Below are 72,089 nucleotides of genomic sequence, written 5' to 3'. Positions count from 1 at the left end.
AGAACACCCTCTACCAGCATCTTCTTGAAAACATTCCCATTTCTGAGTCAATTCCTGTGGTCAGAGGAATGCCATATATACTGGTTGGCTATAGCCTGCGTTCTTGAACTGACGGCTGGCGAACTTCTCAGGATTTCATGTCCACGTGAATATTCTGGGAATCTCGGGAAAAATACAGATTCTGATTCAGGAGATTTGGAGTGGAGTCTGAGATGCTGTATTTCTAGCATCCCAGGTAACAATGATAGTCTGCATTTTGAGTACAAAGGAACTGTGGGTATGTAGACTAGGAATGGAAGGGCTTGCAGGCTTCTAGTCACCATCGAATTCCCAGGACCTATAGTGCCACCCAGTATGTTAACGTTATCCTATAAATATTTGTTAATTTTGAAGAATATCTTCCCAAATATTGGGAAATTGATGCATAGTCAGGTAATAGACATTTCTAATCCATTTTCCCTCTCCAGCCACAACTGTCAACTTCTAAGCCTTATTTAAAACACTTAATAAGATTCTGAAAGCTAAAAATGAAAAAGTGATACAATACTTGCACTTTGAAACTAAAGAATTACAGAAGTCTCCTTTCTTTGATAACATTAGTTGATGAAATTAACTTTGATAAAATTAAAATTATGACACAAAGTATCCAAAAAGATAAGTTCAATAACCCTACTGAGACATTGATATTTAGACACAGGGATCTCCTTTCCAGGTGCATAAAAATTTGCAAATAGAAGTATTACATACAAAGATTACTGAATGCTTGAGCCCCGAAGTAAACTGCATTATTCTTTGCAAACTTTTTACCATGGCTTTTTGTGTGGAACAAGTTTAAGTGGCATGTGAAAAAATTAAAATTATGACACAAAGTATCCAAATTCAAACTGAGATACAGAAATGAATGCTCAGACACTCTTGTTGATACAATATCCTCTGGTTCATTAGAAAATTTAAGAGCATGTGACTTAGATTTAAAAGGACTTCTAATTTTTCTTCCAAGTTTTTCTGAAATATTTTAACATCTTTCTAAGAGTTTCTTACTGTTTGCAGCCATCAGAAATGGCTCTGTGTTCTGGAGGGGGAGCAAAGACACTTGGATGGATGCCTTCCTGAATTCCATACATTCACCCAGAATGATGGCTCTTGAGAGAAACCATTATCTACAAATGAAAAACTTCAAATGGAAGAAGTGTAAAACGTTAAAAACAAACAAACAAACAAACAAACAAACAAAAAACTAAGATTTGTGACCCCTGGCACTGGCCAATTCTGATACGCTAATAAAGCAAATGTTCTGGAGTTATACAGAACAATAGCCACCCTCACGTAAGTCAATGCCAATGTAAACTCTTCAACTCTTCCAGATAAATATCTTATTTGTCTGCTGGTAGCAGGTCTCAGATCACTGTCAGAGGCTCAGTCAGTTCCTGTGAGAGGGTTAATCCCCAGTCCCCATTTCCTCATGTTCCTTCCGTTATCAGGGGGAAATGCATTTCTTCCCTTTGGCCTAATTTCTTGAGGTGACAATTAGCCTCAAGTAAAGGACTGCAAACTTATAACTGAGATTTCTCAGTTGCTTCTAACCTCCAAGCCTGTCCCCTGCCAAACTCATAGAATAGAAGGTTCTTCCCTGGCCAGGTAGTTTATGCATGGCTGGTTTTTTTTCCATGAGAGAAGGATATGTGGGAAGATGAAAAAAGAAAGCAGGAGACAGATATCATCATCCATTCTTCCCTTTGCCATGTAGAAAATGGCCTAGGCCTCCAACAGAGGAAGTGTAGAGAGCAAGGCTCACTGCTTTCCTTGGCAGTAAAAGTAACAAAAAAGCTTCTTAAATCACCTGAGACAACTTTGAAAGCATCAATGGAGCCAGTTCTATAGCTGAAAGGCTGGAACACACCATGAACTTGGCGGGGGGGAGGGGGCAGGAATCTCTGCAGCTAAAATGTTTACAAAAGCCTAAAGATTGATGCCATCAAAGAGACATTTTACCCCTGTCAAGTTCTGTGGGGAGACCAGGGGACAGCATGCAAGGCAGAGGCACTGTAAGAGATTCTCCAACAGTAGGTAGTTGAGGTGCAATCCCAAATCCCTGGTTAAAGCCAAAACTGTGATAACACTTGACTCTTTCTGGAATCAAACAGAATTTTTCAGACGAATGACTATACTCTTACCTTATTCTATCCTGCCAACCACCCTTTGCTGTGACCCCACATTCTTTTTAAGACCACAAGCTGTTTTGCTCACCCTCTCTTCCTACAACATATACCAGGACTAAACCAATTAGAACTGGATGAACCAAAATGACCACAAGAGGATCAAGTGGATAGAGCAGTTGGTCCTAAAAGATCTTTCCCACCTCCCATCCCCTCCCGCTTTTAGACTCAGGAAGTTTTAAAGAGTGGTGTTAGTGATCAAAACTAAAACAGGGAAAGAGGGCCCATGAATGCTGTATTAGAAACATATTAGAATTAGAAAAATTTGCTTAGAGAAGTTAATTCTCTGAACTCATCATTGCTTTTGCAATATTGGAAACCATTAAAGAATTCTAGATAATGGATTTTAAAAGAGCAGTCTAAAATCTTTTTTGAAATACAAAGCAATCTAGAGGCATTTTAGGACCAAAAGTGTTCAGATGAGAGTTGTGCAAATTTTCATCAATGCAAGGTGATGAAACATTTCCCCTATCCTCCCCATTTCTATGTAAGTCTTTAATCAAAAAAGTGGCAGTGATTACTAAATGTGTACCCCTCCACTTAAGTTTCAGGACACAGTATAAATAATTGAAGTTGTTCATTTACAAGATGAGACATAAACTAGTAACTATGAAGATCATACAGCCAATTTGTGGAAACTGACAACATTTCAAAGTTCAATAAAACCACCTTAAAATGTCTTATTTTTGTAATTCTATACAGTTGCTGCTTCCAAGCTAAAAAAGTAATCCTTTAGTTTTCTCTTTAGTTACTGCTCCCCACCACCCATACTCCCAGTTTTTTTTTTCTAACAAACATAAAAAGAAAAAGGAAAATCAAAATAATAATTTTAAAATTCCAAGGTTTTACTTCAAGCCAAGGCCACATTTCTAAGAAACTTTGATCAGGTAAATTACCTCTAAGTGTCTCAATTTTTCCCTCTGGAAAATTGAAATAATTTTATCACCTTTGATCTGCAAATTTGTAAGGGCTCTTAGTGATTGAATGAAATCTACCTGCTAGGATTTCTGTTTCCAGGAAGATGGAGTGGACACATTTCTCCCCTATTCCTCCTGCTAAGTTTGACAAAAATCTCTGGACATTATATATAAAACAAACACAAGAAGATCGCAAACGTGATAAGAGGCTGGCTAAGGACCTATGAAGAACATAGGCAGTGAGTTCCTTAAGGTTTCCTTTTGCTTCAACTATTCCAGACTGGATACTGAAGAAGTGGCATCCCAGAAACACCAACGGTCATAGAAAACAACAAAGCTTAAAGGAAAGCCTGCTCTCTCTGGCCAAAGGATGAGGAAAGGGATAGTCTAGAAATACCACAAAAAAAAAACAACAACAAAAAAAAACCGTTTAGATAATAACCAGTGTACTCCAGCCAAACAACACAGAAAAATACTGCAGCCGAACTTCCACCTCTGCCAGCAAAGGCCAAGGGGAGAGCCCAGACATCTACTCTTGGCAGGCTGAAACAAGGTGCTCCAACCCCCTCTTTTTCTGGGTGTGTCAGAGGAAGCCTATTGGAGAGTCAGAATTTTCACCAATATTCAGTAGTAACAAGAACACCCCAATACACAGTGTCAATGGAAGGCATATGGAGACCCTGAAATCCAACCTTATCCAGCAGTAACAAGGAGCCCTCTCACCCCCTCATTGTCAATAGAGGCAAATGGAGAACTTGGACTTCCACCCCTACCTGGCAGTAAGGAGGTGGAACCTCCCCCATCACCCACCAGAGCAGTGTCAGAGTAGGCCTGCTAAAATACAAGATTTAAATGAGATCTAGAATTTTATCACATAATGTCCAAACTGTCCAAGTTTTGCTTTAAAAAAATCACTTACTATGCCAAGAACCAGGAAGAACTCAAGCTAAATGAGGAAAGACAACCATCAGATGCTGCCCCTAGATGATACACATGTTCAAATTATCTGACAAGGATTTTAAAACAGGCATCATAAAACTGCCCCAATGGACAATTATAAACACACCTGAAATAAATGAATAAATAGAAAATCTTGACAAAGAAATAGAAGATACAAGGAAAAACCCAATTGAAATTTTAGAACTAAAAAAACAAAATAATTGATATTTAAAAAAACTCAGTGGGTGGGCTCAACGGCAGAACAAACAAAGCAGGGGAGAGAATCAGTGAACTTGACTAGAACAATAGAAATCATCCAATCCAAACGAGAGAAAATGGACCAAAAGAAATAAGCAGAGTCCCAGGGACATGTGGAACTATAACAGAAGATCCTGTCATCTAAGTCCTAGAAGGAAAGGAGAAGGAAGATGAAGCTGAAAAAGTAACCAAAGAAATAATGGCAAAAAATTTCCTAAATATGGCAAAAGAAAAAAAAAACAACAACAGGGGGTGGTGTGTGTGTGTGTGTGTGTGTGTGTGTGCAAAATATTCAGGAAGCTGCACAAACCCCAAACAGAAAAAAGTCTAAGAAATCCATTCCAAGACACATCGTAACTCAAACGTTGGAAAACTAAAGACAACGTAAATCTTGAAAGCAGTCACAGAGAAATGACACATTGCTGATGGGGGGGGGGGGGGAACAATTCAAATGGCAGTATATTTCTCACCAGAAACCACAGAAGCAATAAGGAAGTGGCACAATCTTTTTCAAGTGCTGAAAGAAAAGAACTAGCAACCCAGAATCCTATACCCAGTGAAAATATCCTTAAGGAATGAATGGAAAACCAAGACAGTCTCAGGTGAGGAAAAACTGAGAGAATATGTTACCAGCAGACCTACCTTAAAAGAATAGTGCACGTAGGTCCCCAGAACGCTGGGAGTACTGCCCTGCCCTCCCAGTTCCGTGGTGGAGCCAGTGCCATTGCCGCAGCTGCTATCGGCGGCGGAGCTCTCCTGTTTCTCCAGCACCGCCCCCAGGTGCGCACGCATCCATCCCAGTGCAGTAAATTGAAACGACCAGAGGTGTACTGGACCATCAGTAAGGAAGAAAGTCCACGGAAAGAGCAAATACATGAGTTAAGCATAATGGACTTTCCTTTTCCTCTTAATTTTTCTACATTACGTTTGATGATTGAAGCAAAAATGATAACGTCTAATGTGGTTGCCAATGAATGTGGAGGGAATGTTTAAGACATCTATATTATAAATGGGGATATAAAGGGACATAAAGGGAGGTAAAATTTCTTCACTTTAGTTTCTCCACCTTAGTACATATTTATATATGCTTTACAAAGAGATATACTAAAATTAACTATAGGTAAATTAAAACAGAATTCTGAAAAATGTTCAAGTAAGGTAGGCTGGAAAAAGAAAACAGAAATAAAAGGCAGTGGGAACAAATAGAAAAAATAAAAAGGCAGACTTAAGCAATTATCAGTAATGTATTACATGTCATTAAAAAGGTATTGCAGCAATTAAAATACAAAATTTGGCCTAGTCAATTAAGAAACGTGACCCATCTACATGCTGCCTATAAGAAAGTAATTTCAAATGTAATAATTTAGGTAGCTTGAAATCAAAATGATGGGAAAAGATACGTGATGCAGTATATTTTATGCATATGATACGTATGTGAAGCAAAACTTGATAGAATTGAAAGGAAAAATAGACAAATCCATAATTTTGGGTGAATACTTAAACATCCCCTCTTTCAACATTTGATAGAATAACTAAACAGAATGTCAGCAAGGATATAGAAAAATTCAACACCACCATCAACCGACATTCACAGAACACTCTATGCAACAACAGCAGAATTCACATTCCCTTCAAGTATCCACATAACATAAACCAGGATAGAACAAATCTTGACCATAGAACAAATACCAACAAATTTAAAAGATTTGAAATCATACAGAGTATGTTCTCCTACCACATGCATTCAAACTAGAAATCAGTAGTAGATAGGCAAAAAGAAAATATTCAAATGTTTCAAAAGTGTGAAACTAAATAACACACTTCTTAATAGCCATGGGTCAAAGAGGAAGTCTCATTGAAAAAAAAGAAGAAAAATTAAAATATATCAAAATTTGTGAGACACAGATAAAGAAGTGTTGAGACGGAAATTTGTAGCATGAGTTGCTTACATAAAGAAAGAAGAAAAGTCTACAATCAATAATAAGCTGTTACCTCAAGAGCATAGAGAATGAAGAGCAAAAATAAACCCTAATGAGAAGGAAGGAAACAAAGAGCAGAAATAATGAAATTGACAAAAGGAAAAAATAGAGAAAAATCAATGAACAAAAAGTTTGATTCTTTGAAAAGATCAATAAACTCTACGAACCTCTAGCAAGACTGGCAAGGAAAGAGAGAGAAGACACAACTAGTAATAGCTGGAATGAAACAGAAGATATCAATATAGACCCTGCAGACCTCAAATGGATACTAAGGGAATATTACAAACAACTCTACACATAAATCTGAAAACTTAAATAAAACCAATTCAAGAAGTACAAACTATCATAAATCTTCCAATATGTAATAAATAATTTGAATAGCCCTATAGCTATTTTAAAAATTACAATTGAATTTATAATTTAAAACCTCTCCAAAAAAGAAATCTTCAACCCAGATGGTTTCACTGAAGAATTCTACCAAATGCTCAAAGAATTAATGCCAATTTTATACAATCTTTTCCAGAAAATTGAAGAATAGGAAACACTTCCTACTTCATTCTATGAAGCCAATAGTACCTTATAACAAAACCACACAATGACAGTATCCAAAAAAAAAAAAAGAAGAAAACTGTGGATCAATATCCCTCAGGGCTATGGGAACACAAAAACCTTAATAATATGTTAGCAGATAGAGTTTAGCAATGTATAAAAATTATTATACTCTGACCAAGTAGGGATTATTCCAGAGATGCAAGGATGGTTGAATATTTGAAAAATCAATCTATGTAATTTACCACATTAACAGACTAAAGAAAAATCAATGATCACAGAAATGGAAGCATAAAATGCATGTGCCATACATGTTAAAAGCTCTCAAAACACAGGAATAGAGGGGAATTTCTTGATAAGGAACATCTCTTTAAAAAGTACCTACAGCAGCATCCCATATAGTGGTGAAAGGAAGTCAAGATCAGGAAAACATTAAGATGGCACCTACCTGACAGTCAACATTAGTGAGAAGATCAGGTGGGATGGAGGCACAGGTGGGAACTATGAGGGGAAAGGTAGGAGAAATGCCTTCTCTCTCTCTCTCTCTCTCTCTCTCTCTCTCTCCCTCCCTCTCTCTCCTCTTTTTAATGAAGCATTAATGCATCCTCTGTTTCACAGGAGAAAAGTGAATTCCACCTAGTGAATGTTTTAAGTTCCTAAAAAGTAAATAACTGTTTCAGCCTTTTAAATTCCATATGAAATTATCAGTGAGTCATGAGAAAAATGCTAACGTCAAAATTAAAATCAAATGAATCACTGTTTCTGGCTGCAAACAGAAGCACTTCGCTCTGTGCTTACACTCTGCTGAAGGCCAATTGGCTGCCAGCTCCCTCCTACCCCACCACACCCCCACCAGCTGGAGCAGCTCTTCTCAGCATCCCAGAGGCTGGGTTATGGATGGGAGGAGAGCAATTGCTCCCCCACCACGAGCATTTTCCAAGAGAGAAGTCTGTGGAGTTACTCCTCTCCCAAAACTCAGTTCCATCACCATGGAAAAGAAAAATCACAATAGGATCTTGTTCCTTCTCCAAGCTGGCATCTCAGAAGAGACTTTTCGGCACAGTCTCAATTGGGTTCAACAGACTCTTTCAAATTTGTGATGATATATGATCAAATCTCTCTCCCTTTGTATCAAGCCAAGTGGGCTTTTCCAGCTCCTCTTTCACTAATGTATTTCCTTACTTCCACAGAAGGTCCTGATACCCAGAGGAAGGGAGAGAGACACAGAGTATAATATAAAATAGGAGTACAGGAAAATTCTAATTGGTTTTTGCGGATTGGGAGAGTGGTGGGGACAAGAGTAAAGGTACCAATTTGTACTCCTGATGAAGAAGGACCACCACTTAACTTACTTCATCATTGCACAGCCTGTGGGTTCCAGCGTTGTGTTTTGGCAACAGCTGTCATGGAGGGAGCTTATTTTTACACTATTGGGGCTGAAATGCTGCCATCCTCTGAACTTCCTGAAAATGGTGCATAATACATGGATTTGTCCCCCATCCAGAGAAGTTCCTTAATTAATCTCCCTAAGATTAACAGCAGTGTCACAGTTTCAATGTCCTACCTTTAATGGTTCTGGGAATGAAATCTGAGAGCTGCGGGCCATGCTGTGAGAAGGCACCTGATTGTATTTTAGGAATGTCTAGCAATACCCCCCTGCTCCTTCATGCCACATCCTTAAAAGTACCTTAGTGAATTCATGAGTACACCAAGGGGTGAGTAAAACAAAGGCACAAAATAAGTATCCTTCAGACACCCAGACCTCCACCAGACCTCATCAGTGAAAGTGATATTCAGGCATGAAAAGTACTCACAAAAGAGGGGGAACCTGGAGCTCACTTATATAGTATCTAATATGACAACCTTCCAGAGGTATTATTTCCTCAAGGCAGGAATATATTTTCTTTAGGGCCGTCATGGTTGGTAAGGGGATTCTAGAATTCTTAGCCTTCAGCTCGCCTTCAGCTGAGATTGTTCTTTCCCCCACAGTTCAATAAAAAGGAAACCGTTAAAAGTAACTTCTGAGCCTTTCTCTATAGAGGTAAAATGCTTTGTGGTATCATCATAGAAGGAGTTATTGTACTGGATAGTATTTAAAAATCATCTTTCTGCTCATGAAAGCTGCATGAATCTCGTGTGTGTGTGTGTGAGTGTGTGTGTGTGTGTGTGTGTGTGTTTGTATTTATGTAACTTCTTCAGTTCTCTTCATTTTCTTCTATTCAGCCAAACTATCTTCAGGCAGCAGACACACCAAATGCTACGAGATTAGAAAATATTTCAATTTTTCCTGGGCCTATTTCCCTATTTCTATTTAGCTCACCGATTGATTGCCATCAGATTTGCAGTCTGATTCATCTCAGCGCCCTGGTGTTTAAGCATCATTCTTGTCATACCTTATAATATTGACAATACTTATGTGTGCTGGTGAGGACTGTAGGTTTACTGGTCACACCAAATGATGGAGCAAGTTTTAAGTAAGTGGTAAGCTTTCCTTATAGGAGAACATTTTGTCAAATTTATATGCACAAGCCGGATGGGCTTCAGAAGATCCTAATTTCCAAGACAGTCAATGATGAACAAACTTCAGGTCTCTCTGTTTGATCCTCATGCCAGGAAATCCTGCCCATAAATGAATCAGTCAAGTTGGTCAAGTTTTCCATGGATTTGACTGAATTTCAGCATAGGGAACCCTGTGAAGAGGAGAGACAGAGAGGCAGCATCTCAGAGGACGAACGAGAAAAAGGGCAGACCTGGAGTGAGGAAAGCACGTCAGCTACAAATTGTGTACACATGCAAGATGAACTTGTGAACACACGTCCAACTTGGCAGATGTATAAAGATCATGTATTTATAACATGCTCCTGAAACATCTCACTGAAATGAGCAATTTAAATGACTTTGATTTAAAATCAGGCTTTTAAGAATTTTTTTAAAAACATTTCCAATACCATCTACCAAGAAAACAAATGGAGACAGTGTTCTCCACAAACTGAAGTCATGTGTCTCTGAATGTTGCCTCAGAAAGCAATCTTTTCTCTACTTCTTTGCTTTGCAACAATCGAAGCAGCTGTGAGCTGGAGCTCAACTTTATTAGTGATTTAAAACACACCCTTGGAAACTAAGCTGGCTTTTTTTGTCCATCCAGGTGGGAAGCATGTTCCAGCAAATGGGAACAACACTTAAGAAAGTTCTCAAACAGATAATGCTTGAAGAGCTCGACTTCACAAAATCTACCAGCCATCTATCCAACAAAAGGCCAGGGAAACCTGGTAAGAAAATTAAGCCTTCCATATAAAGACAAAGATAAAATATTCAGCTGCCAAGATTCAACATCTTTAAAAATGCCTTTTCAATCTTTAACTTTTGTCAGCTTGGTTGTCTAGCAACCAAGGGCTGAAAAGAAACTCCACCCAAAACAAAGTGAAACAATACAGACACTTAACTTCATGAGTGTGTGTGTGTGTGTGTGTGTGTGTGTGTGTGTGTGTGTGTAAGATTCTCAGCATGCAAAGATAGAAACTCGCTTTCAGACAATTAAAACAGAAAAAGTCCCTAAGTGTAGATGGCAGGAAAGGAAGTTGGGAGTGAGTAAAAAGCAACTTGAAAATGCGTAATGCGGGATGAGGGTATAGTTTCCACACACCAGGCTAAAGCAAGGTTTACACTCTTAAGTAATAAAAACAAACCATTAAGCTAGGCCCAGCACTGTCAGGAAGTATAAAACAGTTCTTGAAACTTTGCAGTTACTATACAAAAGCTTTTCATAAACTCTGTTTCCTGATCTTCATTAAACGTTCACATCAAGTTGCCATGGGGCAATTAGCTTGCCTCCTGAAATCAATAAAAAATCAACAATTTGGAAATAGTTGTACAGTAAAATAGTTCAATAATTATTCTCTCATAGCATTGTGGCCAAGTGGTTCCAGTGTAAATGCAGTCCAGATGAGATCCTGCTCCTTACGAGGGAAGCTTTCAGCAAATCAGTGGTTTGCAGAGAGATCTCATCAGAGGGGATGGCAACAATGCACAGCGGGCATTGCCTTGGAGGGGGTCCCAGAGCTCGGGGCAAACACGGGCTTGGAGTGGAGTTCAAGGTAGTCTGCTGTGTTACTTAAGCACCTCAATTCAAAACATAAAGACCCAAATGAAATGACAAACCCAACGAATAAAAAAAATTAGGCACCTACACTCAGCATTTGCACTCCAGACAGGAAGAGATAGAAATTTTTCCTTGGGTGTGTGTATTTATAATATATACATATATTATGAAATATATATATGAATATGTGTGTATGTGTACATGTATGTTATACGTAGGCGTAGATGTATTTTATATATATATTATATATATATATATTATATATATATAAAGAGTATATTCGTGATTAGGAATCCATTCATTCCGACAATTCTTCAACAAACATTCAAACCTGTGTTGCTTGTAAGAAATCTTCAAAGTGCTCTCCTAAAAAGTAAAATGAGGCTACTAAACAGATGACCCACATAGGACATTTGGCTGAAAAGGAGGTGCCAACACAAAGCTATTTCTTTGTCGACCCCCTTAGCAGAGGGCAATCAATTCCTTTTGCTTTTTCTAGCCTAAGCCTTATTCACTTCAGCACCTTATTTGAAGCCAGCCACGGCATCACAAATTCCAATCTCCATTAAATCAAACCTCAAATACCAGCTTGGGCAGCTTTATATCACCCTCTAGGCTCAATGGTGTTGTACAGTGAACTGTCTTAGAACTTTAAAAAAAAAAAGTTAAGCATCATTTTTAGTATAAACAAATGCTTCAAATGTATGACATCTATTTGCTGCCTTCAAAGGGAAAACTTTTAACTCAGACGCTTGGCACTAAGATCACACGGGATCAACTCAGTGGACTGACTTAAGTGTTAAACTTTTTTAAAGTGCGTTAAGGGCTTGCACCTGCTCCCCCATCCACATAGATGTACTGACACGTATTTGACTAAACTGACGACGTACATGCCCAAGCAAGCAAGCGAAGCAGATTTTACAAGATAAGCAACCAAGTGTTTTCATGTCTGAGGGTGGCTAGAACACAAAATTGCCAGTCATCTTGTGGGGGAAAAGAATGCCTTTGAAAAAAAAAATATGTAGGGCATCATTTCAGGTATGGTGAAATGGATTCAAATGCCATCCTATATACAGGTTTTGTTGTTTGTTTGTTTTTCTCTGTAAGTGCTACTTGTTAGAGGGACCTAGGCTTGGTCCAACTTTCTGCTATTATGATTAAAAAGTTAATTATTAAGTTAATTATTAGTCTGGCTACTCAGTGTAGTCCCTGGGACAGCGGTAGCAGCTTCACTTGGGAGTATGTTAGAAATGCAAAATCTCGGGCCCCACCCCAGACTCATTGAAACAGAATCTATACTGTAACATGATCCCAACAGGTCTGTATACACATTAGCATCGGATTCTCCCCGAGGCAGTGCTGGTGATTCGTAGGCACATTAAAATCTAAGAAGTCTTACTTAGAGCATTGGTTCCCCCAGTTAGGTAGAAGTTCACTTTGAAGTTTGCAGGGCAAAGAGATGGTCAGAAACTCTGCCCTGGAGAATACCATAAGGCTGTAATTTATGTCAGCGGGGTGGTGGAGGAAAGAGGAAAAGCAATTTACCCGAGTAAAGCAGACCTGCGTTTTATACCCCATCTCACCCGACCCAACCCCTGCGAAAAATAAAACAGAACAGTAATAGTGCCAAGGCATTCTTACTTCTTTATGATTATCCATCCATAGCACACTTACTCTACACTTAAATTATTCTTTACTGAAAGACTATGGTTCCTTGTGCCTTATAACCGATTGGGGTATCTAACATTCAGTCTTAACATTAAGATGACTGTAGAATGGAAATATGCTAACTTTTAAAAGTGCTTTTACTTGTACAAATTATTTTTTCACCTCCAATAAAAAAATTGAGGGAAAAGTATAAAACACTTAGATTATCTAGTGATTAGGTAGCTTGCTACATAGATCATCAGATTTACAGATCATCCCTCCGTTCTTGGCCTCTTGAGATACAATTTAAAGTAGCAATTGGAGCAGAAATTACGAAAAGATGGAAGCACAGATAAATGTGTAAAACAATCATCCTCTTCCTCCCCAATTTTGAAGTCAAAAAATGAACAGAGTATTCTGGACCTGCCATATAGGTTAAAACCATGCCAGAAAGGCACATGACACAGCCCAGACAAGCACGCACAAAAACAGATGACACAATTTAATCAATTTTGAAAGGTGATCCCTCAAAATTCAGAAACTACTACACTTTTTAAAGTGCGACCTCTAAAAGGATTCAAAGGTTCCTACAGAATAGTGACTGAAGATTCGAGAGATTTAGTGTCATGGGGTTAATTGTGACACGTTTTTTCCTCATAATGAAGAATGTGAACCAAAATGTCTGTAAAAAAGTATAGAATGTAAGAATACTGTTTCTCAAATGAGCTGCCAAGAGATGGTCAACTATTACAAAAATCTCTGAAATTAAACTGAACCGGAAAATGCCATTGTCTATACATTTGTAATATATCTTACATAGTTCTTCATATGTATATTTATACATTACATATTGTATATGTGTATATGTTTACACATATATTTGTGTATATATACTGACATATATATAAAAAACATGCACACATTTGAGTTGATACCATTGAAAGCCATTTTAACCAAGAAAATCATTTCCAATGAAGCAGAGAAATCAACAGAATGGATGGAACTGCCAAATGGATGGAAATTCTTGTGCTATACTCTTACTCTCTAGGAGTATTTGGAGGTGAGAAAACGTGGGCTATTGTTATTTTTAAATGGTAAGACTATGCAGTCTGTCCCTCAAATCCATGGCAAGAGCGGGTGAAGAATGGCTGGAGGACAGAGCTGATCCTGCCCTACCAAGTGGGGTCTAATCCTAATTGTCCTCAGCAAGGCCAGACCCACAGGGATAGGGATAAAAACAAACTCTACAAGATTACAAAAGTAGAAGGAATAAAAGATAACTAGTTATTAATTTGAAAATAGGTTCTACAGACTCTCAAGGCAAGGGTTAAACCTATCACCCCCAAAATGTTACTTACATTTATGGTTATCATAAGTTTATTCCTGGGAAGAATCTGATTCTAACAGTCTGTTCCATTACACACACAATTTTTTCAGCCAATTCGAAGGCAGGGCTAGGAAAGGAGATCAGAACTAGGCCTCACCAGTCATAGCAGGCTCAGAGGTGACCCAAAGTCCTAGAAATGGACCGAGAAAATACTTCCAGTAGAATAGTGGGAAGTTGTCGGTTCCCTGGCTGTACCAACATTCCCACCCACCAAACCCTTCATTGGGTCTGATTTCAGCCCAGAGCACAGAAGCCCTGCCACTGTTAAGTGTTCATTCTGAGCAGCCTAATTTGACTTCATTGTGCTTGGGCTTCAGTCCAATTGGCAGATGTCCTTGTAGAAGCTGATCTCAGACACTTTCCCTTTCTAATTTTTTTGGCACCGTTGCCTCTGTTGCATGGGATATCATCTCTGAAACTTTATCTTGGGTTCCCCAGGTTTTGCCTGTTTTGTAGCTTTGGTTTTCTCTTAAATCATTCTGCCCCGAAGAGGTTCATGTGCAATATTAAATCATTGGTAATTCTTGTGGTGCAGATATGAATTATCAAATGACTTGCTTGCAAATTTCCAACCATTCCTTGCCTTTTCCCCACCTCCCTCCAAAATGAGTAACTTCAGAAGCAAAAAATGCAAACCCAAGGTAATCACAGTAAATGCTGTACAAACACATCGTTTTCTCTTACAGGTTGGACTTTATAGATTGAAATGCCAGAGCTTTGATATTTATTATCTGAAATAAGTTTAACATTTGGAGAAATGTGTTCAAGCACACAACTTTGGAAAGAAAAGCAAGCTGATCAAACAGAGAACAGGGGGTAGGCAGAAAACATGATTGGCAAATTTTGCTGTGTGTTGAGCAAAGTTAGAAAATTGGGTCCTTCTGATCATAAAGAGCTCCCAAATGAGGTAAAAGTTAAATACAAATCAATTTCCAACTCTTCATGAGGGCCACTAGATATCAATTTTAATTATACATGAGCACAATATCAATAATGAAATCTTATGTTTTATTTAATACTTTGGCCATACCAGCCCCTTTGAAGGGACCACTAGTTTAGGAAAGAAGAACAACAAACCATCATTCACTTTCCTGCAGCTTCATCATTTTCCTAATTATTTCTATTGGTCCTGCTTCATTCTTTCTGCAAATTAAGGGGTAGGGGGAGGGTTTCTATATTAGATCAGCAATGTCTGGTTCTTATCCAAATATTCCACTTATAAGGACGTAAGTTCTCATGGATTGGACAACCACTCTGCAACATTCCTGAGAATTGAATAATATAATAATCTTGAAAGTCAGCAGAGTGGATTATCCACTTTTTTTTTTTTCTGGACTTGAACTTGTGACCTTAACAGTAGCACTGCAAAAAAGCAAATGTGCTAAGCACTTTGCTAGAGTAACCTTCCATGTAGACTTTTCATCTTAAATACACACAACTGAAAACAACTACAATTTTTGGAAAATTATGTACAAACCCAATACTTCTTTTGATTACATATAAATACAAATTAGCTATTTTTCCTAAAAAGTGGTTATAATAGTAAATAAATACAAAATAAATCTGACCATTATACTTCATGTGCTGGGGTTGAACCCATATAAAATGTACAACGAAATACATTTTAAAATCTTTAAGGAATAATTCTCTGATTAAAATATTTGTTTTCCCAACTTCTTTTTGTAGATATAAATATATTTGCAAAATAGTTGTGTTTTTTTTTTTCTCCATTGCATTCCATAAATAAAGTCTTCATTGGGAAATATTAAAGTGTCAACTTGTGTTTTTTTTTTTTTAAAATATATATATATATATATATATATATATATATATATATATATTTAATTTTGTTGTGCTAACGACACCCGCAACCCTCCACAACCATGTCCTGATAGTTCTTTAATACAACCTTTTCATTTTCGTCAAGGTACAGCATGGAGATAGCACTCAGTTCTGTTGGGACACAGCATGCCTTAGGAATCTTAGCGTTCACTGAGTTGACCAACGTCTGCACAATGGCGTGATTAGTGGAGTTCAGGTGATCGGCCAGGGGAAACGGGCATTCCCCATGGCAGTAAAAGGCATGATACCCTGGGGGGGCTACGATCCAGTCATTCCACCCCACGTCGCTGAAGTCCACGTACAAAGGGTGTCTCTTACAGCTGGACTTAAGGCGTTTGCGCTGTTTATGTTTCGCTTGACGCTTTTCTCTTTTATGGAGAGGATGTCCTTTTCCATCATGGCCAAAAGTTACTAGCAATGGCCTTATCTGTGACCAGCTGTGCTCGTCTTGGTGCAAAGACCTGCTAATCCTAACGTGTCTCTTGGAGACACCTTGGTTCTCCCCTAAGTGGGCCACTTCCACCACGAATCCATGGTTGACGAGTCCCTGTGCAGTCCACCTTGTCACAGCAGGGGTGACGTCGAAACTCTCCCACCTGCTGGCATTCTGATGCACCAACCTGGTGTCCAAAAGTCTGGTCACGGGAAACTTCGAGTTGGCTGTGGCAGGTTTTAAAATTTCATAAATATTAATTCGGTGATGGAAACTGCTATTGTTTTGCAAATTTTCCTGCATCTGTTCTCGAAAAACCTGAAGTTCTGCTGAGGTGATAAACTCCTCGGTGGGGATAGAAGTTAAATTAAAGAAGAATCGCCGGGTTGTTTTTCCACTCATTTCTGGCAGTTCTTCCAAAGATTCTAATTTGATATAAAAAGGTGGAAAAGAAGAAAAAAATACTTGGGTAAGATAAGTAATGACAACTTGATAATATATGAATTTAGAAACCTCATTTCAGTGCTTGATTTAACCCATGTAAAAGTTTGCAACCAGAAAATAGAAATCCCCCCTCTGGACAAAAAGTCTCCCTTTTCTATACCTTTATATCAATATGTACGCCATGAAACAAAATTTCATCATTCATTGTTATGTTTTTAATCCAATACATGAATACTGCTTCCAGGTGGCTATAATAATGGGGGAAATGGTGAAGCATTTCTTTGGAATTCACAGACTTTAGGGCAAAAAAAAGTCAGCACTATAGTTAGTAGAGGTCTAATGACTGAGGATTTGAGGAAATTATTGCATTTCGTAAAAAGAAAAAGGCTTTAATGTCAATCCCTTAAGCAGTATTCTAAAACATTGCTCTGCAATTTAGATGATTTACAAATCTCGATATACAGATTTCAGTTTCTTAATTAAAGACTCTGAAACTCAACAGCAATGATGACATTTTGCAAAGCACACCCTACTATTTTACTCAAAAATCCGGGGACAAAGGCATGTACAGGAATCTACTGCTTTGGAAACGTAAGGGTGGTACTGGGACACTGTAGTAATTAAGGCCAGACAATTTCAAGAGAAATAACTTCCCAAGTGTTGTCTGTTCTCTCACCTCCTTATGACCTCAAAAATCAAAATCTCATTTTAGAGGCTTTTGGAAGAAAAAAGCATCTAAAGCTCGTCTGTTTGTAATTCCTTTATCATTTCAAAAAACAAATCATATTAACAAACACCTACCCAAGAACAGGCTACAGGATAGACACAAAACCAAAAAAGAAATTGATAAAAATCTACAAAAATGACATTATGATAATCATAACATAAGTGATACTTGCATCCTAGTACAGAATAAGCATTCTATATGTGTTACCATCATTTCAAAATAGTCATTTAAGTGGGTTGTGCATAAAAAAGCTCTTTCTGATTTAAGATTCCTGAATGTCAATTTTAAGGAGTACTATTTTCCAAGCAAATAATGAAAAACCATAGCACCTTGAATGCTATACTCCACAAGTCATCAAAGGTACGCATTATTCTTAAATCGATACTACACAGCAATAGGATTTGAGATATTTAGGTTTATTTTCTTCTAGCTTTACCACATCCTGTCATTTCACTGTCAAAAAATGTATGTTTCATTCAGGATCCAACCCAAATTCAAACAATTTTTAGTTTTCTGTAAGAGTGTATTAGAGCCAATGTGCAAACAAAATTTATTTGGCCATGGTTCCATGTCATCACCGTAAGAGGATACCACATTTTCACGATTTATTTTTCTCCTAAATCTAACAGCTATCAGTTGTTCACAGAAACAGATGCCCCAGTACAGCAGAGCCACTTCAGATCCCTCGGTCAAAGGTTCTACCTGTTGCTTCATCGTCAAAGCAACAGGCATTACTGCAAGCTCCGTGTAAGCACTGAGTTCAACAGGGGCAATTTATACCAAATCACGGAGTAATGCTTTACTGTGAGGCTTCTCAAACGTTAACTTAATCTTCACACAAAACACCTAGGACACCTCCATCTTCCAATGCAGATTGTGATTCAGGGGGTCTGGGATGGGGCCTGTGATTCTGCATTTTTAGCAGGCTCCCAGGAGGACTGCCCTTGGAACAGGAAGGTTTTAAAGGACACTTCACATTCAAGTATAAATTGCTAGGAGCATATTCTAAAGTGCCTTTTTGTTGAATAATATAAAAATGAGTAGAACCACCACTAGTGCTGGCCCAGGAATAAGAGTGAGGGCCATGAGCGGGCAGCCAGGGACTTATTACCGAAAGATCTTCTAAAGCTCCTTGCTTGGACATGGAGACCATCAGGCTAACAAGTGACCCCTTCCTTAGTCCCCTCGTGCCTGTTAATCCATACCTGTTAGGGACACCTTTCAGGAGCCAACCACATTCTAAACCCCATTGTAAGCAAACAGCACTTCAGGCCAGGCACTATTTTTAAAATAGCCCTCCCACAATGGAACCAGGGCTCGCCTCAGTGGCTCCCAACAAGCATTAAGAACTGTATTTAGCTCCTGCTTTCCTTTCCTCCTTGCAATTCAGGAGCCCTCTGATGTTTCCGCTGAAGGCATTCTTTCAGCAGAGAAGCCAATGGCTACCAGAGGAAAAAGGATGCCACGGGGAAAAGGAGTGAGGTAAAAATCAACCGCATCCCCCAGACACAATGACCCCAAGCCAGACCTGGGCCTGAGCTACTGACGACTCCGAATGCGAGCACACCAGCTGTATTATCAAAGGGGTCCAGAGAAAACGCTGCAACAAAATCCCTGAATCCAAATCCATAAATCGGGAAAAAGAAGTTATAAACACACAGACACATTAACACACACACACACACACACACACACACACACAGCCAGAGGATGATGATGAAGGGACCCTCTCCAAGGCAAGCAAGAGAGGCAGGTAAGTGAAGTAAAGAAGATGGCTACAAAAGAGGCATAAAATAGAACAATGACTCTCCAAGGATAAATATAAGACTGACCATAGAAAATTGCCACCATTAGACCAGATTTGATCTATAAAAACAGCTATTTCATGCACTTCAAGATCTCACTGGGGGTAAGTGGCAAAAAGGATAATCACTCAGTGACCTCAGCAAAGTAAAAAAAAAAGTCATACCAAATACTGTGAAGACCTTTCTCCAGCAGAACTTTCCAGCTTCATCTCCGTCAAGCTATTCCTTGAAGGAGCCCTCCTCCTCCTTAAAATACTGACCTCCGTAACGACCCCCTTGACTGCAGCCTCAGGTCCAAGAAGTTAAGGGAGAAGTTCACTGAAACCCCCAAACCCAGAAAAATAACTTCCCAAGATTAGGGTTCCTACCACCCTTTCCTTTGATATGCAAAGGAGCAGCATACATTTTTTTTTTCTTGAAAGTTGAGAAATCAAAACCTATGTGAAGTAAAGTAAATTAAAGGGAAAAAAAGCGTCTGCAAATTATCACAGCAAACCCAAAGAGTCTGAAAATACAGAGTATTTACCTAAGTAGGTAACATATGCTATTTTGGAGGTGTATACAGTTGTTAATTCTCTGTAAATAACTCTTGTTGAATAATCTGAACTTGCCAAGGGATTTGAGGATTCCAGCCTATCCTAGACCTGGGTTCCTGAACCCAGTTCTTAAACAAATAAATACTCTTCACATTTATTATAAAGTTCTTAACCAAATAAGTAGAGCTATGGCTGCAAAAATGTGGGCAAAAAAAAATAAGGCAACAAACATATTCAACCTTTCCTCTGAAAGTGAAGAACCATCTACACTCTATCAATTATTCACCTACATCAAAATAATCCAAAAGATGAGGCTGAATTACCCCAGCCCGTCCAGGTCCACCCTGGCCTCCTTTTCTCCTAGACAAGGGAAGACTATGACATACAAGAACGCAGTCATAGTGATAATGATAGGCGGTGCACTGAATGTTTCTTTGTGCCAGGTCTGCCACTAAAAGCTTTATATGAATTATCTCATAATGAATCGATTAGAGAGGAATTGTTATTATCTCCATTTTGTGACTGAAACACTTGGAGCTCAGAGAGGCTATGTGACTTTCCTAAGATCACAGAACTAGCAAACGAAGAGCTGAGCTATGAACTTGAATTTACTGCACTTCCCAAGATTCTGGCCACTAGACGGCACTACGTAACATAGGGGAGGAGTCAAAAACTCAAGTAAAAGTCAGAACCATTAGGGCACATTTACATTTAATACAATGATAACCATAGGGTGAGTTCTTTCCCATCTAAGAGGAGAGAAATATACTAAAGTATGGTGGAGAGAGCAGACAGAGCTAGATGAGCAGAAAAGGGGAGTGGCAGGGCAGACTTGTTCGGAACCACTGATGTTTTGTGGCTGCCTTTTTGTCCTACAGTATGGTGAGTTTTAGCAAAAAATAAGTTATCATTATATTTTGAGAATTTTGCAACACTCTCTGGATAAAAAATCGTCCATTCAGATAACAACAACAAAAACACACCCTGGGGATATTCTAGAAAATCAGTACGGTTGGAAATTACTGCCCTGATATAAAATGAAAATGGCTGCGAATAATAAATACTTTCTAGAATATAAAATAACGGTTACAGGATTACTATGTCAAGGAGAAAAAGGAGAAAATACAAAAGTTAAAAGAAATCAGTTTTAATTAAAAAACAACAACAACAAAAACAAAAAAAAAACAGCAGCAAAGGAGAAGGCAGCATGGTCATAATGGCCACAATTACTAACCCTGATTTGTCCTCTGCCCACCCTCAGCTCCAAAATCTTTGGAATGATTGCCCTCTTATTGCCATTTGACTACTTAATGAAATACACAAAGGGTAAGTCTTAAAAAAGACAAAATAGTGCAAGGAAAAGGGATCCAGAGAGAATACAGAGGAGCCGCTGGAAAAAGAGGTGGACATTAACGCAGCACCTGTCATCGGGCACCAAAGCCTCAATCTCTATGAGCACTTCCAAATCTGTTCCACTTAATGCGGCCTTTTGTGGGCGCGCTGAAATCCCTGGGGACACTAGGGGCGCACACCAGGTAGTATTGGTTTCGGAGGCGTATAGTGTCCAAATCCTTTGGTTGCACTGGGAATTTGTGATACAAGTTCTTCACAGAGCAGTGGTTGTTTCTTGAACTTTCCTGTTGTACGGATATTTTCACAAGAACTACATTTGTGGGGACAGGGTTAATTTCTATTTCAAAACTTCTGTCATAGAAGCAAGTGATTCAGTTATTTCATGCAAAAAGACAGTGTCTTTCAGAGTCTGGAAAGCAAACACGTAGTCCTTCTATACTCCATCTGACAGGAAAGTGTAAAGACTTTTTTTTTTTTTTTTTTGGCATAACAAATGAAGTCAGACAATTTCAATGTGTTTTTCACTACAGCAAAGCAGAAAACATTCTTTCCAATTAGAGAAGTTAATTTTTCGATCCTCAGTGACAGTTCTGAAAGGCCTATGCGGCCGAAGCACTTCTTCATGACTTTGAAAAAAGAAAACATTTTCAGCATTTGGGTTTTTCCAAATAAAAGCCATTACAGAAAGGAGAAGACAAAGTTTAAGAGGAGAGTTGACAACCAATAATTTTGTCTTGGATCGCCTACCACGTGGTACCCTTATCTTCATACAGTAGTTGAAAGAACTCTATCCTGATATGTCATCTTGTAATTTCACCAAATCATCCATATCCCGCCCACAAATAATACCAACAGGTAGTCCTTGGAATCAGGTCTTTTGGTCCTTTTCTTGACAAATGCCCATTAATGCTATATTAACCAAATTTTGCTCTTAAGCCAGCAGCCTTAATCACACGGTTTATTACAAGATTTTTAGTGCCATACACGGCACAAGGACGTTTATAAAAACGAAATTCTGGGTTACACGAAAAATGAAATGGTCTTCAAATATGGCCTAAGGGTGATATACTTAGTCATAACAAGCAAATAAATGGATTTGATGAAATTTGGTGCAAAAAGCATACAGATATCCTCTATCATCTAACTGCATTAAGATATGACGTTATTGAAAGTTGATTTTAAGCAAGTCGGTAAATTCTGTACTATATCACATATAACATTTTCATTTTAAAGGTATAAATTCTGATTTATAAACTCAAGCATGCTATTTAAGTTAAAATAACACACTTAATTTGCAGCCTGTTCAGTTTTGATCAAGCCACTTCTAGAGGAAGAAATATGCAGACTTCACTGATGGAATCCTCATGCAACTGAATGTTTTAGGTGTCAAATGATTTAAATGATCTTCCTTTTACGTTATAAGAGACACAGGAAGACGATACCTTCCTGACCTTGAAAGTAAAGAATTTCCATGCTAAATTTCCAGAAGCGGTGGCTAAAAGAGCCATTCTTGTTACTCTTCTATCCAGAAAAAGTAGTATTCTAATCAGTATCAGCTGAAAATGACGAGCTGGCTCTATCATTATTCCAAGGTTATGATGAAACCATTTCTACATATCAAAGTGTAGATTCCGCTTGAAATTTACCACCTCAGCAGGGAAAGGCAAAAAAAAGGAAACTTCAATCCCAACTCCCCAATATCCTACAAGTGGTTGCCCTGTGACATTCAATTTTGTACTCTTCTGTAGAACATGAAGGAACCCGTGCTCTATTTAGAATGTACTAAGCCAAAGGGGCATTTAAAAGTGTAGAAAAAGAATGAAAGTGGAACATGTCTTTGACTAATTGCTCTAAGAACCTGGGTATAACAGTTCTCAATAGCTGCTCTAAGACATTTCAAATCCACTAAATGCCTTTCTGATGAAACAAGCAGAATATCCTACCTTAGAAAAACCACATCCAGTATCATAAGAGAAGAAAAAAATCCACATTTCAATGAACATGAAGGAAAACAGGCAGCTGCTGCAAAAGCTTTTATCTGAGGCATCCCTTGTCTCTATTCCGGAGTTCATCTCAGATTTAAGCACAACACAATCAAGTCATTGTGGAAACAATAAGATTGTAGAATTGATCTCCCACGGGGATTATATAGGGATTCGAAATTTTCCAAACCAGGCCCAGATCAACTGTAAATTAGAAAGACTTCAGGGCCCTGGGCTTTGATTTTTCAATACAATCTCTGAAAATTCTGCCCTTGGCTCTGTCTAGCCTGAAACTGGCTTAACCAGGAGAAGCAGATTTATAGAGTGAGGGCTTCCAAACAGACGTAAAGAGAGCCCAGTGGGCCCCCCTCCTTGTCTTCTTCCCCTATGGAATTCTTGCACGTTTAAGCTGATAGGGGCAAGCCTTTTGCCCTCATCTTCCCCATCACTTGATTTCTCTCCAGTTCCTGGAGGAGGAGTCGCTCTCCTGGCTGCAAGCCAGGAAAAGGGTGCGGATTTACCAATGGGGAATCCCTGGCTCCCCCACCACACAGGCAGTGTGTTCAAGCCAGGTTCCTAAAGGTTCGTAACAGAGGCAAGACGGGAAACGGCTTCCGCACCCTGGCCAGGCTGCCCTTCCAGGGATGCCTGCTGTCTGCCCACGGTGGGGCGCTTCGCGGGATGACTCCCCGCCCCCGTCCCCGCCCCCACTCCCTTGTCCCACACCTCACCTTCGTGATGGAAGCTGCGCACGGTGTTGGCGAGGCTGGCTGCCCTCTCCAGCCGGTGGTCCGGAGCCGGCGCGCCGGGCTGGCCCGAGTGCCGGCGGTACAAGTCCAGCATGTAGGGGGGGACCACGGCGTCCCTGCTGGGGGTGGGTCTCTGCTTCAGGCCGAACATGCTGAGCAGCCGCAATTCGAACTCGCTCAGGACGTCGTCCGAGGGCTGGGACGAGGAGCGGCCAGTCGACGCTGCGAACTTCCTCCGGCCCAGCTCCGGAATGAGGCCGGCCGCGCCGCCCAGGAGGACCTGGGGAAGCAGCAACGCTAGAAGACAGCGGGTCCCGGCCACCATGGTCGACCTGCGGACAGGGCCGACGTGAGTCACCGAGTTCCCCGCCCAGCCCTCCCCCCTTCCGCCCGGCGGCCCGACTCCCGTTCTGTCCACCTGCCTCCTCCTCCGGGGTGCCTACCTGGCTTGCAACACTCAGGGATACTTCAGAGCGGCTGAAGCTCCAACGTTTGGGAGAATGGAAGGGCCCTAGTTTCTGAGCTAGAAGGCTTTCCCCCTCCCATCCCACTCTCAGGTCGTCTGACATGATTTGCACCACTCCCCCCCCACCAGCGTCAGCGACTGTCACCTTTTTTTTTCTTTTTTTTTTTTAAGTGATACTCGTGCTGACGGCCAGTTCAGGGAACCTGGGAAAACCACTGCTGGGTCCGACACCCTTTTGTCCCCTAAGCAAACCCAAACCCAAACTGCCCAGCGCTCACTTGCATATAAACACTCACGAATGGTGCATGTGACTTCCTTAGTAGCACTGTATAGAACTTCCTGATACACACACATAGACTATAACTTCCAGACCCAGAAAACTCAAGGCCACAACTTCCGAAGCCACTTGCAACTTGTGGCCCACGTCTCTAAACTCAGAGGTGTCAGGACAGGCCACACTCCAATCCCGGACCCTCGCCCCACCCCTCCAATGCGGTTCAGATACACATGTCTCTTCCTGGGATTACAAAAATGTTTATCTATTAATTCACATGTTAGTACAAGGTGGCACTGAAGTACTGCCCCCTCGAATTCCTGGAAACAAGCAGGGAGAACCCCAACGTTTAGTATTTTCCCAAATGGGACGTAGCTCTGAGTAGAGACAGCAGGGCTCCTGGAGAACTTTGAAGAAGGCAGAAGGGATCGCCATGGCAGGGCATACAGGTTGGCAGCTAACGGGTGAAATCCAGGGGCCACCCTCCCCAAGGGATTTCTTTGACTTTTTTCTTTAATCATCTAAGTGTTAACAGCCCTAATAAAATACCGAAGAGAGAGGTGGGAGGAGGGGCGGAAGAGTACGAGCCAGGAGGGCGATGCTGACGGTCGCCAGGGGCGGTAGGATGGGGGCATCCCAGCAGGGGCTCGGCTGCACGTGGACTTGGGGGGGGGTTCTGTTTACGTCCCGCCTGGCGAGGTCCCGTTGGAGCTCAGCCACAGCGGCTGCTAGGGCCCCGCGTCCCCCCACCCCCCACCCCCAGAGCCAGCCCCGGGCCCACGTCCTCTACCTTTAGGAGACCGCAGACCGTCTAAGAAGCACGCGGGGACACGTCCATTGAAAGAGCCTCCACATGGAAAAAGCTCTGGCCGAAGGATCTGGAGCAGGGACCGAGTTCCCTTCTTTTCCTCCTTCTCCTCCCGGGTGTCGTCCGGGTAGTCCTTCTCCTCACGCAGGGAACCGCGTCTCGGGAATGGGCCCAGCGGACGAGTGGAGGGCCGGTAGGGTTCGGAGGCTGGGTCCGCTGGGGCAAAGGCACCGGCACCAAGCAGGGGAGCGCAAGTTATTCTCCCTGCAAGTTCAAGAAGTCTCCAGCCAAGTGCTGACACACAACAACAGCGAGCAGGGGGAGGAGTGCGGGGCAGAGAAGGGAAGGGAGAAAGGAAAAGCTGGTACTGTCGTTGTCCTTAGGAACCAGAGCCCCCGGGACGCTTGGCCCCGCGCGGGAGCGGCTCCTGGATTCGGGGGGCGAGGGTCGGGCGCTCCGCGCTAGCTCCGCCGCGGCCCATGGCTCGGGGCAGCCATCCTGGGCGACGCCGGGTCCGGGGAAGGGCGCAGCGGCGATCTCGGTGCCGGGCGAGGTGCCCCCCGGCATCACTCTGCCTTACTCCAGCGCACCCCCATTAGCGCCAGCCAGTTGCAACCCCCGCTGTTCCGGCGCTCCGTCGTCCTCCGGCGCATTCTCCGGCGAGTCGAGCCGAGTCCCAGGTCGCCGAGGCGGGTGGCCCCGCTCTCTCCTTGCTCTCCTAGTCCCCGGGCCAAGCTGCTGGAACCTTTGTGGCCAGCCTGGGGTCCGATCACACCTCGTCCGGCTCGTCCCAGGCCCCCGAGCTCCGGCGGGAGGTACCCGGCATCCCCACGTTCAGTCTCGACTCCCGGCTCCCCCGCGCTCTGCGCGCGGGTCCTCAGTTCTGGCGCGGCCCGGGGAGCCGAGGCCACGGCTCAGTGGCGCGCACGGCCGGGCGCTCCAGCCCGAGCGGAGTAGGAAGCGCGCGGGTGCCTCGGAGACCCCAGTAATCCCGGAGGCGCTCGCCCCGAGGTCGTTCGGGTCAGCGGCGGAGCCTGCGGCGGCTGATGTCCGGCGGCGGCTGCCAAGCCCAGGCTGGGTGTGGGAAGCGGAGCGGCGGGCGCAGCGCGAGCCGGGCGCAGCGCAGCGCGGCGGGGCAAGGACTCCGGCGGCGGCGGCGGCGCCGTGGCGCGGCGCTCGCGGCTTTTAAAGGGGACGCCGCCTGCCGTCTCCCTCCCGGCCGAGGCCGAACACCTCCCCCTCGGTGGCGCGGCTCGCCGGGGATCCCCGAGCGGGCGGGAGCGGCGCGCAGGGGTGTGGACGGCGCGCCGGGGCAGCCGCGGCGGGGTGGGGCCGAGGGCCGGGACGCGCGGCCGCCGAGGGGGGCGCTCGCGCCTCCAGCCTCTGACCTCAAAGGGGCTAGCTGCTGAGGCGCCAGACCCTCGCTGGCGCTCCGGGGTGAAATCCGGGACAAATACGGGGTTGAGCCCTCATTTCCCTACCCGGCCCGTTATTCAACTTTCAGTTTGAAGTTTTTCGGTAATAGACGATTAAATAAAAAAGAAAAACTCAACGAAGTTACAAAGCATCTTGGCATAAGCTTGGGGTAGTCACTTGGTGTTTCCCTGAGTGCGAGGAGAATGAAAAGAAAACTAGGATTTGGAAACTGGGTGTTATTTAAACTTTTACATATATACATACATATATATATATATATGCATTTACATTTGTATAACTTATGTGTATACATTTATATAAATGTGCACGTATTTTTTTCAGACAAATATATGTAACATACAAAAATATGCGTGTATGTCTCTAAATATATCCATATATGTAAATATATGCTAACGAAAGTACACATTTTCATAAATATGTCTGTATATGTGACATGGATGTCATCCTCCTATACATGACATGTGCAACTTGGACTGTGTGTGTGTATCAGTTTGAAGAGAGGATGAGAGGTATTTTATTTCTTTTTATGGTAGCAATCACTTCATGCCTTGTGATATTTATCTCACCCAGCTCAGAGGCAGGCGATTAGCAGCTCAGAGGACGGTAAAATAATTCACAGTGTGAGCCAAGCCTATAAGACAATTCTGGTTTGAGACCTTGGAATCTTTGTCCCACCCCCCTCCACCAGGCCCCCCGCAGGTTTATGACATCTGGCCAAGTCACTTGTCTTCCTCAGCTGAAATATTTCCCAAATCTTCTGCACCAGGAGCTCCCAGGCTTTCTGTCCCTCTCAGGATTCCAGGATCTTCCATGCAAAGCACAACTAAGTTGCCTGAATGATCCCAGAAGCCAAGGGCAGAAAATTTTTGGAATAGGCCAGATAGCAAAATCAAATTTGCCTGCACACAGAAACCTCAAGCCTGTAAAACAGAAAGGGAAAAGTCTGAAGCGGGAGCTCATAACAATCTATTATCCATGTGCATTATTTTTTCAGTTGGGAAGCTAAAATAATTCTAGGTTCTGCTCATGTAAATCGGATTAGCAACCCACAGAGGTGAATTAGGCACTCACTGTTTCTGAGAGTATAAAGGTCACATAAGGTATTTTGGAGGAAGCTTACCTACTAGGAAAATAAATGAGGGGCTGGGGTGGGCAAAATATTCAAGAACATGCTTTCCCCCCCTGAAAATAAAGTGCCATGGAAGTTGAGTGTCACTCTGAATCATTGGACATCAAACAAGTTGGCAATAGAACACATTCTACTCATAGATGCAAGTCGAAAAGTGTTGATTGTGCTTCCGAAACTACTTCCATTCCTATCAAGTTTAATTGAGAAGTTAACAATTGTTTCTGTCACATGCGAGATTTAAAAAACGAAATAAACTTTGTGAGACCTAAATCAGTATGTAGCTTGTAAAGAGGAGAAAGTGGATTGGTCTTGAATGCTCTTTAAGTAAAGATGAAAATTAAATCTCTGGTGCTGACATCAGGATGTCTTGCAGCTTTAGGCCTTCATAACTTGCGAAAGGGGCACCTTGTCAGTTTACGAAATAATCTTCGATAGTCATGAATCTGAGGGAAAACTGGCCATTTGTGGACACTCTATTCCATTTCAGTGCTGCCCATCACAGGATTTCTTTTATGTGTAAGTATGCAATTTCTGAGGGACTGCTGAATGCCTTTCACAAGCACAACTTCCTAAATTGTGGCCCCATTTTCTCTGAAGATCCAGGCTCTCTGGTTGTTTTTAAGAGATGGCTGCCCTCTTGTGGTGGAAATGAGTTCGAACGCTTGGGAGAAAAGTCAATACATTAATAAGTAAGTAAATAAACAATTTCCAAAGACCGATGTGGGATACAAAGTACAGGATAACCATACCTATCCATTTCCAGGCAATAAGGAATATTAAAAATCGATAAATCTAAATGGAGATGACCTATCTGTTTTTATTCTCTTTGCTACTAGCCACCTTACACCTGCAGCTCAGAATGCAGGGTTATTACTTTGACGTGATAGGATCTGTTTGCCTTGAAAATATCACCTGCTGCTAGCCTGGTCAACTCTACCTCTTTCAAAGGTTCAGGAAAAGTTTTTCAGCCCAAAAGGTGAGATACATTCTCGCTCGGTGTATCAAATATGGTGTATGTGCAAGATGTAGAGGGTGGCAAGAGTGGGGGTGGGTTGTTTGAGGGAGGGGTGATCTCAGCTACCTCAGAGACAGCAGGCAAGTTATGTACAAAATAGCAAAGCCTACCAGGTAAGGATGCTATCTGAAGAAGGTTGTTGCTATTCCCTTCCAGTCATTTCTTGCCAGTGTTTGAAGAGATCCCAGAAATCCTCCTTTGATTATGTGTGGACACGACCTGAGATGAAACTTAAAGAGTCAAACATTAACAACTTTTCCTTTAGCAGTTCAGCCCAGATAACGTTGAATGTTAATGCATCCTGCAGCTATTAGCATTCAGGATTGTTCTTGCTAGGCCAACCATTATGCAAATTAACCTTAAAATAATGATCCTCACTATTGTAAAGGTCATAGCAGGCGTTAAATGATCCATCCACCTGGTAATTGTCATGCCACTGAAACCTGTGGCAACTCCTCTGAGAAACCTCTCGGCTTTTTAACATACGTATTGCTTTGTAACGCCTGTGACACCCAACACCAATTCTACTTACTTCAACTGGATGAGGTTCTTTCACAAAAACCCAGAGGCACAGCAAAAAAGCAGCATTTAGTCAATCAAACTTTTACCTATTTGATGTATGTTTAGATATGGTCAGAAGAAAGGGGTGGGGTGGAGTGATTTATTTGCAAAACTAGGCCTAATACGCCAAGTCAGGTTTACTGCTTTCAGGCAAATACTGACTTCATCTTAAAAATTAAGAAAAAAAAATCAATTTTGTGAATAGACTAGGTTGTATTTTAGGACGCACACAGTAGGCGTTCTATAAATATGTTGATCATAACCCAAGACATAGTCGGCTAACTTAGATTCTGATTCTGGTTCGGCAGTGGATGTTAAATTTAAAATGGTCATCTCTCGGCTCATCTGTTGATCGGGGTACATAAATGTCTGTTCTTCTGGCTGCCTCAGTTGGCATGATGAAGGTCAAATGCATAATATGTGTGGACTTGGAGAATTTAATGCCCTACATACACAAGATTCTAACTGCTACTTTATGTATCTTTAAATGTATTTTTCAGCTTCCTGCCTGAAATATTATAACCTGATTTTGAGAGACAGGACTTTGTCTTTTTTCTTTCTTTCTTTTTTTTTTCCTAATGGCTTTTATCATATTGCTAAATAGTGGGGATTTTGTTGGAAAGGTCATTGCTTGAGTCAATCTAAGGCTCAAGCAGTTCTCATAGTCTCAGCTCCTTCGTGAGTAATATATAGAGATTAATAGCTAATCTCACACAGCTGTTGTGAAAAATAAAATGCGAAGATGAATGCTAAATAAATACATGCATCTGAAAAATAATTTTGGTCTTCCAATAGGTTGTGTTAGATATCCGTTAAGTATTATTTCAGTACCAAATATCAATGTATTTGTCTAACTTGTCAATGACATTAAACTGTTTTGATATTGTGATAATTGGATTGTAAAGAGTCAATGATAGTATTTCTCTTTACATATCCAGACTCCAGATATTTATGGAGCAGCTATTAGCCCATGGCACTATTCTCTTCGGTTCCAGGAAATAGTAATACAAACATACATAATCTCTGCCCATGATGCAGAGTTTAAAATTCAGCAGAAGAGATGGAACATGTTCGTAGGGAAATAAATATAATATGTATGTATAAAAACTTTAAGATAAGTGGGGAAAAAAGTGCTGCAGGTTTAATGGAGAACAATTTCTCTTCTGAAATGTGAACTCACAAAATTCATAGAAGAGAGGGCATTTGAGAGAAATATTCACAGTGAGTATAATTTCTGTAGGATCAGTAAGGAGTCTTTATGAACGTCAGCATTAGCAACAGTGGGTTTTTATCAGCACTTGTTATTTCACCTAGTTCTCACTAGAACCTTGCTCAGTGGGTATTACTATATCCATTTTACAGATGAAGAAACTGTGCTTAGAGAGGTTAAGCCATTTTCCTAAGGTCACACAGCAATTAAGTCGCACAGCCAGTCTATTCCAGAGCTCCTGTTTTTGTTTGTTTGGGGTGTGTCTCCACCTCCTGACTCCCACCATGCTAATAGTCCCTTGATTCCAGACAATAGGAGCAACCTAAAGCAAGATATCAGATGGGAAAAATGTAGTAGGATTGTGTTTTGAGGACCAAGGGTAGTAGTTCAGACTTGGAGGTGGGTTTGGACAGGGATAAGGCAATACTAGAGGTAAGTCCAGTCTTCAGACAGGGTCCCAGCAGCAAAGTGATGGCAGATTCTTTAACAAAGAATTTAACAAAGTTTACCCCCAAAAAAATATTTTACACAGGTGTGGGCAGAGTTTAGGGAAAATGACAAGGGATAGTGAAGTACCCTGGCCCTACATCAGGAACCCAAACCAGGAGGCTTTACAACTCTTAGGTCTTAAGTGAACAGGCATAGCCTGAAAAAGCTGCAGCTGTAGGAAGAGAGTTATTGGCAGAAGTGGGAGGATCTCTAGTAGAGGGTCAGCTGGAAAGGAGCTGATAGGGAGAATAAATAGCTCAACCTGTCTTTTCTTCTACTCTCTGAACATCTGTTGACATCTCCATTGGCCTAACTAGACCAGAAGGACAAGTGCCCTAGTCCCCTATTACTGTGTAACAAATTACCACAAACGTAGTGGCATATTTGCCCCTTTATTATTAATATTTCACAGTTTCTATAGGTTGGGAATTCAGGCATGGGTTAGCTCTTTCTCTACTCAGAGTCTCACAGGCTGCAGTCTCATATAAGTCTCTGGAGAACATCTCTCTGATTACTAGATCTGCTTCCAAAAGACTCACCTGATTATATGGGCCCACCCAGGATAATCTCCCTTTTGACTAATTCAAATCCAATTGATTTGAAACCTGAATTATATCTGCAAAAATCCCATCACCCGTTGCCATGTAACATAACCTAATAAGTGGAGTCATATCCCATCATGTACATAGATCCAGGTCATTCTCAAGAGGAGGAGCTTATGTGCAGGCTGGGAACTTCAGTCTATGTGGTCCATGGAGGTCAACGTCTAAGGCCCAGAGCAAGGTAAAGAGTGTATCTGAGGTGCAAAGAGAGAATATCCAACATAGTAAGTTTGACAGGTAAGCCGACTTCAGGACCGTAAGATTCTTGACTGCTAGTCTAAGGAGTTGGGACTCTATTCTGTATCAATGGATCACTTTTTCCAGAGGAATGGCATGGTTGGAGATCCATGTTAGGAAAACTAATTTCATGTGTGGAAGTGGGTCGTAGTGGGGAAAAGGGAGTATAGAGAGAGACTGGAGGAAAAGGGGCCCGATAGTAGCTTTTGTAATTATGTGCACAAGTGGCAATGGGGGCCTAAAGCCCACGTGCAAAATAAGCCGATGTGAAAGCTACAAAGGAGATCAGATGAGCAGGTGTGGCATGGAGATGGGGAGTAGAGCTATGGGGAACGGAGGAAGGATATCTGTAGGTTTTGGCGCTTGGGTGACAAACTCGTGGTTCTGTAACAGTCAGAGTGTGAACAGGAGCTGATGGGATGTGCAGGTTCTCTTTGGACAAACCTATGAGCGTCTGGTTACCTATCTTCATGAAAGTATGAAGCAGGTAATCAGACACTGGCCTGGAGTTCAGGAAAAGGATTAGGGGATTGAGTTGCAGATTTCCGAGCTAAAGTTTAACTATTTGGAGCGGAAGAAATAGCCACAGAAAGCACAGAAGATGTTGCAGAAAAAGTTATAAAGGAGTGAAAAACAGACATCGGTAATGTTTTAGAACTCATAAGAGGGGAGTTTCCAGAAGAGTCAGGTCCACAGTCCTCAGTGCTGGCGAGGCTGGGGGAACGAGGGATAGAGTTAACAGCAGCTCCTTGGAGATGTTTCTAGACCACAGGTATAGAAGAATGAAGTGGGAAGGAGACTGCATAGAAGTGAAGTAAGAGTGAGGTGAGGAAATTGAGTAAATGAGTGAAAGAACATAAAGAGTAGTAAATATCAGTATTTGAGAAGTATCTCCAAATAGTTCATGATATATATAGTTGAAGTTATCTGGAGGCCTTTAACAAAATCAACCCAGGGTTTGCATATTGGCTTTGTTGGAGAATTTCTCTGTGGCCATTTCCTTTTTTCAAGAAGAAATCTCCCAGAATAGTATATTTTTAAGTTCTAATTAATTCCCAGGGATACTTCATCTACTTAAAACTTTCTTTGCACAATTCTGCACCTTTCAACAATTTGTTGGACCACACGAAGCTCAGTGAGCCTGACAGTTACCTCTGAACGGGCAGGTATGTTCATCTCTCCATAGGGCCCATGTAGGACCAATGGTAAATTCTTTTCATCTTGGTTACCTATTAATTCTCTAAGAGAATTTTGCAAAGACAAAAGCGACTTCAGGGAAGCAACTTTAGAATTATGTTTAAAAATGCTCAGATTGAGCAACAGCAATCCTAGAACATTACTTTGACCAGTGACTCTTTAACGGATCTTCTCATCCTGGGCATATTTCACAAATTGTCTTAATGGAAGACAGAAGGGTTTGCTTTCTGCCCTAATTAATGTAGAACTTGCTTGCTGAGCAAATAATGCGAGGTATATGTGACTAGACAGATGGTGGGAGATATATGTCATCCTCTCCTATTTATTCTACAGTGACCACTCAAAGTCACTGAAGACCAGCCGTAGCCCATGTGTCAGTGCCCACCACAGTCCCTCAGCCCAGACCACTCCTGAGTGCCAACTCAAGGCATTCCCCATAAGGTGGAGTTTGCTCTGCCCACATGTGCGGCTGGGCAGATGTGCTAGGGAATTAACATCTGCCAGGAACAGCCCTCAACCAATGACCAGGGGGAGTTGGTGTATCAGCTCCTCACGTCCATCACACCTCTCAGTGGAGTAACTGAAGGGGGGGTAACTCTGAGGAGCATGATTGAAACTGACTCCCAAAGTTGCAGTCACCTACAGAGATAACCGGCTTGATAACGCCTCCTTTATCTGCTGCCTTCCCCTCCCTGCATCACTTCCCCACTCCCCCAATTGTGTTTTCTCCACCTCCCCATAACTGACTTGTACTCAAATCCCTAGAGTCAGCTTCTGGAGGAACTCAAAAACAAACAAACACACACACAAAACACTGGATATTGTACTGACCTGAGACTCTCTGAAGTGCCTCAAATTTAAGTCACACTTTGCCAAGCTTGAAATAAAATTGTTGGCTTTAGAAATCTATCTCCTGCACTTTATTCATTCGATGACTTTCACTTTTCCAGGTACTGATCAGTTTCTAGGGCTACAAAGATGAATAGAGTGATTTATGCAAATTGATCAAATAGAAGTTTACCCAAGGTATAAATATTGCACAAAGAACAGAGGGACCACCTTCTTTAACAGGTGTCAGAAGGTATCCTGGGAGGATAGATTACTGTGTTGAACTCGAAAACCGAGCAGGAGTTGGGCAGATAGGCCAGGGGGAAGGGATTTACAGGCTGGAGGAACAGCAGGGATCAAGGCAGGAAAGCATGAAACATCAAGATGTATTAAAGAAATGGTCGGCAATTTAGTATGATTGGACACAAGAGGAGAGACAGGTGCCAGCATTTTCCTGGGCAAAGGAATTTGGACTTATTCCCATAGGATCTACTTTGAGAAAAAACTCTTTGGTAGAAATGGACATGATGGCTTGGAGTAGCGCCAGATTGGAGGCAGAAGGACAAATTAAAAGGATGTTGTAATTATTTAAGCAAGAGATGGGGAGTCCTTGAACTCAGCAGAGAAATGGGGTGAAGAAAAAGGCTATAGGAGATTGAAAAGATAAGATTGGATGGCATGTGCCTATGGGGAAAAAAGGAGTTTAAAGGACATTAACCAGGGTAGAATGTACAGAAGAAGGGACATACTCAATTTATAAGTATATAGAGATTGGGGAAATTCTTGAAAAGACTTGTGTGACTTACAGACCCCTAATTTCAATTCCCAACTATCAATGATTATGTTTTTAAGATTATTCCCCCAAGGTCATTCATGCCAGTGAGCATATATGCAGGAATAAGTGAAGTATACTTATAGTGGAAAACTAATCATTTGAAGCTATTAGGGCGCTGTTCTGTGTTTTAACAATTAATGAATAAAAGACAAATTTGCATGTACGAAGTAGCTAACAGATGGACAATATCTGGTCAAATCCAGAGGATAAAAAGTTATAAGAACATTAAAGAAAACAGCTGCCATTACACTAAATGCCTTGAAAATTAATATTAACAGTGGACTTCCTGCTTTTCTAACAATAAATTTTTCCTGACTTGGAACTGACTCAGCAAATCACTGTTGCAGCATCTTATTAGACAAGTAAACCATTATATTATGTGCATAGAGAAGATGGGAATTGAAGGGAGTCAGTTATTTTAATATGCTGATGAATGGAACTATCATATGTAACATTTCAAAAGTGAAATCAGAATGAAATTTTACATTTTACTCATTTATACATTACACACATTTATAAGAAAAGGCCACTGAACATAATTAATCTATTTTTGAATATTTTAAGTTTGGTTTGGAGTAAAGATCTCTAGTTATTTGAGTGTTCTTGTTACTTGAATTCGGGGTAAGTTTAACTTTGTTTCACTTAGCTAGAGAATTAATAAAGTGTCCCAAAATGCCAAACGCAGAATCAGACAGAATCAGACCTGTCTGGCTATTTTCAGTCTATGTGCATTTGTTAAACTTTCTCATTTATAAATTTTAAGTGATTTTCATTATGGAACTACTGCGAGATGCCTGAATTGTATTCTCACATGTCCTCTTTCAGTTTCAGCAATAAACAAATGAAACACTCTTTGATAGGAAGTACCTTTCAGATCAGTTGACTCTTGTTTCATGACTTACATCAGTAATTAAAATGAATGTTAAGTAATTGGTACTTCCTCCATTTTGTTGGCTTCTACCTTCGATTAAACCACAAAAGACATCGCATGGTAACAGCTCTTCTCCAGTTACCTATCTCTTTTCGAGTGAGGTGGACTAACTTAAAAATGAGTGACTATTATAAAATACAGTATTGTCAACGACAGTCACCATGTTTTACATCAAATCCTCAAACCTTATTCATCTTATAACTGAAAGTTTGTGCCCTTTTACCAACATCTCCCTATTTCCCCTGCTAGAACTTATGTGTTTTCACCACACACAAAAAACAAGAGAGAGAGGTGTGAGGTGACGGATGTGTTCATGAACTTGATTGGGGCAGGGGAGAATCCTTTCACAACATATATCTAATCATCATGTTGTATACTTTAAATATCTTATGATTTTATTTGTCAATTACACGTAGATAAAGCTGGAGAAAAAAAAAAAATGAGTGACAATTTCTTCCACAAAATCCCACTGTAATGAACACTTTCAGAATTTTATATTGTTGCTTTTCCTCTTGTGTTTCATACCGTTTTTGAAGTTTGTGGCCTCTCCTCCATGTCCACTTACTAGGAAAGCCTTCCAGGGATAGCTGTTTGTAACGGAATTTAAAGATCTCACTTTGGAGAAATCAGGCTCTGAGTTGGGAGTTAGGGAAGGCAAACTAGGGGAAGAGGTCATTGTCTTGCCATATGGGCCTGCTGCCATCAGGGGAGACAGAGAATGCAAACAGCAAGTGCTAGCCTTGCTTAGCATTTTAATATGCTGATGAATGGAACTATCATATGTAACATTTCAAAAGTGAAATCAAAATGTGTATCAACTATTTATTTACCTTGTGGCTCACTTAGTCAACCTAAAGCATGGCTCCCGGTTTACAAAATATCTGAATACTTCAGGGAATTCTCTTTCATTTTAACATAAGAGAAGTTCATAAACTATTAAAAATTGAATAATGATGACATCAAGTTTTCTTTCAAAAAACATTTTAAATAAAGAAAAGAAAGAAAATTATAATGATTCAGGATTCTGTTATCCAGATAACCTCTGTTAACTTAAAAAATAATAATCCACATGTATGTTAAAAAATTTAAACAGTACCAAAACGTATAAAATGAAAATAATGCTCTCCCTCCTTCTTTTCTATCCTAAATACTTTTTCTAAAGGTAACGAGGGTTAACTGATGCATATGTAACCTCATGGAAATCAAAATATTACATGTATGCTAAGATATGCACATATACATGTGTGTGTATTTGTGTGCAAATATTTTGCACAAAAAACTGATATCACACACATTGATATCCACATCTTCCTAGTTTAAAAAAGATTTTTAATACATATACATTGAAGATCTTCCACACAGATCTGTCTTATTGTTTTTAAGGATGGTATTATTGCCGTGATTTCTTTAATTTGCCTCTCCTGATGGACGTTTAGATATTTCCAGGGTTTTTTTGCTCATATCAGAATATTTTAACAATAAATTTATATAAAAGTTTGCAAGTATATCTAGGTAGCATATTTCTAACAATATATTTTCCTGGGTCAGAATATATGTATTTGAAATTTGTTTTGAAAGATTATAGCTGAACTGTCTGTCATAAAAGTATATACTAATTTATTCATCAACAGGATCCTCATCAACCTTGTGTGTCACCAATACTGGTAAAATGGTGAGGTAAAAATGCTATCTCATTTTAATTTGTATTTTTTTTTTTATTCTGCATGAGGTTGAAAAATCTTACCTTATACTTATTCGCTATTCTGTTTCAGTTTTTGATCAGATCCTTTGCCCATTTTTCTAGGTTGCTTGCCGTTTTCTTATTGACTTAAAAAGCAAGCAAACACAAACATTACAACATTATCATACCTATGTTTTTTATTAATTTTCACAGCCTCTTTACATATGAAAGAAATAGTATTGACTTTCTGATGCAATTTTTCTATAGAAATTTTTAATATTTTTGTAATTAAATGTATTAATCTTTAATTTTGTGACTTCCATGCCATATGTCTTACCTCAAAAGTACTTTTTATACTCCAAGATAATAAATTCACCAATGCTTTCTTATAATATTTTAATGGATCCCAATATTTATTTTTAAATCTTTAACTCGTCTGGAATTTATTTTGGCTTGCCAGTTTCCCATCACATTTATTGAGTTATCCACCTATTATTACCGGGTTGAAATGTAATTCCCCATTTATATTTGGGACTCTTTCATTGACCTCTCTATTTCTTTTTGTCTTACCTAATTTCATCAGCTAGTCTCCTCCTACTAGAATACAAAATAAGAAGGAGCAAGGATATTATATGCCTTGTTTATAGTTAAATCTACACCACTTAGAACAGTTCCTGACACATAGTAGTTCCTGAAAAATACTAGTTGAACACATGAATAATATAATAGAAAGCTCTATTTCTTGATTCCCCAACTTTAGATATAATCTAATTCTTCACATAAAAATAGGGAAATTAATACAGTGACACATCTTTTCAGTTCTGCCATTCACCTCCTGATTTCCTGTTGCTTTATTATTTGTTAAATGTTCAATAATTAGAGTATGGACTTTCTGAAATCATACTTCCCACACTGATTTATTTTTAGTTTTATTTGTAAATGGGTTCTTTGCAACTACCTGTAGTCTTATCAGGGCTTCTCCTAAGGTAGGTTTTATTAAGAAGAGCTTATGGGTTTCATGAGATTCATTTTATTCTATTTACTGAATTCACTAACATTTACATAGTGCTTTCTATATGCCAGGCACTGTTCTAAGTGCTTTACAAATATTAAGTATTTTAATCATAGAAAGTTATAGTTCATGAATTTTTGCTGTAATTCAATTGCATTAAATTTATATGTCCTTTTTTTTTAAAGTTTATTGGGGTGACATTTGTTAGTAAAGTTACATAGATTTTAGGTGTACAATTCTGTATTACATCATCTATGTATCACATTGTGTGTTTACTACCCAAAGTCAGTTCTCCTTCCATCACCATATATTTGATCCCCCTTACCCTCATCTCCCACCCCCCATCCCCTCTTACCCTTTGGTAACCACTAAACTATTGTCTGTGTCTATGGGTTTTTCTTTCTTTCTTTCTTTGTCTCGTTCCTTTGTTGTTTTCAGTTTTATATCCCACATACCAGTGAAGTCATACGATTCTCGACTTTTTTTGTCCGACTTATTTTGCTTAGCATAATAATCTCAAGATCATCCGTGTTGTCACAAATGGCACAATTTAAAAATAAAAATTATCTGTCCTCTTGGCTTAGTTTAGGATTTTTACGTCAACTCGCCTTTATACAACCTCCATCCCAAGTAACTGAAGACACTGCTTACTGCTTCTGACAATAGGTAATGCTGAGAAGTCTGAGGCCAACTCAGACTTTACCCTTATACTCAACTTGCCTCTTCTATCTGTATTCCTGAAGAAAAGCCCTCTTGATCTTTGAAGTAAATATTTTAGCAGGATGTATCTGTGTTTGTTATTATTAGTTTATCTTAGAACACATACAACACAGCTGACTTGTTCAATTAAATCATTTTCACTCAGGTAACATCTTCTTAACATTATATATTTTAATCTCCTTCTCTCTTCTATTTGTTAGGGTTACTTGTCAGGTTCTTTATTTTTGTTAAAAGACTTATTTTGGTATAATTGACATATAACATTATATTAGTTTCAGGTATACTACATAATGACTCGATATTTGTATATATTGCAAAACGATCACCACAATAAGTCTAGTTAGCATCTGTCACCATACAGGTTAAAAAAATTTTTTTTTTCTTGTGATGAGGACTAAAAGTCTTTTCTCTTAGCTACTTTCAAATATGCAATACAGCACTATCAACTGTGGTCATCATGACATCCCCAGGACTTCTTTATGAAAAGTTGTTTTCCTATTTTCCCTGGTCTGCCTTCATACCTTCTGAATGAACATGTCTTCAAATTGAAGATACTAGGTGTCCATCCACAATCTTTTCTCCATCTGTTTGAGGTAGGCAGAAGTGAAGGTTGCATTTGGGAGAAGGAGGAAAAGGGATGCCAGAGTCTGGTTTCTCTCTGTCACATTTCAAAAGTGTTGATTTGAGCAGTGGGTCCTTTCCTTTATTTGATCCCCAGTGGGATCTTTCTTTCCCTCTTTTTTTCTTATTCTTTTCCCTTTCAAAAAAAAAAAAAAAAAAAAAAAGCACAACAAACGAACTTATCGTACTGTTTCCCTCTGCCATTTTACTTTGGACTGCACATATCAATTATTTATTTATTGGGTGCTATTTGATGTGGTTTAGCTAGCGTGGTTTAAAAGCAGATGCCACCATGCAACAATAGCCTTTTGATCCCACAGGTTTCACTGATAATAAATGACTTCCCCAAAGCTACCAGATGATTATGTTGAAGGTAGGACTTATCCTACTTGCTCAGTTGTGGTGGCTCGAGAAATTATGTTGATGAATTGGTAAGAATATCAGAAGCAGACAATAGCCTAAATGATAGCCATATTTACTGAGCACTTGAATGTGCCAGTTACTCTTCTAAACACTGAGTATAAATTAACTCATTTGCTTCTCACAACAAAACTATGAAGTAATGACCCCCATTTTATAGAGAAAAAATGAAACGCACAGGATGGTAAAGGAATTTATCCAAAGCCTCCCAGCTCCAAGTAGTAGAAACAGGATTCAAATCTTGGAAGTCCAAACCCAGAAGTGGTGGTCTTAACCTTTACCTTATACTGCCTACACTAACATCCAAGTCACATTAAGCTCTCTATATTGCACATGTGGACTTTAAAAAAGTTTGGAAGGTTGAGACAGCTTTCTAATTAAGTCAACTCCGTCAACCCCGTCCATTCATTCAGCTACTCCACGCACAATACTCTTGATGACTGGATTTATTCTAGTTCTGTTGAATAGATTGGATGATTTGATTTCATGTTGGCACGTCCTTAATCAATAAAAACAGTTTCATTGGCACTTCTTTAATATTGTTGTCTGCACAGTTAGAGGTTGTCACAGAAAATGTAACAGTGAACTGTTATGTTGCTGCGGGCCGTCGTATTTCTGTTTATGTCTTGGTGAGAGAGGAAAGGACAAATCTGGCAGGCAGCCACGTAATTAGAATTAAACTTGGCCATGAAGATGTGACAGATGAACCAGCCTGATCCCTCTAATATTTGCCTGTCTGAATGTGGAATTCCTGTCTTAGACGATGGCACAGAAGGAAATGTTCCTTTTTTGAAAAAATTTTCTGTATACCAATCAAATTGTTCCCTTAGGACACACCATAAAGCAATGTCATTGAATACTCTAATTGTGGCATTCACCAGAGCTATTTTTTAAGAACCAACATTGGTCACAAACTCAGATTTTAATCAAAAACAGAATTCTGGTGAGTTCAGTGATTTTTTTTTCCAATATTTTTCAGCTTAAAATTTTTGATAGTCACTGGCCCCAGAAATTGAACCTGTTTTCAAAAGATTTGAGCTAAATGAGTTCAACGTTTTACAGCTAAGTTAAAATAGAAAGCCTGTATTTTTCTCTGAGGACAACACACACACATACACACCGCCACATACACCCACACACACCAACATCACCTTACCAGAATACTTTTGTTTCTCTCCACTGAGTATTACTTAAAAGTATCTGAAAGTTTAAAATTCAAACTTGGCAGTTGTATAATACTCCCAGGGGAGGAAGTTCAGGAGAATTTAAAGAAAATTGGCTTAGCAATGTGTTTTGAATATAGTCAACAGAACATTTTCTATTTGGGTACAAGTACATCAATGAAACTTGAATCAGTGAAAGTCCTGTCTGATGCCATTTAGAAAGTTGTCAGAGCTAAGGGAGGCATTAGAAGAATACCAGTTGGAATAGAGAACTGCCTTAAAGAAAAACTCTAGTTCCTTCCATTTCCTGATGTAGATAAATGAGAACCAAATATAGGGAACCATAAGGTCATTCCTGCAAATAAAAACCTAGACACCATTATGGGTATCGTATATTGTGGTTAGTGCTGTCAGTACTTTGTTCACTGTGATAGCTTCAAGTCATGGCTGCGAATACTTTAACACCTTACTATTCTACCTGGATCCAAGTGGGCCTGTCACTGCTTTGATGAAGAGATTAGGGAGGAAGCTACACTAGGTGACTTCTGAGGCCAAATCATAAAAGGCCAGGTAGTTTCCACCTTGTTTACCGAAACATTCACTTCTCTCCAGAATTGCCCTGAATTGCCAAGCAATAACTCTGCCTACCTTGAGGCTGCCACACTGAAGAGGATGGCAGAGCTTGCTGGTTAAAAACACAGACTCTAGAACCAGAGTGCTGGGGTTCAAATCCTGACTTTACCAACTATGAGCTGTTTAACCTCAGGGCAGTTACTTAATCTCTCTGTGCCTGAAGTTTTTTCATTTATAAAATGGAATGAAAGAATAATCTGGTGCACAACACCTGTCCTCTGATCTGTAACTTATACAGTTATTTAAAGGATCCAATGTGTTAATAGCTTAGAATAGTGCTGGCAAATATTAGACAAAGTTAGAAGCATTTGTTAAATAAAACATGCACGTCCTTTTGGATGTGCCTTTCAGGTTTAGAAGTAGATTGCACTCAGTATAGTTCAAAGCAAATCATTCTGCATTTGGGATTTCAGAGAACAGATCAAGTGAAAAGGTTGTTTAAAGCTCTGGTGAACTTGAACTATTTAGACCAAAGAAAACGCTCGTTCTAAAAAGCAGGGATGCTTCGGGCAAAGCTTTTCTGCTGGTATTTCCCTTCCTACATTCTATGCTGATGTTTGCTGTGTCTACATCATCGAACCAGGCATTTCCCGCCTCGTGTTCTAGCCTTGAGTAAGATATTTGAACTTATAAAATTTACAAGTCTAAAATAGTTACCAACATGTACTCCCCGACTCTGCAGCTTGCCTCACCCTGTGAGGGATTAGGTTATAAAAATGAATGAAATCATCATTCCTGTTTACTGGATAATCCCAAAGCTAAAATTAAAAAAGGAGCAGGGGAGACAACACAGAACATTTAAGGAGAAATGAAGATATATGTGTACAGAGAGACCTAACTAGACATCTCGCAGAGTAAATTACTGGCAAATGCTTCACTGCCTAATCGGCTGTGGTTTCTCTTCATTCATTTTTTTAAATGAAAATAAGTGAAAAAGGGAGCTAAAAGTTGCTTGTCGAAGTCCACTGAAGATACAGGTCAATTAGTTAATGCAAATATACAAATATGCGTGTCTTCAGACATGCCAAGTATGCTACTCATTAGCCAGTTTGCAATACTTTCCACATTCTGCTCTGGAAGCTTTAATTCCCAGGCTCTCTTGTACCCTGGCTTCCTGGTAGATTCAGCCAAAGGGAGGCCCTGATGGAAGACTGGAGAATGGAGATGGAAGAAGCCAGTATTTCTCCCCTACTCTCTGTGCTTCAGACTATATCATCTCCTCTGTGATGTCCAATTCCCCTGGGAAGGCTCACCATGGTTGTAGCTTTCAATAAATGCACCCAGATTCTGGTCCTGGTAACCATATTTCTTCTGCTAACATTAGGGGTGGTATCAGCTTCTTGCTATTACTAACCTCTGGATTGCCTCATCATCCCCTGTAGGGCTTACTACCGCCTCCTCGTCTCTGTCATCAAGTCCCTCTATTAAATCCTTTCTGTGTGAAACACCTAGTGTGGTTCCACTTTTCCTGACTGGACCCTTACAGATACCCATGAGCAGTTTTGAAAAATTATTTCTGATGTAAAATATACAGGAGTAATGTTGTTTTATTGGCCTGCCATTTTGTAGACAAATTATACCAGTTACCTATATTAAGGATATTATGACACACATGCTAATTTTTATTTTCTCCTGAGCTAACTGAGCTATGTTTGTAATCGACATGGGAGTAATTCTAGTTGCTGATTTTGCAGAGATGAGAACTGATTTGCTCTAGAGAATGAATTATCTACTCACATGCAATCAAATTCTTTCTAATTCACCTCTCTATGGGCTCTTCACTGTACATTCTGTTTTTGTCGTACTAACTGTGCAATATGTCAAACTCATTCATGCATAAACACTCATCACCCATTAGAAAAAGCTCCTCTCACTGTCATGATTTAACAGATAATCTTTAACATGGGCAATTCTTTTCCTCAGGTGACGTTTTTATTGACCTCAGGACCACCAGGACATGATAGGAATCCTTCCCCATAAACCATTTTTATTTGCTTGCATGGTATCCATCTGGGGGGCTGGATATAGAATTTGGGTGCTGGGCTTCATCAGGAAATGTCAGTGGATGCCCCGGGATGCGAACCCCAGTAGAGAAGCCAGGAACTGCAGTTAAAGCTGATTATTTGCACGGAGGCTTTATTGCAGTTGCAGACTTAACACATATGAAAAGGTTTTCTGTGCTCAGTTTCTGGATCAGGCAGATTGCATCACCAGGAATTCCTGTCTTCTAACACATAGTGACCAACACGCCTTAATAAGCATTTGCCTTTTTATTTTCAGGTCAATAACGTCATGCTTTCTGTTCATTATGGAACCATTTTTTTAAATCTTTTTTTTTTTTTTAAACTAGAGGGAAAGACATAAAATAATAATTCCAATGCTGTGACTCTGGTATGCCTTGGCCATAAGTAGTCAGCCAAAGTAACTCAGTGCAAATGATGGGCAATGTTCAGGTTTATATAAGGCAGGGTTTCCAAGGCACAGCATCTGGCAAGAAGGGTTGTTGTTAGGGAAAGGAGCTTGTGGATCCTTCCATGAGGTAGATACTCTTGGAGGGGGTGGGTAATTGGCCCCATGCTGTCAAGGACAGCATCCTCTCAGCAAAGGAGTCAAGGGTTCAACGTTAATGCCCTTGGGTTGGAAACATTGACAGCAGAACCTGAAGAAAGCAGATGCAGCAAACAGGATGCAGACCATCTGAGAAAGCCAGAGGATGTGAGCCCAGCCAGCGGTCAATGTCAGAACCATCACAGCCCCAACCAGACAGTGCAGAGGGGAGAAAGAGGAGAGAGAGAGGCTAGTGGGCTATAAGTGGGCTGGCTCCTGGGTTATAAGTGAGCTGGGCCAAGAGGGTGCTAAGCTCAGAGGAGGGCTGCTTCTGAAGGGATGTCCTTCTTCCCTTTACCCTGGCCTAACTTCAGAGTTATCCCGTTTCCTTAAGACACTCGGATACCGTAATGTCTTGATGTGTCTGTCCTAGGGTCAGGAGCCACAGAGCTGCTCTGAAATGCCAAGTACAGAAGAATGTCTTATGGCATACTCAATTCTCTATGCTCATCTTTTATTCAAGGAGCCTTTATCCACACAACGGTAAACAATAATTTATATGGATTTTCTCACCAGCTCAACCAATTGTGCAATCCTACAGTGTTTCCCCGAAAATAAGACCTAGCTGGACCATCAGCTCTAATGCATCTTTCGGAACAAAAATTAATATAAGACCCAGTCTTATTTTAATATAAGACTGGGTCTATAATATAATATAATATAATATAATATAATATAATATAATATAATAATACTGGGCCTTATATTAATTTTTGCTCCAAAAGACACATTAGAGCTGATGGTCCAGCTAGGTCTTATTTTGGGGAAAACACGGTAACATTCTCCTTAGTGTTTAGCATACATTATGCTGTCCTCAGTGAGGTCCAGGTGAGTGCTTACAAATCAGCAATCAACTTATACCGCTAGTAAAGAAGCACCTGGGAAATGCTCACTGATCATATGAGTCAGAGATTTTCCATGGCAGTGCTTAGATGACATTGAATCATGGATAAATTAGAGTTTCGTGAAATGGCAATATAGCTATGGAGGTATTTACACACTCTCACAGCAAAATGCATAAAATGGGAGCTAAATCATCTAAACACAGACTAGAAGGGCATTCTTAGATAAGCATGCAGAGTGCGTGCGTGTGTGTGTGTGTGTGTGTGTGTGTATGTCAGAGTGGGGGTGTCTGTGTATGGGGGTGATAAGAAAGAAGTGATCCTGACAAGTAGGAAGAAGGTGATCAGGAGCCAGGATTGCCCCAAAAAGCAGCTGAGTACCTTCTTAATGGCTTCTAGAACATTCTACAGTTTGTGTACTTTTATCCTCATGGAAGGAAATTGGATCACTCATTCCTCTTCTCTTTAATCTATGCAAAACTCTGCCCAGTGGCTTTTCATTCCTGGACTCATTGAGTCCAGCAGTTGCTAACTGGTGGCTAATTGGTGATTTCTAGCGTAAAACATGTTAGATTTGGCCAATGAAACACTTTTAACTTTTTCAAATTTGTTACCAATATCTAAAATTTGGAAATGTTCCCATAAAAACAGAATTCCTGCTTTTTGAAAGAGAGGAGATTTGACAACACGAGACTTCCATGCCCACGTGCATCAGTGTGCTGGGCCAAAGCACTGGGGTGTCCCTCTAGGTGGGATACGTACGCCCCAGTGTTCCAAAGACCCCACTACGTCTCGTTGTCTCCTTGGCTTCTGTCGCCATTCATCATTGCACTCACACTGATGTGTTTTTTTCCTTAATATAGAATACGTAAACTATGTCTTGTGTGAACACCTATCAAGTGTCGGAAACAGAGAGGGACTTAGAGCACCTACACATGCCAAGGAACGTTTTCTTACACCTGTCTTACTTCTCTCATGTGCATTTTCTGCATGGCTGCTGTAAGCATTTGAGTTTGAGAGCCTGAATTAGATTTATGTATTATAGAAGGGTGCAAATGACAGTAAATTGGACAGTGGTCAACCTGTAGACCCAACATGATCACTTAGAAGAGTGGCATTATTTCTGTCCTCATTCTGTAGAGAGCCATGTGGATATAGACATCAAAAATGTCGGAGAAGACCAGGCTCAAGAGTCTATCTGCTCAGATCATTAGGATTTATTTGAACCAGCAAACCTCCTTTTGCATTTTTGTAAGAAATGGTTCCTGGAAATAGCTTTTAAAGGCTAAATGATACTATCCTTAATGAATTGTGTGAATGACCACAGAATTTTGTATAAACAGGGAGTTCAGGAAAGAGTCAATTACCGCTTAGAAAGTGACAGGCTGAGAGAGACCTAGGTGAGAGGGGAAGCTGTTCCTGTCAATCAAGACTTCTCAGCACCCAGGGACATGTGCTGCCTCAGTAGATGAGATTTTTTAAGTGGCTCTCCCAGAGCGATAAAATGTCGCTTTTTAAAAGACCGATGGAAACATTATACTGGGGACCTCTGAAGAATTTCATACATTTTAGGTCCGACAGATTTTTTTTTTTTTTTTTAGATAGACTACAGAAGTAGTTCAAAGGGGAGGAGAGTGCTATCAGAATGGAACATTTAAAGACCCCTAAAATATGAAACACACACATGCATAGACAACAGCAATGATACCTACCAGGAGACACATTTTCAAAGAGAAACAAAAGTAAAGGCAAGCACTGGATGGGACCAGTGAAAAGGATAATATAAATCAGTCAGAAACATGGGACCTTTCTCTCTGGGGGCATTTAGAGGAACTTTAAAATCATAAGATAATAGACATTCTGCCAATTCCAGGTCTGGAATTTTTTTTGTTTTGTTTTGTTTTTTGCAATGCATCACATCAAGTTTAAAGCATAATGAAACCCAAGACCAGCCACATTTCCTCACACTGAGATCTTTCCCCCACTCCTGACAATTAGACTTTTGCACGATTTCTTAGTCTAGATCTTCTGCAGGAAAAAGAGGTCAGAAGTGGATTCAATAGATTAAATATAAGATTGAAAATTAAAATGCTAATTGGTTATTTTATGTTTGTTTCATCATCTGCCCCACCCCACCCCACCCCGCTCCCCAATCCACATTCCTCTTTGCTCTGTGCTGCTTTGTACCTCACCTCATAAGGTGATATCTATGGATGGAATCATCTCATCCCTGTGTCCTATGGCTTCTGGTGGATACTGGCAGGAGGTTGGGGGTCAGGAGGGAGATGGAAAAGTTAGTATTTATTCCCCTGCTCTCTTCCTGCTGGGCCTCTTGTTTGAGAGTGGGTATGTTCCTACAGCTATGCTACAGCTCCTGTGTAGCTGCCCTTCTTGGCTTTACTCCCTTCCCTTGTGCCTTCAGAATCGGAGTGGTAACAATTCCTTCTTGTTGGTGTCTCCTGGGTGTTTTACTATCCTTTATTAGTCCCATTAACTATCCAACTATCTTTACTCTTCAACACATGGCCTGGGCATTAAACTCTTGGAGTCAAATCATTCGTATGAGCTACTTGCTTTTGCTGGGAACCTGATAGGTATCATTTCATTTGCTAGAAGTCCTGGGTAAATGTTTGTGGTATTATGATCAGTATAACAAAATGAATTGAGAGCTGGCTGCAGGTCAGGCAGTGTATTTTGTATGCACTGTTTAACTTAAACTTCACATTCACTCAGAGGTGAGATATTGTTTTTATCATCACTGTTTTGCATATAGGGAAACTGAAGCGTAGAGAGATTAAATAATTTGTTCATGGTTCCAAGCAATCAAGGGACTGATGTGAGACTCAACCTCACGTCTCTCTGAAGTGATCATAGAAAGACAGAGTGAACAAAAGAGCCGTCCAAAAGCTTTGCAGTGCTGGTGTGGAAGAAGATTTAAACTTTTTCTATATAGGGACAAAGGACAGACTCACTCCTGAAAAATAAAAGCAGTGGTGTGCTGATGTTTAACAATGAGTTCTCAAGGGGGTGGGTTGGGAGAAGAAGCCCTGATTTGTAGCTTTTGGTAATTTCTATGGTGTAAACATACCCACCATAGCTGATTTCAAGATGCCAAGCTGAGGTCACTAAGTGCGGAGTTGGGAACAGATACGCACAGTTGGCTCTGAAGTTGGTGCGAGTAGGTAAGGACCCGCTCCAGTACACCACTGGGTAGAAATGTCAAGGAAGTGATTTTGTCTAAATAAGAGGAAAAGCTATCCAAAATGGCCATCAGCTGCCCTGTGAAGGAATGAGGTAATCATTATTGAGGTCACCAGAAGTTCGATGAGCTGTTGTGGATCTCGTAGAGGGAATTCTGTACTTGATAAGACCCAAGTTGACCTCTTAGGTTATGTCTAACTCTATATTGAAAGATTTGTGTCAGAGTTGTGTGGATTTTAGGTGGGAGAGGAGAGAAGAAGAAATTCAGGCTTTGGAACTCGATAAACCCAAGATTCTGACGTCAATTTCAAAGGACTATGTGAACCTTGTACAAGATATTTAACCACTCTGTTCCTTTGATTTTTTTTTATTTCTGTAAAATGGAGCTAATACCTCTTTCTGTTGGTATATGATTAAATGCATTTTTCATGTCTGTCCCTCTAACATCCCCATTCATTCCTCTCCTACTAGGGGCAAAAAGCAACTATCTATATGGGAATCACTTTATAAGCAAATCTGGTTACAGGATTAACATCAAAGATTTCTACTTCATGATGTGACCTGTGGCATTGTGTGTGTGTGTGTGTGTGTATATATATATATATATGATTGAGTTGTATTGTAATGTGGTTCTTCTGAAATTGGCTGCAAATTAAAAAGAAAAGAGAAAGGGAAGTCTACTGGAATCTTGACCACGAAATCTAACTAAAGCCCGTGGAATCTCTTTGAGATACTAATATCAGAAGTCCAGCCAGCTGGAATGTGTTTTGTAACCCTGCCTCCAGTGTAGCATTATCAGAGGAAACAAACGAATGACCTGCCAAATTGTTTTGGATACACAAACCCACCCTGGCACAGCACAGTAAAATGTTCAAGAAGAAGAAAAATAGAGGCCACCATTCCAAGCCCTGAGTCACCTTAAGGGGCAAAATCAGTATGTGACTCTAAAGCTTGCCTGCCCATTGAAAAAGCCTGCCAAAAACCTTCAGAGAAGAGCAAGAAAGCCCTAACACAAACCCTTTCTTATTCACTTTTCTAAGAGCCCTCTGGAAGTAGAGGTATCTGAACTTTAGTCACATACGTAAGCATAGAGATGAATGCCGCTTGCATCATTTGCACTTCAGGTACCTCCCTTTACTTGTAGTGGGCTGAACAGATAGAAGGATAGAGATTACAGAAAAACTGTTCACTAGTCTTGCCTCAAAGAAGATTTTGCTGTCACGGAAACTAGTTAGGCTTCAGAAAATACATTCTCCTTAATTTTATTTCAAAAGTCACCATCTAATTTAGTATAATGCTTGATTTCAGAGAGGCTGACAAAAAGGGATTAGCCAACCAAACTAAAGATCTACAAAGCTGTTTGAGATTTATCCTCTTATAAGACTGAGAGATTGAGACCTTTCCAAAGAAGGGCATGGAAAAAGAAATGGGCTTTTTCAGCACCTACAAAGTGACAGACACATTGCTATATTTCCTTGTTGAATTCTCACAATAATTCTATTCTTCCCCTTCTGTATATGTGGTAATTGAGGCTCAGAATTATAAAATAACTTCTTAAGATTACAAAGAACCAAACTGGTAGGTGTGAGATTCAGATCCAGTTCAAACTCCAAGAACCTTTCTTTTCTTTCTTTTTAACCACATTACTCAACTTCCTGCCCTATTTCACTTCTTGACTCTTGAGAGGCTTTAATCAGCATCAGGCATCTAGGCTAAAGCGCTTGGGCATCATAATGATTGGGCAAAAAGTACAAAGTCCAGTTCAATTGGGGCATAGCCCATGTCCATCTGAACTCAGCCCAGTGGGTTTGTGTGGGTACACATGGCCTACTGAGCTGGACTCTGCCCTCAAGGAAGTCTACCTCCAGTTGGGAAGACAGAATAACACAGGAGAAACACTTAGCGCATAACCCTATCCAGTGGCTAATCAAGTATAAATGGGGTGGTTCCATGTGTAAGTTCAACAAGAGCTTAACAAAAGGAAAAGTCCCTGTGGGTGAGTGGAGGTGATGTGGGGATATCAGTATAGAAAACAATCACCTTTGTAGAGGGAAGACTTGATGGTCAGGCTGACTCTTCTTCGGTTAAGGGATTATTGGAAATTAACTCAAGCACAGAAATGGGAATTCATGGGTGTGGGGTATGCAAAATAAATCACAGTGTAATATCACTACACGCCCTCCAGAAGAAGGAAAATAAACACCGGAAATATCAGGTACTGAAAAGGATGTAGAGCACCCGGAACTCTTATATTTCCAAGTGGAAGTATCAATTGGTTATGGCCACTTTGGAAAACTGCTTGGCAGTTTCTACTAAAATTAATCGTAGCATGCCCTATGTACAGCAATTCTTCTCTTAGGAATGATCCCTACAAAGATGTGGACATACGTTCACCAAAAAATATATACTAAAATGTTTAGAAGAGCACTATTCACACTAGACCAACTGGAAATTGCCTGACTCCTCCTCCACAGTAGAATAGATATATAATTTTTGGTGTACTCACACGATGGAATATTAATAGGAAAAAGAGTGACCAATCTACAACTACACAAACTACACACACACAAAAGGATGAATCTCAAACATAATAATGAGTACAATACGCCACACACAAAAGAATACATTCCATATGGTTCCATTTATAGAAATTTCAAAAAAAGATTAAACTATCTATGGTATTAGAATTTCAAATGGTGGCTACTCTTGGGGAGATAGTGACTGGGTGGGGGTGTGAGGGGAGTTTCTAGGCTACTATTGATGTTTCATTTCAGAATCTGGATGCTTGCCACACAGGTGTGTTCACTTTGTGAAACTTCACCAAACTGTACATTAATAAGTGCAATTCTTCCTATGTTGATGATATGTCAATAAAAGGTTAAAAAATGTAATATATGTGTAGGTGACAATCTAGACTAGAATCAATTTTTCTCTCATCCCCAGCAGTGTCTAGTGTCTCCTGTAAAAAAGGAAGGGAGGCTGGCTTTGCAGAAAGACGTTCTCCATCTTTGCAATCCCTACTGCCATGTCATGGTGGGTTACTGAAAAATCCCGCAATGCCTCTGGACAAGTTGCATGTGCATATACAAGAGAAAAGTCACTTCCTCTTCTACTCCCCCACCCCGCCTTCTTCCTCCCACATTTCCAGCCCCCAATCAGCCTCCTGCTAAGTATTAGTTAACCTCCTAAATCAATACATCTTGATTTAAACCTAATAGGAAGGAATGTTTGCTTTTGTATCTAGGTTCAAAGTACAGACTACAGTAGTTGGCTTTTAAGTTTATGTTATAGGCTTAATTTTCTTACTCAAAATGAAATGAGGAATACATTAAGACTCTGGAAGAAAAAAAAATGATTGATGAACTGGCTTATATGACTACAGTTCCTTTAGCAACAAAAATATTTGGTTCCCTTATTATTGAGATCAAGCAATGTGCCTGGATCTAAATGACAAAAAATGGTTTGAATTAGAGTCAAATAATTGCCATTCTGGGTGAACATAAACTTTTTTGAGGGGGGTGGTGAGTGGGGATAAAAAATAACTAATAAACTCTGAAGCAAAGCTCACATCTGAGACGTAAGCTTCAAAGCTCTTAGAAAGGAGGCTTTTTTTTCCCCCTTAAGAGAGAGAGTGAGATGTACGCAGCAGGAGGAGTGGTTTTCCCAAGCTGATTTCTCTTACAGGGTGACCCAGTCTGAGTCGGAATGTTACCATGTGATCAGCCCAGACTGTGGTGGAAACACAGTCTCAACACAGAAGTTAGGACTTTCTGCAGCATCATTAAAATAATTGGGAGAGAAAAAAAATGTTAAGCTCCAGAAGCTTGAATCACAAGCCTCTTGGAAAGGTTAATAAGCTTGCTGCTCCGCACTCTCCCCACCTCTCTTCAATGCTTTGCCACCCCCACCCTTTCCACTTGCAGTGACCTACTAGTTATCAGTTGGGAAAGGAAGATTCAGAATAAAGCCTTTGTTGTGAACAGCTGAATGGCCCCAATGCCACCACTGACGTTACCGGTTCTTGTTTATGGTTATGCCATGGAGATCCAAAAGGGAGTCTCTACTTTTATTCTCATGACTGGGAGCTATCAAGTTAGCAGACCCTTGGGGTCCAAAAGGAAGTCAGTCTCGCGGTATAAAGGCACATCTAACAGAGGAGAGAAGACGAACTTGATGAGTGGCATGGAGGCAACACACAGGCTGCAGTTGTACTCTGTTAATGACAGACGAGCAGCATAGATCCAGCAAGGGGAGACTAGATCCTTTAATCAGGGAAGCAGAAGCAATTGTAGTGGGGCTCACAGAGACAGTGTTGGGGCATGGAGTAAATTCAATTTCTGTGGGTGATGCGCCAGCTGGAGGCGGGCAGCAACAAGATAAGTGGATTTGTGTCAGGAAAAAGAGAGAAAAGAGGGAGGGAAGGGGAGAGAGAGAGAGAAAGAGAACTGCAAGGGATTGGACTTTCTCCTTCCTCACTCTTATTTGGCCTTGTAACACCCTGCAATCAAGGTGGACTTCCTTTAGCAGCTTCCCCGGCCCAGGCTACCGTCATCCCCTTTCCCCGCCAAAGTCCCAATCTTAAGACTGAGCTCAAAGTATAGCTAGTAATAAGGGAACAGCTCCCTGCTCCTCCTCCTCACCAGTGAGCTTAAGTATAGTTGGTGCCATGGCTGGTTACTGAGGGAGGCCAAGAGAGAAGTGTGCCTTCCCTAGAGAGACAATGGATTTTCAAATTTGGCTAAAACCAATGGATCTGGGTGAGCAAAGCCCCTAAAGGAAGAAGAGAGAAACTTAGTCCTTAAGAAAGATATTTCAGAAACCATGTCCAGGGGAGCAATGGACCCACACAAGAAATTCTTTCTCTCCTATAAGTTCTCATTAATAAGTGAGAGTTGAAATCTGGACAAGTATTTGGATTTGGAGCTCATTCTTTATAAAGGCCACTCTCACTGACAGTTACAGTTCACTTATTGAACTTAACCTTCTCAGCTGAGCATAGTTATCAGCAAAGCCATCCCAAAGAGGGCAGATTTGGACGTCTCCAGCCGAAGTCTTTGCTAAGTTGATTAGCCTTTTATGCTTTGCTCCCGTCCACATCATAATCTCAATGACTACCATACCATCAACCCCTTTTAGGGGCAGCTGTTCTCTTCTAATCCTGCAGATTAGACAGTCTTTGTTAACCAGTATTGAAACAATCGCCTCCAATGTTCATTGCAGTTTTGTTTACGGTGGCCAAGACATGGAAACAACCAAAATGTCCTTCGATAGATGAATGGATAAAGAAGTTGTGGTATATATACACAATGGAATACTATTCGGCAGTAAGAAAAGATGATATAGGGACATTTGTGACAACATGGATGGATCTGGAGAGTATAATGCTAAGCGAAATAAGTCAGACAGAAAAAGCAGAGAACCGTATGATTTCACTGATATGTGGTATATAAACCAAAAACAACAAAAGAACAAGACAAACAAATGAGAAACAAAAACTCATAGACACAGACAATAGTTTAGTGGTTACCAGAGAGTAAGGGGGGAGGGAGGTGGGAGATGAGGGTAAGGGGGATCAAATATATGGTGATGGAAGGAAAACAGAGTCCCGGTGGTGAACACACAATGGGATTTATAGATGATGTAATACAGAATTGTACACCTAAAATCTATGTAATTTTACTAACAATTGTCACCCCAATACATTTTAAAAAAAAGAAAAAAAAAGAAACAATTGCCCAAATGTTAACCCTTAAATGTTTATTTCTCACTCACAGGAAACCTTCCACATGATCGGTTAGTAACCCAGGCTCTTTCCATCTTGTGGCTCTGTCCTTTTTTGAAGTTTTGGAGTCTTCACTGTTTAAGCACTGAATGGGAAAATAAACCGTTTAAGTACTGAATAGAAAAGACACCAGCATCTTAACCACTTTGTTTGGAAGTGGTACTCAAAATCTCTGCTAGTATTCCACTGTGGAAATAGTCACACGGCCCAACCTAGAAGGACTGGGAAATGTGTCCCCTTTCTAGGAAGGGGCTTCCCAGCTTAACAGCAGCTTTGCTCTAAAAGCATGACTTTTTGGTGGACAACTAGCTATGCTTCCCAGAGGAAGTTACATTTTATATGACTTCCCATCAGCCATGGCTGATTGAACCAAGGGTATTCACCTGCCCTGATCACAGACTGGCCACAGGCACCACATGTGGCCTATTACAAATATATGTGTCCCAACTAGCACAATGACTTTCAGCTCAGTCAAATAGCTGCCATGTTTGAGGAGTTTGAACTACCAAATATGGAAAGCAGATATCAAGTGGAGAAACAGACAAGCAAAAAGAAATGGAGTCCCATTCATGGCAGAGCACAGAGAGAAATATCTTCAAAGTCCTGCTGATGAACACTTTTCCAGTTCTAGTATTTGCAAAACCTGTCCGTTGTTGAAGTCACATAGTCAGAAAAGAATGGAGTCAGATTTAAACTCAGATCTCCCTGACTCTAAAGCCTGATTAAAAAAAAAAAAAATTACCTTATTTTACCACTTTCCTACTTGATGTTTTAGACAGAACTTAAGAGTATTTTTGGAAAATTGGTTCATTGTTCTCATCTTCTATGCCTTTCCTGTTTTAGAATTATATATTCACACCCTTTGCCATGTAACTTTATGTTTTATCTCCCTAGTGGTGAAATCCATTTCTCTATCCATTGCTAGTGAAATTGGCCATATGACTAACTTTAATCAGTGAAATGTGGGTAGAAGTGACTATGTGCCAGTTCCCACAAAAGGCTGTGTTTCACTCACTCCCCTAATACTGCTGTGATCACAATGAGAAAAGCACTATTCAGGTAGCAACAGCCTTATCAACCTGAGTCCAAAATTGCAACACATGGAGATTTGAACCCAACCCAAAGCCCAAGACAAGCCTAGTCAATCACCAGCCTGAAGCAGAACAGTCCCGGTTAACCTGTAGATGCATGAGTGAGAACCAGAAATGATGTTGTCGTAAGCCCCTGGGATTTGTTATGCAGCTTTATTGTGGCAACAGCTGACAATATTTGCTGGAAGGCAAATAATTTGCTATGTAACACAATTGTATACATCTGCGCTTTTTGAGCACCTACTATGAACATTTAACACAGCATATTATTACTTTTCATCTCATGTAAGTAAATAATTCCTGCTGTAGCCCAAAGTGTAACTTACATCTTCAATGGCTAGTGAAATTGAGGTTCTTATCATATATGAGGAAAAAAAGGTACTGTTTAACACTAAAAAAACTGTAATTCATTTTTTTCAAACCAATGACCACATTTATTAAAGGTTAAAGGTTTAAGATTTGTCCAAAGATTCTTCCTACAGGTCAAATACTCTTGGATTATACACAGCAAAAGAGGGGCCACTGTTTCTCTTTTGACTCACTAACTGTTTCTCAGTCCTGGCGAAGACAAAATATCTCTTTGCCCAATTCTCTATCTGGTTTCCAGGTAAACAAGAGAAACAAATTAATAGTTGAAAAAGAATGACACTGTCATTTCCTCATTTAAATGCCCCTCTTTCTCTGAGCACCAGTCACACAACTTCTGTTCAGAACACACAAGGAACATGGAACTATAAAGAATGTTGAAGCAAACGGGAGGATTAGCAGTATGTTGAATGTATTTATGTTAAAGAGACTTGCAATTCCCGAAGCAAATTATAAATGTGCTTCTATTGTCTGTGCCTTAAATTAGAAGACAGTCTTTAAGTCCTTTATGCCTGTGTCAGAGTAAAAATATGATTACATAGATGAGGAATCTTTGGGTTAGAAGAGCCCTGAGATGAATTTTCATCCAGCTACACACTCAAAATGAAATGCTCAGGTCTCTATTCAATTTCATCCGTTGCTGCAGAACTCCACTTGACATGTTAGTTGCTTGAATAAACATTTTGTCAAGACCAGAAACGGCAAATATGTGATGTCTGTGCTGACGCTCCCTGCCTATCCCAGGCCCCACTCACCACAGAGGCACTACCATGGCAGACATTACTAATCAACTCCTAGCCCTCTTTCCTGCTAAGCCCGGAATGGCCTCAGTTTCTTCTTAATACAACACAATTAGCAGTCACTACTAATCAATGAAATCAACACCTAAGATGATAACTAGTTAGCTTGCTTGACCTAGATATTTTGTGCATTTTTAATATCATCATTTGTTCTATGCACATTCTACCTTCTGTGGATTTATAAAATCACTTTTAAAATCAATGCAATCATAAAATGACAAATTGAAAAACAAATACCAGTCTGAATATGCATTCGATTTTTTAAAATATATATTTTTTTACTTTATTTTACCTGAGACTGTTTAAAGATGGTGATACAACATAATAAACAAAGGCTCAGGGAGAATCAAACTTACTGATTAAAGAGAACCAAAAAATAAATAAATAAATAAAAAATGAACATGGCACAGATCTCCTTGGTCTGTTAGAAAAATTCCTAAACAAACAGGTACATTCCCTGCAGTTTCACAGAAAGCAGTGGAAAGGCCTTAACGGTGGCAGAAATGGTCTCCCTGATTTAGCTACACTTTGGGGGAATCTGGTCCAAAAACAAGTGACTGCTCTTTGGGCAGAAAAACAAAGTTTGTGTTGTGACTGTGTGAGATTACTCATAGTAGACACAGTATAGTTTTAGACCAACTGGGGGAAATGTGTTAAAGAGAAAATACATATTAGCATAAGTGACTCATCAGTGTTTTCAGACTGAGTGAAATACATAAATCTGAATTTATCAGTTCAGGTTTCCCTATGCTTTTCTTTCCCTGTTCCCCGACTCCGCCAGACACCCCCTCCAATGTTCTCTTTTCTCCTATTCTGAACACATCAGTGTCCTGGAAATTCTGGCAGGCAGCCTACTCCAACTGCCGCCTCTGGCCTGGACATTCCCAGCCTTCTGCAAGGTCACGGGACACGCTGTATTCTGGGATTCTTCTAATGGAAGATGGGAAGGGCTCAAAACCACGTGTCCCCACTGACCTCCTGAACCTATCAGTCCCTGGCTGGTGGCTCCAGTTTACAAACGCAGGCTTTGGTTCCCAACCCTGCAATCAAGACTCTATGGATTTGAATTAAATATCCCTAATTTATAAATTCAGTACTCCACTCAGCTTCGTACCTGACTAAGTAGCTCATGGAATAAATACTAACACTCCTGTCTTCCAAAGGAGAAAAATATAGACAGGAATCTTTGATAGGAGTGCTTGAGTTTATAGATATCATGAATTGAATGGATTATTCGCATATTCCAGAAACAGAAATCGTTGCCTCAAATGACGAATGTGCACATATGTTTTCACAACTTCTTCGAGCTCCCTCGTCAGCTTTCCTACAACCTGAATACGTAGTCCTAGTGGTACTATTGTTAGGGTGATGTGGACACGCCTCTGTCAATTTCATCTATTGGCCTTCTGAAAGTCCTCATCCTTTATTCACCCACAAATGCACTGGGCACCCCAGAAGGGTGGTCATGGGCACACAACAGATGTCCTGTCATTCTTTTCTGGCGATGCCAATAATTGGGGCCTGATTGCAATTCTTTTTGGCACAGGGTGCTTCAACAGAGAAAGATGGCATGCCTGCCAAGTGAGAGACCAGCTGGAAACTCATGCTCCCTGTCCCATCTCCTCCCCTTTCTTCTTTCTGGGGTGAAACGTAAGTAAAGGGTTGGCGAGCATGCCCAAGTCAATAAGATAGAACCAAGTAAAGAAGACAAAAATGAACAAACCAATAAATAAGGGGAAATGGGAAAGATTTGGAATTGTTAAAAAGGAAAAACTTTCAACTTCTGGCACAGACTCAAACCTGGAAGCCCAGTGAGGTTTGCCCATCACTAATGATCACATAATAATCTCAGGGGAGGGCTGAGAGAGACTATTAAAATACCACAGCTCTGGTGCTGTATGGGAGAGGAGCTTTCTGAAACGTGGTCCCTGTCAGGTTTCCCTTGAGAGCCAAAGGGGGAAAAAAACATGACTGCAGTTTGGCTCCCACAAGGTAAAGTGTTGGGAAGACTATGGGGGAGGTTTCTCTCCCCAGCCCAGGGTTGGACATGCCTGCGTTCTCCTTGTATATTTTAAACGTGGTGATGGGCCAGCTTGTTAAGTGTGCTGGCTGGCTTGTTGAGTGACTGGCAGAGAGCCGTAAGTGAGCGGAAACTAAATCATTTGTGGGGTATGAGGTGGCCAAAGTAGCCAGACCCAGGCTTTTGTGATGTCTTCAATCAAAACAGTTATTTCAAAAGATGTTGGCGACCCTGTGTTTCCTTCTCTCCAGTAAAGCACACATGAATCTTTGGGCATCTTGACTGATCACTGTGGCTTGAAGAAAAACCCTAATTTGACCATATCCTATGGGTTACACATGGTAGGGCTCAGGAAAAGTTTTCTTTCTAATCATTTTTATTGAAGTATAGCTTAATGCAATTAACTTGCCCATTTTAAGTGTGAGTTCAAAGAGTTTTGACAAATGTATACATCCACGTAACCACTACTGAAATCAAGACAGGACATTTCCATCACACTAAAATGTTCCCTCATGCACCTTTTAAGTCAATATTATCTTCCAACCCCAGGCAACCAGTGATCTGTTTTCTGTCACTATAAATTAGTTTTCCCTCTTCTAGAATGTCACACAAATTGAATCATACAGTATGTGTTCTTTTGGCTTCTTTTGCTTAGGACAATGTTTCTGAGTTTCACTGATGTTATAGGTATCTGGACATGACTGGTTTTTATTGCAGGGCAGTATATCAGTGTATGAAAAAAGCCACAGTGTATTTAACAATTTACCTGCTGTTGGACAATTTGTTTGTTTGTTTTCATGGAAATAAGGTACAGTCTTACAAGAAGCAAAGAGGGTAGAGAAGACAGAAGGAGAGGTTAAGACAGTTATAGAAATCCGGGCAAAACACTCGTACTTCACAAAGACGATATCCAAATATCCAAAATGCGCAAATTAAAACTAAACTGAGTTGCCATCATACCCTCACCAGAATGGCTGAAATGAAAAACACTGACACTACCTAGTGTTGGCAAGGATGTAGAGCAAACAGCTCCCATGCTGTGTTTAGAGTTCTGTAAATTGATACTGTCATTTTTGAAAACTGCTTGGCAATATGAACTAAAACATAACGCACAGAAACCTATGATCTGGCAGTTCCACTTCTAGATTTATGCACAATAGAAACACATGTGTGTGCACCAAGGGACATGTACTGAAATGTTCGTAGCAGCACTATTCATAACAACCCGAAACAAAAAGTCATCTGAGTACCCATTAACAGCGGAATAGATAAATAAGTTTATATCATAGACTACTGCACAGCCATGAGAGTGAACATTATACACGTAACAACGTGTGCAACATAAACACTATGTTGAACATAAGAAGCCAGATACGAAAGAGTACATCCCATGTGATCCACTTACACACATTTCTAAAACTCATCTCGAGTGTTACAAGTTAAAATAGTGGTTGCCCTTGGTGGGAGTAGTGACAGGAAATGAGTACACCAGGAACTTCCATGGTGCTGGTAATGTTGTTTATTGCTCTGGCTACTCAGATGTGTTCAGTTTGTGAAAATTCATTGACATCTGCATTTAGTATTAATTTGTGCACGTTTTCTGTAAGTATGTTATTCAATAAAGAGTATCAAAAAACAGGAAAGCTTTTATATTCTCAACCCTGCACCACCCTCATTTACACACACACACATACACACACACACACACACACACGTACCTGACAGGAACTGAGAAATTGTTGGCTAACTGTGGTTCATAAAATGAGGTCATAAGGCAGGAGCAGGTAAGAAGTCCCTGTCCTCCTCATGGAGGCCAAAAGAATAGACCCTAGATTGAGGTGTGCTAGATAAGCCATCAAGACCTCCGTGCAAGTGGAGATACCTATGATAGCTAAACAATCATTTGTCATAAATGCTGATGTGAATCTTCAGAAATGTTTGTGAGGGTTCCGGTCCTCATTTTAGCAGCATGAGAAAAGAGATGTGGTAAATTGAACCCGTCAGCTCATGATCACAGTGTAGTCCTCCCACCAGTTGGTCAGGAATCTGGTGTTTTCAAAAAGTTACTGAAGGGGAGTCAGAAGAACGAAGGGAGACTTTGCAGTCATGGCGGCAAGCCAAATGAAACAATATGGAGGGTGATATTAAATGACTCATTCCTTGCAATATCTCCCCCAATGTTGTCTGAAATAGCACTATTGTACTGTAGATTAATTTATTTTTGGTCAAGGCTTTTCATTTGTAAAAGCATGGCTCATTTTAAAAAAGAATTATCAGTCATAACTAGCCAACACTTCCACTCCTTAATCCAACGGCACCAAATTGTATCTGCTCTCCAGGCAAGATGTTGGCTGTTTCTACAACCATGAGTGTTTCGAGAGGCACTCAACTCTCCTACCTCTGCTGTCCTAGGTGGATATAAAACAAACAGATAAACACACAACTTTTCCCTGTGCTTTTTTCCTCAATATATGCATGACACTTTGGAATCTTTCAAAAGGAACGGTGAAATTAAATTAGAAAAAAAAAAATTAATGGTAAGTATACAATGATTCTGAAATACCTAAAGGATACCTGCGTTTCTCTCTTTGTTTTGCTTCTACTCCAGGAAACAGCTATAGTTCAATGAGAAGAATCCTGAAGTTGGCATGAAAAGACTTGTATTTGAAGCCTCGGTCTTACCTTGGTGTTGTGTGGGCTTAGATAAGATCCTTCGTCCTCAATAGCCTCAATTTCCTCATCTGTCAATGATGAATGATGTACTACTTAAATGATATAAACTGTGTACAGGTGTTTTCTGGATTGTGAAATATATTCCATCAGGTTCTCATAGTGGCCTCTGGACCAACCAACAGTATCATCATTACCTGGAATTTGTTAGAAGTGCGCTGTCTCGGGGGCACCCCAGACCTACTGAATTGAAAACTCAGGTAGTGGGCCCCAAGAACCTGTGTTTTAACAAGCCCTCCAGGTGATTCGGAGACTTGATCAAGTTTGAGAGCCATTGTACTGCTCCGACACACGCCTGCTTTTTATTAGAAAACTTCTCTTTCTGACAGTCTTGTTTCAGACCCCAACTAGTATTCTTTTTCTTCTCAGAAAGTACGGTGAGGAAGCTTCTGCTTTTACCTCGTGGATCATCCCTAATTCCTCCACCGGGTGGGCGACGACTTATTTGATGGTGAATGGGGCCGAGGCAGTTCCCCATGTGGACTGGGCCCTTGACTCTTGTTCTGGCAGTTGCCTGCTGATAGCTGTTACTGAATTGGTGTTGCTTCCTTACAGCAAGCACACCTGGTTCAGGTGAGGTGGGGCTGGCCTTTTAGAGACAGGCCTAAAAACTAGGGGTCTCCTCCTTGGGATGTGAGCCAGGAGGCAGTGCCCACCATGGCATCTGCCCTGCTGGTGTCTGCTCCATGAACCCAGGCCTTCCTACGGCAAGTTCTAGGCGAGGAAGTGAAGGCGCGAGCAGGAAATCCCTTCTGCCTTTTGGCCCAAACCATGTCTGCCTCAGAAATCTTCCAGGTGGAGGTCACAACTCTAATGCAGGATCGAGTTCTTATCTTGTCACCTGGATCTGTTCTCAATTGATTTAAACCAAGAGGGAAAGAGAGACACGATTAATCGGCATCTCATACCCTAAACTTTAGCTACTACAGGAGACCAGTACTGGGACTAACTTAGATACTGGCTCTGATGGTGGCCTCCGTATTGCCTGAAAACCTATGCAGGGCCTTGCCTCACTCAGTCGGTCCAGTCTTAGATGGTCTCACTTCATTTCATTTTCTAGTCTGCGGGACAAAAACTGTTTTTTGGATCTCTTGCATTGTGGGAAAGATGAACACCCTTCAAGTCCACTGAATGCTCTTCAAGTCTAAGTCCCTTTCCAGCTCCAGCTCTCAACTCTGCCTGCCTTTTAAAAATCTCTTTTCTGTTACCCACCCCTATTCTAGCAGCAGTTTCTGCCATTAAAACCTGTTATCTATAGCTGTATAATAAACCACCCTGAAGCTTAATGGATTAAAACAACAATAATGTTTTTTGCTTAAGGATTTATCATTTAGACAGGGCTTCAATGGGGCAAGCCACCTCTTCTGCATGTGGCTTCAGCTGAGTGGCTTGACGAAGGCTGGAAGATGTACTTTCCAGATGATTCACCCACATCGTTGGCAAGTCAGTGCTGGCTGTCAGCAGGGAGCTCAGCTGGAAATATGGGCCATAGACCTTTGTTCCTCTCCACATGAGCCTTTCCATGAGCATCTTGGATTTTATCACAGTCTGATGGCTAGGTTCCAAGAGTGAGCATCCTAAGAGAAGAAGCATTTTTCAGTACACAGTATTTTTCAGACCTGTTGTTGGAAATCATATAGTATGAGTATAACCTCCACCATACTTTATTTGTTAAGGCACTTACAAAAGCTGCCCAGATAGAAGGGGAGGGTACATAGACTCTACCTCTTGATGGAAACAGCAAGGTTCTAGAAAACCCTTTGAGATGGGAGACATTGTTAGGGCCATCTTTTAAAAATACAGTCTGCCATTGAATTCTCTCACAGCATTTTTAATTTCTTTAAAATGCAAATATTCCTGAAAATGAAATATGGTGAACTATTATTGGTCATTAATGTCCTTTTGAGGATGTATATTTATTAGGCACTGAGCTAAGTGGGAAAAGATATATACTGATTACAGGTAATGACAATAGCTTCCAGGTTTGAGTACTTACCATGTGTCAAGCACTGTGCTACACAATTTACATGTGTTCCCTCATTCTATGCTTATAACAAACCTATGAGATAGTTGTTATCATTCCCATGTGACAACTGAGAATCCCAAGCTTGGAGAGATTTGGGAAATTCGTCTGAAGCCACACAGTTTGGAAGTGGTAGAGCTAGGATTCCAATTCATCCAGTCTTGTTTCAACTCCTCTGTCTTATTTTGAGCTCTCTTTTTATCTACCAAATAGAATTCAAAGAATAAAAACAAAAACAAACAAACAAAAAATACTTTTCTTTTAAAACAATTTTAAGTCTATAAATTTTTATAGTACAAAATAGTATAAAGAGTTCCTGCATATTCTCCCCTCAGCTGCCTCTAATGTTAACTCTTCTTTATACAACCATGATATAATGATCAAAATGGGAATTAACATTGGCACAGTATTAACTCAACTTCAGATGTATTTGAATGTCACACATTTTCCGGTAATGTCCCTTTATGTTCCAAAGTGTAATCTAGGATTCCACTTTCATTTAATCATTACGTCTTTGTACTTTCACCCAATCTGTGACAGTTCTTCAGTCTTCTCTGGTATTTCACAATATTTTCACTTGTAACGAGCAGCACTCAGTTCTTTTGTAGACAGTCTCTCCATCTGGGTTTCTCTGATTTTTTTTTTCCTCATGATTAGATTGAAGTTATGAATTTTTGTCAAGAATACCAAAAAAGTGATGTTGGATCCTCCTCAGGGCATAATGTCAGAGCACACATTATGATGTTGTCTTATTACTAGTGTTAACTTTGAGCACTTACCAGAAAGTATTTTTATAGAGGGAGGTGGAAGAAAAACAAAACAAAACAAACAAACAAAATATGCATTTAACGTGGTAGTAGGCAATCTATGCAAAAATGTTGTTATGAATAGGATGATGAATGATTATAAGCCTTCAAATGCCAAGCATGAAATGTATCATTTTATTAAAATTTACTAATTGGATATTCAGAAGAACTGTCTAGGATATGGATGATTTCTCAGGGCACAGGTGTCTGTGGCCTTTCAGGAAATCTGGCGATCGTGCGGACATGCAGAAGTCAACACCCATTCTCGTGGGGCTCGGGGAAGTCAGAGTGGAAAGAAGGTAAGTCTAGGGGGAATCTGGGTCGTAGAAGGGCAGATCATTGTTTCAGGCCACTAGCTGAACCGTAGACCCTGAAGTTTCTGTCCTTAGTGCACAGAGCTTCCCTTCCATTGTTCCATTGAGAGACAGCCTGACTGGAAGGGAAGGAGGCCAAGGTTTGTGGCCTGGAGACCTGGCTCTGCATGCTAGCATCCTCACTTACTAGCATGAAAATGATCTCTCCAGCCTCGTCTCCATTTACCAAACGGTGGTACCTGCCTATGAGCAGACAGGCTGTGAGCCCAGTGCTGCCAGGACAGTGCTGAGTACTTTCTGTTCTGCTGCTAATATTCAATGTGTGGAAGCTGGTTTTTACAGAGCAACAACATGGTATAAAAAACAATAATAATAATGAAGCATAGAATTTTAGAGTTGGACACTCCTGTCTCTTAATCTCAGCTCTGCCATATTTCATCTGGGTGATTTTGAGTAAGTTATGAAACTCACAACATCAATTTCTGGAAAATGTTGAGAAACATCCTTAACTTGTAGGGTATGGTAACAATAATGTATAGAATGTTCCTGGCATATAATGGGTGTCCAAATCCAGTAACCTTTATTTTTATTATTGTTGATTATATCTTTAGCAAATTAGTTCTAATCTTGAACTCTTTCCAGGCAGAATCCTCCCTTTAGGGTGCTCTCATGACCATTAACCCAACTATGTTGGTTCTTGGCTCTTGAGTTGGGTTCCTGAGCAGAACTAAAATTCAAGGGAAATCCATGGATCTCTATGGTACCTGGAGATAGCAGCAATGAGATTTTCTTTTAAATGGCAGAACCCTTGGCATCAGGGCAAGGAAAAAACTTATGACTCAGCACTGATTTGCCTCCAAACTCTCAAGATGTTAGCAAACTTCCGTATCCTCCATATCTTGGTATGTTTCTAACGGAAGTTACCAACGTAATATGTAGGCGGTTTGGAAATGGCTACTTGCTGAGATGATTAAGGTTTTATGGCAACAGTTGAATTGGAATGGATTTTGCATCTAGTCATATAGTTGTTGGTGGCATTTCTAAGTGGACAAAAAGTCCTGGCTTAAAGTGAAACAAAGCTGTTGATGAGAACATCTTTAGCAGACTGTAGTTAGGGTGGAGAATTATTCCTGTGAGAGTTAGGGGGTACAAGTTGTGCAAATTGATGTGTCTTTTACACAAATGTATATGAAAATGAACCATGGTGTTGCTTTTTTTCATCACTATTGTAAGGTAGGTATAAGTTACTAGGAAGGAGAAGATATGGGTCCCAGACCCACTTTGCCATTTACTTGTTATAAGACACTGAAAAGATAACAGTGCCTTCCTTGGACTTGTTTGTCTCATCGAGAGATTTTTGAGAACAAAACCTATGAACTCAAATGCTATGGATATATCACGTGTAACCTGCAGGATACTGTGGCCAACAGATGCATATAGTGAATGTTTAATAAGCTCTTGATAAGTTGAGTAGAATTTAGACATTGGGCACACCTCTGGGACTTTTCTGTAAAATAAAGGCATTGAACATCAATGGCTACAAAGGTGACTAGACTTCCAGTCATCGCTGTATCTTGAACTTCATGTCTGTGCCCACATATATAAGTGTATGAGCATTCTACTATAGATGTGAAGTACACATTCTGTAGAACCAATCCTCTGTCTCAAAGACATACCCTTTCAATTAGATTGAAAGCCTAATGTTCTGTGTTTTGTAACTTTCAGAAGACAAGTGCTTCCCAGGAAAATGCAAATAATGGAATACAGTAGTCCCCCTTATCTGGGGGGGATACATTCCTAGACCCTGAGTGCATGCCTGAAACCTCAGATATACGATATATGTGAACCCAATATACACTATCTTTTTCCTATATATACATACCTATGAGGAAGTTTACAGCTTCTCTTTGGCATATTCGAGTTACCAGCATCACTACTCTTGTGCTTTGGGGCCATTATTAAGTAAAATAAGGGTTACTTGAACATAAGCACTGAGATAGGACAGTTGGTCTGATAACTAATGTGGCTACTGAGTAATGGGCAGGTAGCACATACAACACGGACGCACTGGGTAAAGGGATGATTCACATCCCAGGAGGGATGGAGTGGGACAGTGCAAGATTTCATCACGCTACTCAGAACAGCATGCAATTTAAAACTTACAAATTGTTTATTTCTGGAATTTTCCGTTTAATATTTTTGGACCATGGTTGATTGTGGGTAATTGAAACTGAGGAAAGTGAAACCACAGATAAGGGGGGACAGCTGTATAAAGTTTTCACTGCAACTGTATTTAACACAACAAGCAGGAGTATTTTATTTAATCAAACGATAATCTATTTCCCTCTCTCTTTAGAGTAGTTACAACTACTAAACATCTCAAGAGAGTTTCCGGAAATATTTACGTCAAACTAGGGCTTAAATCTTTAAAACAAACAAGATTTGCAATGCAAACATGGCCAGCAAGGACCATTCTTAAAAGTAAGTTTCACAAAGCGCTGTTAGAGGAATGTTACTTGATTCACAATTACGGGAAGGTATGTGTAGATGTTACTATGTTTCACATACATTTTCCTGCATCTTCATAGGTGGTAGAATTCTGTCAATCTCTCACAGTGATGGAGATTTTCAGCTTAACAAAAAAAAAAAAGAATCCTACTCCAGTTAAAACTACTTTCAACAAAGTAATCAGCAGACATTTCAAAAGCTACTAAGCTGCTTTTCAAAATGTTATTCAATGTAGTGGATCCCTCATGCTATTATACCACAAGCTGGGTGACTTAAATAACAGAAATGTATTCTCTCACAGTTATAGAGCTAGAAGCCCAAAATCACGAGGTTGGCAGGGCTGTGCTCACTCTGAACACAGTTCCTCCCTAACTTCTGGTAGCTGCCATTAGTCTTTGGCTTGTAGCGGCAGCACTTTAATCTCTGCCTCTGTCATCACATGGCATTCTGTCTCTGTGTGTCTCTTCTCTTCTTGCAAGGACACAAGTCATATTGGAGTAAGGGCTAATGTCACTGTAGTATGACTTCATCTTAACCTAACTACATCTGCAAAGACACTATCTAAATAAGGTCACATGCTGAGGTATTGGGGATTAGGATTCCAACATAACATTTTAGCACACAATTCAAATGATAGCATTCAGATACTTGAAAATACCTATTCAGCAGGTAAAATAATGCTGAGCACATTTGCAAGGAACTGGAGAAGCAAGACAAGTAAATGGTGAATATATACTAGCTCACATTTCATATGATGATCATAAAAGTATACAATTTATACTTTAACGGGAAAGTAAGGATCTATTGGCTTGACTTTTATCCAGTGCATCTACTTTTCCCCAGCATATTTGCTGTGTGGTCATTTAGATTCTGCTTGAAACTTCAATGGTTATTTCATGAAGGCTACCATTCCGTTGTTGAACTTTCTAGGCTGTAGAAGACTCTTTTATTAATTGAGCAAAAATCTGCCGCCTAGAATCATCTAGCTACCATCAGGAATCTTGATCTCTAGACTAACCCACAGCATGGAGGTGTCACCCCACCACCCCGTGACAACCTCCCTAATATTTGATGAGAGTAAGGAGTGCTGTGTTATGTGCTGTCAGTTTCTTATCTTCTGGTCCAAGCAACTTAGCTGCTGTGGGACTTAGTGTCCAAAACTATTCTAAGCGATGAGTGTCACCCTAAACCTGGATTAGCCAAGAATAACCTGACCAGAAATCTGTACAGAAATGGGCTCAGCACAGGTAACACATCCCTTCTCTCAAATGTCTCCGTTTTCCTCCTCATAGTCACATGGTGTTTCCATTTTCATTGACATCTTCAGTATTAGACAATGTATCCACCTCCCTTTGGATGGTGTCTTCCTCTGATTTGTATTATAACTGATTATTCTCATTCTCCTCTTTACCTCTCTGACTGCCTTTAAGCTACTTTCCTTCTTCTTTGGTTTCCCTTTCCCCTCCAACTAAAAATTGAAGGCACGATCTGATCTACAGACATAATCCCAAATAGTCCCACTGTGCTAGAGTGCATTTCTTATATATTATTCTCTCCTATGCCCTTGCCATGCTTTGCCGCACCACTGACTTCAGGCTTGGCCACGTGACTTGCTTTGGCAATGGAATTATATGAGGCCTGACAAGTACATGTGCGAACTTGTTGCAACAATGTTGGTAAACTTTTTTGATATCAGAGGGATTATTCATTATGAATAATCCAATAATAGTACCAACTGGACAAACAGTTAACCATGTTGACTATTTGGAAGTGCTGAAAAGGTGAAAAAGTTTAGATGACCTGAACTTTTTGCCAACAATTCATGGCTCTTGCATCACGACAATGCACAAGCTCACACGGCACTGTCTGTGAGGGAGTTTTTAGCGAGTTAACAAATAACTGTATTGCAACACTCTCCTTTCTCACCTGATCTGGCCCCCAATGACTTCTTTCTTGACCCAAAGATAAAGGAAATATTGAAAGGAAGATATTTTGATGACATTGAGGACATCAGGGGTAATATGATGACAGCTCTGATGGCCATTCCAGAAAAAGTTCCAAAATTGCTTCGAAGGGTGGACTAGGCGCTGGCACCAGTGCACAGCTTCCCAAGGAGAGTACTTCGAAGGTGACCGTAGTGACATTCAACAATGAGGTATGCAGCACTTTTTCTAGGATGAGTTCGCGAACTTAATTGTCAGGCCTTGTGCGTGCGCGTGTTATATCTGAGTATCAGCCTTAAATATGCTTGTGTGGTTGGCTCTCTGTCCCCTCTTACTCTGACCTTTCACATGAGAATAGTCTGTAGCAAATCCACACGTGACCTGGACCAAAGTAGCATAACCATAGAGCTGCAGCTGGCTTATAGGTGACATATTAGGTGATCATCAATAGATTTTTTTGTTATAAGCCGCTGAGACTTGGGGGATATTTATTATGCAGCACAATCTAGTGAAATATGACAAACACAACAATTCTCAACTCTACCATAGTGTCTTTCTAATACCACACAGCCCATACTTGTAGCTGTATGTTTTGTTGGCATCTCAAACTGAGTTTGTTTAAAAATTAACTTATTAAGATTTTGCTTTTATTTTCTTTTCCCTCAAAGAAGTGCCTCCTTCTGACTTCCCTCTTTCTATAAATATGACCTTGATCCTTGCAGTAACTTGGACTTTACCCCTTGAAACTAGCTTTCAACCTCTCTCTTTCTCATTACTTCCACATTTAGTTAACTTCCAATCATGTGAAATTTTTTCCCTTCTTTCAGTAAATATTTATGAAAACCTACAGTGGATCTAGCATGGTCTTTGTCTCTGTGGGATTTAAAGATGAACAAGGCCCAGACTCTGCTTTCAAGAAGTCTTTAATCTGGTATGGGAGTAGGATCATAAAGATGACTTCAGCACTATACAATTCATGCTGTGATAAAATTATCTTGTAGGTGGAGAGGAGAGGGCTGGACATTTACAGAAGGCTGCCTGGGGGAAATGATGCCTGAGTTGGCATTTCAGGAATGAGTAAGCAGTATGGAGGAAAGGGGGGTGGGGGCATGGCAAGCAGACAGACTATTGTGAAAAGAACCAGGAAGACAGGATTGAATGTGGAGGGTTGGGTAGCTTCATGGGATTCAGCATTATCTGGGCTAAAATTGTGAGGTTAGGGGTGGTAGGAGATGAGATGGGAGAATTAAGCAGGGTCTAGGTTATGGAACAGTTTGTGCACTATGTCACAGAGCTTAGTGTTCCGCCTGCAGAGTGTTCCGCCTGCAGAGTTTGGAAAGAGTCATGGTCACATATTGCCTCCCTGGTAGGAGTGCGGACTATATTTTATTTTAATTAAAACAGAAAACATTCTATAGCACTTATCACATGTCAAATGCCATTCTAAGTGCTATGCAAACATTAGCTCATTTAATTCTCCTAACAGCCTTAGTAGATATGAACTACTATGATTTACCATGTTACATATGAAGCAAGGGAAGCAGAAAGAAATAAAGAAACGTGTCCCCTGGCCATATAAGAAGTGTGAGAGCCCAGGCAATTTGGCATCGAAGTTAAATGTTGAACTGCTACACTATTTATAATGGCTGGATGTAGAGACATCAGTTAGAAAGGGATAGCAAAAAATTAGATGTGCTAGGTAAAGATGCTGTGGATATCACAAGGATTAGATTTAAGAGATTTTTATGTGGTTAGATAAGGAGAACTTGAGGTGGATTGGATGAAGGAAGGCTCAGCAGACGAAGAAGTCAGGCTGAACTTGGAAGTTTCTGGTTTGGCTGGTACTGTAAGTGGTGTCATAAGTGAGATGTAGATTATAAGGGGAGGAGCAGGTTTGTGAGGGAGACAATAAATTCTGTTTTGAAACTGTTGAATAGAATAAACCAGATGACAGGAAGTTGAGAATTGACTTAGAGGCAGAAAGGTGCAGACGGAAAGCTCCCATCATCACCATATTAGTTCAGGTATTTTTATCTTGTACTTGAGGTGCATGACTACAGCCTCCTAACAGGTTCACCTAATTACTGTCCCGCCCAATTCCAACAAATTCTACACTGCACATTAGAGTAACCTTTTGAATGTGCATTTTGATTACATCTTTATCCACTTCACACCTTACCAAGGCTCCTCACTACACACACAATATATTTCACCTCCCTAGTCTGGCTACGGAGTTCCAGAGAATCAAGCTCCACTTACATTTTTAGTCTATTTCTCCTTCCATTGCTTTATGCAAAGCCCATCTTCTAGTTTCATGTTTCCAGATGTCCTTTGGCTTTCCCAGGTTTTGTGTGTTTGTGCGTGTCATCTCCCTCTCCTAATGTCTAACTAATAAAACTTTATCTTATTTTAAGACTCATACAAAGCATCCTTCCTTCTTCCATAAATCTCTAAGTGCTCCAGGGGGAAGTAGTCTTTCCTGTCTCTCAACCCGTAGCATTGCATATGGTTGACAACTCACCGTGCACAGGCTCATGCACAATGACTAGCTGAGGGATTCATCCCTACTGTAAGACTGAAGCACTTTGTGCACCTTTTATATTCTCTCTATCTATAAATATATATTAAATGAATACATGAATCAAGATCAAGGGAAAAATCATGTCTTTGGGAGCACTAAACTTAAAAACAGCTTACCTCAGTTCTTTACAGACCAATGGCCATCTTCTCTCTATTCAATCTTATTAAAATTATATCAGCTATTTGATCCCCCTTACCCTCATGGAAGGAGAACTGACTCTGGGTGGTGAACACGCAATGGGATTTATAGATGATGTAATACAGAATTGTACACCTGAAATCTATGTAATTTTACTAACAATTGTCACCCTAATAAATTAAAAAAAAATATATCAGTTGATCTTT

The 72,089-nt window shown here is 40.4% G+C and overlaps 1 protein-coding gene across 1 annotated transcript; it reads right to left on the bottom strand.

Annotated features, from left to right (window-relative positions):
• Positions 1-15,804: 15,804 nt before the first annotated feature.
• BMP2 (bone morphogenetic protein 2) lies at positions 15,805-26,584 on the bottom strand. Its single transcript, XM_033095283.1, has 3 exons — positions 25,393-26,584; positions 23,845-24,194; positions 15,805-16,691 (listed from the first exon to the last, which is right to left on the bottom strand). Exons 2-3 carry the CDS (start codon positions 24,185-24,187, stop codon positions 15,847-15,849), a joined length of 1,188 nt encoding a protein of 395 aa, XP_032951174.1. The 5' UTR covers positions 24,188-24,194; positions 25,393-26,584; the 3' UTR covers positions 15,805-15,846.
• Positions 26,585-72,089: the final 45,505 nt, after the last annotated feature.

The sequence above is a fragment of the Rhinolophus ferrumequinum genome, chromosome 23 (assembly GCF_004115265.2).
Source record: "Rhinolophus ferrumequinum isolate MPI-CBG mRhiFer1 chromosome 23, mRhiFer1_v1.p, whole genome shotgun sequence".
Lineage (NCBI taxonomy): Eukaryota > Metazoa > Chordata > Mammalia > Chiroptera > Rhinolophidae > Rhinolophus > Rhinolophus ferrumequinum.
This window is presented reverse-complemented; position numbering and strand designations above follow the sequence as displayed.

Bases quoted from the DNA above. Each gene is read 5' to 3' on its own strand.
- BMP2 (XM_033095283.1), bottom strand. From the start codon at position 24,187: ATGGTGGCCGGGACCCGCTGTCTTCTAGCGTTGCTGCTTCCCCAGGTC. The intron at 16,692-23,844 runs GTGAGGTGTGGG...ATATCAAATTAG, and splicing joins GCGCAGCTTCCATCACGAAG to AATCTTTGGAAGAACTGCCA.